Consider the following 72,089-nt stretch of genomic DNA (forward strand, 5'->3'; position numbering starts at 1 on the left):
AGAGGCTTGTGATCTGACTGCACTTCCACAGTTCGTCCATATGTGAATTGGTGGAACCTCTCCATGCCAAATGCCACTGCTGTTACGCTCGTCGATTGAAGAATTAGACCAAGGTGCAATGTGGTCAGCGTACATCTTTCTTTATTAGATGAACACCAACAAAACAAAAGAATACAAAAACTAACGTAAAGTTCTGCAGGCTTCACAGCAGCTATACAAAAATGAGATCCCACAATCTCAGGTGGGAAAAATGGCTGCCTAAGTATGATCCCCAATCAGAGACAACGATAAACTGCTGCCTCTGATTGGGAACCATACTAGGCCAACAAAGAAATATAAACATAGATTTGCCCACCCAAGTCACACCCTGACCTAACCAAATAGAGAATAAAACAGACTCTCTAAGGTCAGGGCGTGACAACTGCAAGCAGCTCCTTCTCTATCTGTGCATACCCTTTTTCAGTCTCTGTCAGGGCTCTGCTGGCGTATGCTATTGTTTGTCCTCCCTGCATCAAGGCTGCTCCTAACCCACTGTCTGAAGCATCACACTGTAGTACAAGTTGCTCTGTTGGGTTGTAGTATTTCAGCACAGGGGTCTGTGCAATGGTATCCCTGATTTTATTGAAAGTCTGCTCATGTCTCTCTGACCACTCCCACAGTGAGTCCTTGTGTGTTAGCTGTTGCAGTGGCTCGCAGAGCTCCGTAGTGTGGCTGCAGAACTTGTCTAGGTAGTTTACCATGCCCAGGAAGCACTGCACCCCCTGCATATCTGTAGGCCTAGTCATCTGTTTGATGGCTGTCACTTTTCCTGGGTCCACTTTCAACCCCTCTGATGTCAGCAGGTGGCCAATGTAGGGCACTTCCTTTAGCCTGAGCTGCAGATTCTCTGGATTCAGCTTGATATTGAGCTTCTTGCATCTGTTCAGGAGCATTTTCAGGTTTTTGTCATTTTCCAGAGTCACTGCTTAATCATTGTCTCCTTCTCCCACAATCAGGATGTCATCTGCAATGATTTTGACTCCTGGAAGACCGTCCATTGCCTGGTTCATCTTCCTCTGAAAGATCTCTGGGGCTGGACTGATTCCCATTGGCATGCGCAGCCACCTGTAGCGTCCCATGGGAGTAGAGAACGTGGTGAGATAGCTGGATTCCTCCTCCAGTTCCACATGCCAAAATCAGTTTTTTACATCACAAACAGAGAACACGCGTGCTCTGTTCAGATCTGGCAGCACGTCTTCAACAGTGGAAGTGGGTAATGGCTCCTCTTGAGCGCCTTGTTGAGAGGTTTCAGATCAATACACACTCTTAGTTTTCCAGACAGTTTCTTCACTACCATCAGGCTGCTAATCCAATCTGTGCTTTTTTCAACTGCTTTTATCATCCTTCTTTTCTCGAGACCACTGAGCTCCTCTATGAGTGGTTTACATAGTGCTACTGGCACACTTCTCTTCGGCAGCTGGACGGGCTCCACTCGCTCATCAACTTCCAGCTTCAGTTTGCTGGGTAAGCATCCATCTCCCTGGAATACATCAGAGTAATCCTGTTTAATTTACTCTTCAGTCCAGGTTCCTGTTGTTTTCTCGATGGCCAGGATGTTGTGATACTGCACAGTAATCAACTCCATTGCCTGGATAGCCTTACTGCCTAGAATGGGCCTGTGCACATTCTTGTTGACTACGATGAACTAGGTAGGTTTTCTTATTGCGTGGATTGATCACTTTAAGTGTGCACTTCCCCAGTGGCGTCAGAGTACTCTTGTTATACATCACCAATACCTGACTGCAGGGCTCTAGGTGACTGGCTTTTATGAGGTTTGCAGGGTTAACATTACAACTAGCGCCACAATCTAGCTGAAATCTGACTGACTTTTTATTGACCAGCATGGTTGCAAAGAGAGCTGCATTGGGGTCTGTGGTTTTCTCCTGCACCACGTCGATGCTCTCTGACTTTGGCCCTAGTGTGATGCACAGAATATCCTCACCGCTCTGAGTCAGCTTACGCATTTTCCATTGCCAGGACTCTGTTTCTCTTTGCTGGTCCCTGCACTTTTGCAAATTGTAGAGAAGTGATTCTTTTTTCCACAGGATTTACATTTTTGTCCATATGCAGGGCATTTTTCCTTTTTTCTCTCATGTGTCCGTCCACAATATCTGCATTGTATAATGCTCTGTCCCTCTGTAGGGTCTCCTCTCCCTCTCAGCCTCTCTTTCTGTGTTACTGCATGCACTGCTACAGGGCCTTGCACATGACTTCAGCTCTCTGTCTGGACAATTTCTGCAGCTCTTCCAATCTGTATGCATTTCTCTAAACTGAGATCAGTCTCTCTGAGTAAGCGCTCTCTTAAGTGTGGGTCACACGTGCCACCCACAATCCTGTCCCTGATAAGAGAGTCTGTGATTATTCCAAAGTTACAGGTGGCCACAAGAGTCCTCAATTCAGTGAGATATTTGTCTAAACTCTCATCTTGTCTCTGACTTCGCATGAAAAAATATTCTCTCAATTGTTTCATTTTTCTTGGGATCACAAAATGCATCCAGTGCTGCAATTACTTCCTCAACAGAGAGATTGTCTTTTGTACTGCCCACACATAGGGTCTCACAAATCTTGTAGTCATCAGGTTTTTCTTTCATTGTAAGAGCCATGTACAAATTGAATTCCTCGTTCCATCTTTTCCAGGTCAGTGCTAAATTACAATCATCAAAGTCTATTTTTCCCGGAGGTTTCAGTGCATTTTCCATGCCGATTTAGTTATAGAATGGAACGTTAGCTACTCACGAATTGCTTGTATCCAATAGCCAGCTAGCTTTTAGCATAGAGTCACTCACGATAGCCAGCTAATGTAGACATTCGGCGCAATGACTAGCCTGTAAACGCGGCACTTTTTCAAACTGCCGCCCGACTTTGTCGCTATATTTAGTGAGTATTCAGACCCCTCTAGTAACACATTTTCAAACAATTGACTAGCAACAAATCTGCCGACTTTTTCTGGTGTTAGTGGAGACTTATGGAGACTCTGACGTGAAAGCACGTATCGTTCTTACTCTTCTCAACGAGCAATGGGTGCTGCCATGGGCCCCACTTCCGTCCCAAAGCATTCACATGTGGCCCAGTCCTCGCGCAGCAGACCCTCCCAGCTGCAGTCAGAGCAGGAGATGTTCACCCCTCCGCGTCCAGACTGCAAGTGAATCGAGCATGCGGGAAGCCGCTGCTGGCTGAACCCGTCCTGGCTTACATTCAGGGCGGGATCTACATGTAAAATGTTCTTTGTCTAAAATAAAACACTGCACAAAAATAAATCACTGCATTTGACTCACACAGCCTCAGTAACTTACTCACCTTGTCCACTGTGTGTGTGCCTCTCTGTGACATAAGCTAAACATCTAGCTGGCTAGCTCATCATGTCTCAGTCTAAACTGTACACTCAAAAATACAGAAAGGAGTGGGAATCAAACCCTGAATTCAAAGGCTGGTTGAAACCGTTTATTGGAGATGATACACAGGCATACTGCCTGTATTGTAAGGCTGATTTCTACACCAACATTTGTGATGTAAAAAAACACACGGCAACTCAAAAACATAGTCAAAAGGCAAAGCCTTAACAGTTCCACCCAAAACAAGCTGCCATTTGGTAAAAAAAAATGACTCTGCAAAAAAGGCTGAGGCCACCATAGCATTAGCTATCGCTGAACACTGTTCCATGCTGGCATGTGATCACATTGGAGAAGCATGTAGAGCTGCTTTCTCAGAATCCACTGCTGCTACCCACTTCAAAATGCACAGGACAAAGTGCACAGAAATGATTAATGGGTTCTAGCACCATACTTTCTGAAAAAGTTGGTCACAGGTGTGGGTGACCAGCGTTTCAGCCTCCTCCTCGATGAGTCCACAGATGTAAGTGTTTCTAAGTACCTGGGGGTTGTGATAAGGTACTTTAGTGACACCAAGCAGACAATTGTATCAACATTTCTGGGGCTTGTTGAGTTGGAGGGAGGAGATGCCAAATCTATAGCCCATGCTGTTGTGGCTTTCCTCGAAGTGTTGTCTTAAAAAAGAGAAACTCCTGGGGATAGGGACTGACAATGCCTCTGTTATGACGGGGATTAACAATGGGGTCCATAAAGTGCTGAAGGAGGAGTATGGCCTCAAATATCTGGTTCTTATTTGCTATGTGTGCCACTCTCTGCAGCTTGCTCATTTGTAGTTCTAAACATATTTAGGGTGTTTTTTACTCACTTTTTGTCTCTCCCACGATGTTATTCCTCTCTCCTACAGCATCCATCACAATTACATGCACATGGCCAATTATGCAAATTAGGATATGACGTCATTTAGCGACTTTTAGGACAGCCAATAGCTACTTTCCTTACTGAGGAGATGGCAACACTGCGCCTGGGATGTGTTCTTCATTTACATCGATGAGATCCAGGTTCTTTTGAGTACCGCTGCCACCATGTTTCAATATGCTTTGTGTTGTAGTCACGACAGACAAAGATGTATAGTTAAGCAAACTTTACTAGGCATGTTGTCAACCAGCACATTAATCAAGTAAGTAACAACTGGTTTCCGTTTCCTGTGTAACATCAATATGAGTAACATCAATATTGCTACAATCTATATTTGGGTTACAGTGGAATTCAAAACCATCCTCGACCTCGCTATCAGGTCAGCCGTGGCTAAACTTTAAACCGATATAGACGGGTTGGTTGTTTAGCAACAAAACCAACGCGTGCACAACTGAGGCAAAACAGACGGGGTTGGCTTAGATTGTTGATAACATGTAAACTATGTTTATTGAAAACAAATACATTTGCACAATGAGCATTTGTTTCAAATACATCGTTACAGTTGTTGGTTAGCTAGCTAGTGAATTTGAGCCATATTGGGATAGCCATTGGAAGCTGTTTGGGGGTGGGGCTTCCGCTAACACAGGAGTAGTAAAGGCCCAGTGCACTATTTTGTGGAGAGAAAAAAAAGATCTATGTATATTTCTTTTAATAATATGTTTTATTTTATTCTGATTTTTCAGGTGCTGCACCTCTGCTTTGGAAACATTGTTTTCAGATTTCACAACCTGCTACACTTGTGAGAAACAAGTTTTGGTTTATTTCATATAATTATTTACGAGTTTTGTCAATTGTTACATTGTATTTTGTTTGGAGTGCTCCATGTGAGCAATGAGCATATGTCTGGTTGCTCTGTCCTCTTAATGTTGACGGAGCACGAGCACGTATAGAAGTAGACTGAGCACGTATAGAAGTAGACTGAGCACGTATAGAAGTAGACTGAGCACGTAGAGAAGTAGACTGAGCACGTAGAGAAGTAGACTGAGCACGTATAGAAGTAGACTGAGCACGTATAGAAGTAGGCTGAGCACGTATAGAAGTAGACTGAGCACGTATAGAAGTAGACTGAACACGTATAGAAGTAGACTGAACACGTATAGAAGTAGACTGAGCACGTAGAGAAGTAGACTGAGCACGTATAGAAGTAGGCTGAGCACGTATAGAAGTAGACTGAGCACGTATAGAAGTAGACTGAGCACGTATAGAAGTAGACTGAGCACGTAGAGAAGTAGACTGAGCACGTATAGAAGTAGACTGAGCACGTATAGAAGTAGACTGAGCACGTATAGAAGTAGACTGAGCACGTATAGAAGTAGACTGAGCACGTATAGAAGTAGACTGAGCACGTAGAGAAGTAGACTGAGCACGTATAGAAGTAGACTGAACACGTATAGAAGTAGACTGAGCACGTAGAGAAGTAGACTGAACACGTATAGAAGTAGACTGAACACGTATAGAAGTAGACTGAGCACGTATAGAAGTAGACTGAGCACGTATAGAAGTAGACTGAGCACGTATAGAAGTAGACTGAACACGTATAGAAGTAGACTGAGCACGTATAGAAGTAGGCTGAGCACGTATAGAAGTAGGCTGAGCACGTATAGAAGTAGGCTGAGCACGTATAGAAGTAGGCTGAGCACGTATAGAAGTAGATTGAGCACGTATAGAAGTAGACTGAGCACGTATAGAAGTAGACTGAACACGTATAGAAGTAGACTGAGCACGTATAGAAGTAGGCTGAGCACGTATAGAAGTAGGTTGAGCACGTATAGAAGTAGGCTGAGCACGTATAGAAGTAGGCTGAGCACGTATAGAAGTAGGCTGAGCACGTATAGAAGTTGACTGAGCACGTATAGAAGTAGGCTGAGCACGTATAGAAGTAGGCTGAGCACGTATAGAAGTAGACTGAGCACGTATAGAAGTAGACTGAGCACGTATAGAAGTAGGCTGAGCACGTATAGAAGTAGGCTGAGCACGTATAGAAGTAGACTGAGCACGTATAGAAGTAGACTGAACACGTATAGAAGTAGACTGAGCACGTATAGAAGTAGACTGAGCACGTATAGAAGTAGACTGAGCACGTATAGAAGTAGACTGAGCACGTATAGAAGTAGACTGAGCACGTATAGAAGTAGGCTGAGCACGTATAGAAGTAGACTGAGCACGTATAGAAGTAGGCTGAGCACGTATAGAAGTAGACTGAGCACGTATAGAAGTAGGCTGAGCACGTATAGAAGTAGACTGAGCACGTATAGAAGTAGACTGAGCACGTATAGAAGTAGACTGAGCACGTATAGAAGTAGACTGAGCACGTATAGAAGTAGGCTGAGCACGTATAGAAGTAGACTGAGCACGTATAGAAGTAGACTGAGCACGTATAGAAGTAGGCTGAGCACGTATAGAAGTAGACTGAACACGTATAGAAGTAGACGGAGCACGTATAGAAGTAGGCAGAGCACGTATAGAAGTAGGCTAAGCACATACAGAAGTAGGCTGAGCACGTATAGAAGTAGGCTAAGCACATACAGAAGTAGGCTGAGCACGTATAGAAGTAGGATAAGCACATACAGAAGTAGGCTGAGCACGTATAGAAGTAGACTGAGCACGTATAGAAGTAGACTGAACACGTATAGAAGTAGACTGAGCACGTATAGAAGTAGACTGAACACGTATAGAAGTAGACGGAGCACGTATAGAAGTAGGCAGAGCACGTATAGAAGTAGGCTAAGCACATACAGAAGTAGGCTGAGCACGTATAGAAGTAGGATAAGCACATACAGAAGTAGGCTGAGCACGTATTGAAGTAGACTGAGCACGTATAAGATTGTGCCTATTAAAACTGAGCACAAATGGACATGTATGCGATCCATCGTAGAGAAAAGCGTTCACCAAAATCCAGCACCAGCGGGTGGAAAGCACCACTCACTGTGTTGCCTGTTAGACTAGGTCTAGTTGGCCGAAACATACGTGTTTGACATGGAAAGGAGCAGGCCTGTGAGACGAAGACGAAAGAATGGCATGTTCCTTATTTTATTTTATTTTGTTCCCCTTCCCTTTTCATTAAAGTTAAGTTAAGAATTGTAAACAAATAAAGAAAAGTGGAAAACTATTGCGAGCACCTCTCCAGATCACCTGATATCCACTATAAGGGGGCGAGAAGAGAGGGGAGCGGGACAGAGGGAGAGAGAGAGACCCGATTTAACTCAAACTAAACTCTAAACAGCAAGAGCATGTCCGACTCCAAACCACCACAACTGAATAGATCATATCATGAGCAAAACATGTCAATGTATATCATTAATGCAACACATAATAGTTTTTAATCGTTTTTTATTGTAATACAAATTATTTCAGATTTACCATCTCACCAACAGGGGGTGCTGTTGGTCCTATGGGACTCCCAATCACTGTCGGTTGTGATACAGCCTGAATGCATAACAAAAATATGTAATGTCTGTCAAGTAAACCACAAAAAGCTAATAAATATACAACGTAGTAGGCAACCAATTATAGTGACACATCGCACCTCACAAATAAATCCACACATATCACTGTATTTGCTATAATCCTCTCCTGAATCCGATCCACCATGTCATCCCTAGCTTTCGCCACAGGGTGGCAGTATTGCTATGCGTAAAATCACTGCGCCACCAACCCATCTGTCATTCAAACAGAGGGGTATTCCGAGGGTGGGGGAAACACCATCCACAATGCAGGTCAGTGGGAAGGACAGGGTTTCCCAAAAGGACAGTGGGGGGATGCCCCATGTAGGATACATTTCTTTGCCACTGTCTGGAATCTGTTCATTTTCTTATGGACTACATTTGGCTAAACTGCATAGGCCTTTTGGAGCATGAAAAACAATGTTTTAATTCCCGTGAAACTAGGCCAAATCAATATCTCATCTAGCCTGTTTAAAGAGGCAATGCAAGTAACTGAAATGTTGCTGAATTTTCTATAATGAAGATAATTTTTATTGTAGTCCTCTGCATATATTATTTATGGGCAATCAGTCACCCCTGTAAAACCTACTGTCATGCAACATAATACAAAGACAGATTAAATTCAACATCAACAATAACCAAAGTAATTCTTAGACCTGTTTATTTATTGGAAATGCAACAATTTAGCATCACAACAAGCCCACACTCACACAGTCTTATGAGGATTTCTGGAGCAAATTATCTCCCCAATATTTACAATATCAATAGGATTTAATCCAATCATAGAAACCTGAGGAGAGAGTGGGTCTCTACCTCTCCTGTAAAGCGAGACCCACCCACCTAACCCACACTCTCTGTTGTAGGGTAGGTAGAGAAGTAACGATTTGGGGCATGTAGAGACAGGAAAGAGTGAGAGCAGCAGGTGGGAGGTCTTAAAACTGCTAATTGACTGTGTTTGTGTCTCTCCAGTCTCTACGACCCACTGTCCCTGATTATCAACAGCCCACATGCAGGATAGACAATAGAAATAGAAGCTGTAGAAGGGGATGCCTGTTCTACTCATTCTGATTCTGTGAATAGAACACTGTTGTTGTCTCATTACAAACGTTGAGTTTGAGATCCATAGAGTGCAGTTGGGCTCTACCACAGTTTCATGTTTGATGTGTGTTTCATACGTCTTTGCTGACATGAGCACTCAGGGAAATATGATATTGGTCACTCGCTTGCTCGCACGCACACACCCCGACACACACACACACACACACACACACACACACACTATAATAATACGTCTCAAGGGGCCCATTCTATTGATTTCTCTTTTTATCTTTAATCATTTAGACTATAATGGATGGAAACCAGGGCAACTCATCCCATCTCATTATATTGAGGAGTCTTTTCATTGTACTTCAATATCAAACACATGTCCATTTCTAAATATACCCCACTGAATAGACTGCCTTATATATTATTACAGTAATACGACACTATACTTACTGCATAATGTTCACAATAATTTAGCTATTTTAATCATTCTATTCCCATTGGTGAGAGGATGAGAACAAACATACTTCGTTATGATCTGCTTTCCTGACACTATTGTACCATAATGACTGACCCTAGTGCCCTGTCTCTCCTCCAGGATGTACCACTAACCACCGTGTCCCCTCTAGTGACTGGTCCTAGTGCCCTGTCTCTCCTCCAGGATGTACCACTAACCACCGTGTCCCCTCTAGTGACTGGTCCTAGTGCCCTGTCTCTCCTCCAGGATGTACCACTAACCACCGTGTCCCCTCTAGTGACTGGCCCTAGTGCCCTGTCTCTCCTCCAGGGGGTACCACTAACCACCGTGTCCCCTCTAGTGACTGGTCCTAGTGCCCTGTCTCTCCTCCAGGGTGTACCACTAACCACCGTGTCCCCTCTAGTGACTGGTCCTAGTGCCCTCTCTCTCCTCCAGGATGTTTCACTAACCACCGTGTCCCCTCTAGTGACTGGTCCTAGTGCCCTGTCTCTCCTCCAGGATGTACCACTAACCACCGTGTCCCCTCTAGTGACTGGTCCTAGTGCCCTGTCTCTCCTCCAGGGTGTACCACTAACCACCGTGTCCCCTCTAGTGACTGGTCCTAGTGCCCTGTCTCTCCTCCAGGATGTACCACTAACCACCGTGTCCCCTAGTGACTGGTCCTAGTGCCCTGTCTCTCCTCCAGGATGTACCACTAACCACCGTGTCCCCTCTAGTGACTGGCCCTAGTGCCCTGTCTCTCCTCCAGGATGTACCACTAACCACCGTGTCCCCTCTAGTGACTGGCCCTAGTGGCCCGTCTCTCCTCCAGGATGTACCACTAACCACCGTGTCCCCTAGTGACTGGTCCTAGTGCCCTGTCTCTCCTCCAGGATGTACCACTAACCACCATGTCCCCTCTAGTGACTGGTCCTAGTGCCCTGTCTCTCCTCCAGGATGTACCACTAACCACCGTGTCCCCTCTAGTGACTGACCCTAGTGCCATGTCTCTCCTCCAGGGGGTACCTACAGGAGGCCTGTCATGAGGTCTGTGTCTGTGTCCACAGTATGCTGCTGCAATGTTCGAGGAAATGAGATGCAGGCTATACTATAATGTGCAGTGTATGTAGTAGGCCTATCCACCTATATGTAGCCCTACCAGTATAGGCCTATACATATGCAGGCCCATTCACCTACATATAGGCCTATAGACCTACATGCATATTCACATTTAGTTATGCATACGTAGTCTAAAAGGTCAACAAGCCATAGTCTATGACCCTCAAACTCTACTCTGGACCTCGAAGCCAGTGTCACTGCATTTTTTAAATTGTTCACCTCTAATTAGAAACTGATTTAGACCTGAGACACCAGGTGGGTGCAATTAATTATCAGTTAGAACAGAAAACCAGCAGGCTCCGGACCTCGTAGGGTAAGAGTTGAATACCCCTGGTTTATGAGAACAAGAATAGTCTTTGTGTCCGAAGCATATAGACCAGGGCTATCCGACCCTGTTCCTGGAGAGCTACCCTCCTGTTGGTTTTCACTCCAACCCCAGTTGTAACTAAAATGATTCCGTTTATCAACTAGCTAATTATTAGAATTAGGTGTGCTAGATTAGGGTTGGAGCAAAAACCTACAGGAGGGTGGCTCTCCAGGAACAGGGTTGGAGTGAAAACCTACAGGAAGGTAGCTCTCCAGGATCAGGGTTGGAGTGAAAACCTACAGGAGGGTAGCTCTCCAGGAACAGGGTTGGAGTGAAAACCTACAGGAGGGTAGCTCTCCAGGAACAGGGTTGGAGTGAAAACCTACAGGAGAGTAGCTCTCCAGGAACAGGGTTGGAGTGAAAACCTACAGGAGGGTTGCTCTCCAGGAACAGGGTTGGAGTGAAAACCTACAGGAGAGTAGCTCTCCAGGAACAGGGTTGGAGTGAAAACCTACAGGAGGGTGGCTCTCCAGGAACAGGGTTGGAGTGAAAACCTACAGGAGGGTAGCGCTCCAGGAACAGGGTTGGAGTGAAAACCTACAGGAGGGTAGCTCTCTAGGAACAGGGTTGGAGTGAAAACCTACAGGAGGGTAGCTCTCCAGGAACAGGGTTGGAGTGAAAACCTACAGGAGGGTAGCTCTCTAGGAACAGGGTTGGAGTGAAAACCTACAGGAGGGTAGCTCTCCAGGAACAGGGTTGGAGAGCCCTGATATAGAGAGCAGAATAAATGACCCAGACATACTGCAGTAGCCAAATGATCTCCCATGCGTATTTGTTTGGATAAAGAACCATGGCTCACTACTGTGTGAGGTCAACACAATCACTGCCCCTCCATATCACACAGGCTGTCCCAAATGACACCCTTTTCCCTATGTAGTAGCCAATCCCTATAGGGCTCTGGTCTAAAGTAGGCTAGTGCATTATGTTGGGCAGAGTTTCCCAAACTCGGGCCTGGGACCCTCCCCTGGGTACATGTTTAGTTTCTTGCCCTAGCACTACACAGCTGATTCAAATAATCACATTTTGATAAAAAGTTGGTTATTTACATTTTACATTTGAGTCATTTAGCAGATGCTCTTATCCAGAGCGACTTACAGTTAGTGCAGTCATCTTAAGATAGCTAGCTGGGACAACCACATATTACAGGCAAAGAAAGTACATTTTTCCTCAATAACGTAGCTGTCAGTAGAGTCAGAGCACGAAGGGGGGGAAGGGGTTCAAGATATAAGTTTCTGTTTGAAGAGGTTGGGTTTCAGATGTTTTCGGAAGATGGGCAGGGACTCTGCTGTCGTATCTTCTAGGGGAAGCTGGCTCCACCATTAGGATGTCAGGACAGAGAAGAGCTTGTGTAGTGCTGGGACAACATCAATACATGAGCACCAGGGGGGCCCCAGGACAGAGAAGAGCTTGTGTAGTGCTAGGACAACATCAATACATGAGCACAAGGGGGGCCCAGGACAGAGTTTGAGAAATCCTGATGTAGGGAATGGGGTGCCATTTAGGAGAAAAGCGCAGTCAATTCTATTCTGAGACTGTCCTGTTGTCACAATGAATAACATTTTAGGCTCAATAAATAAGTGAACAGCAGCGCTGAATAATACATGGAATATGTCATTATGTACAACAATGGTGTGACTTGAGTATTATGTTTCAGGCATAGCCACTGTAGAGTATGTGTGGATTAAAAGAGCCAATAAACAAAATGATAAATGATGTATTGTGGAGCCTACAGCCTCTCCAGGGTGCTGTTGGAGAGATGCATCTCTGCAGCGCTCCACCAACGTTCATTGAACAACATGATCTAACATAAATCATGTAGCAGATAGAGGATATGCTAGAAAGAATATGTGGCCTTTTCTGTATCCTACAGCCTGGAGATAAAATGTATGAAGATGTAGGACACTTTTACATCATGCAGGTTTCTCCGATCAAATAGGCTAACCTAAATGGCACTCAATCAAATAAAAATGAGCTGTCATGTTAACAACATATCCTAATAACAGGACAGGTCAAAGTAAAATGGACAATATGGAATGGACGATCACAACTGTTCTGCAGGAGTTTCACCCCATTGTCATGATCAGTGGTTTCAAGTTATTATCCATACATTTGACAAGCTGATCATAGCGAGAAAAAAAATACTTCTGCATTTCCTGCTGAGTAAACACATTGCAAATAGGCTTGTTATAACTCCTGATAAAGTTAGGTAGCTGGTGTTCAGAGCTGAAATAGACAAATTGATTAGTCACATTGAATCGAGCCTAATAAAGCCAATTTTACAAATGGTGGGCCAACCACATGGATGGTCATTCATAAAATTCCACTGGGGGCTGACAAGGTAGGCTACACCCCAGCAAGCATGAGACAACGTCTTTTGGATGACTTTTTTTGGTCTTGTCCGGACGTCGGTAGGCTTACCACATAGATGGGCATTCATAAAATTACATTTCAGGCAACATTGTAGGCTACACCTCTGTAAGGACGGACCAACGCTGATGCCTTTTGGACGTCTTTTGGGTGCAGTTCGGGAGAGGACTAGATTTCTACCTCCACTTTTGGTCCAGTCAGGACCAAATCTTAACCAATCATAGACTTCTATGTTTGGTTCAGATTTTGTTCGGTCTGGACCAGCCATGATTTGGCCCAAACATAGACCTCTATAAATCACTTATTTTCAACTTTCATTCAGAGCCGAAAATTAACCTGATTTCAACATTCGGAAAATACATATTTTCTAAATCTAAATTTCTAAATTCAATGTCCTGGAAAATATGCATTTTAAACATATGGAAAATACCTCACCGTTCATTCAGAACCTATATTGAACCTTTTGACGGATTGCCAGGGGCACACTCCAAACAGTCTGAGACATCAAACGAAGCGTAATCAAAAAGGGGATCATCTCGCTCTCCCAGAAGCTTGGCTGGTGCATAAAACCCCCAAATTCAAACAAAGGGTGTGATGTGTTTTCATAAAGCTTACTTGATTTTTATTTTTACTGCATTAGGGATAGCGTACACAGACGTTTCTGCTTTCTCCACTGTGTAGGTACAAATCTTTTTAATTCAAGACAGCATTTCTTGGGAACACAGACGAGCAACCCATGAGCAGCATGTGCTTCTGATCATTCCGCCAGATCAAAGGCAGTAGGGATGAACAGGTAGGGGATGTTCTCTTGATAAGTGTGTGATTTAGAAATGTTTTATGTCCTGCTAAGCATTCAAAATGTAACCAAAAAACAGTTAGGCTACTATTGTGTGTCAGGGAAAGTGTATGGAGTAAAAAATAGATAATTTTCTTTAGGAATGTAGTGAAGCAAAAGTTGTCATACATAAATAGTAAAGTAAAGATACTCCCAGAAAGTACTTAAGTAGTACTTTACACCACAGATACAGGCTATTGAGCCACTGACTTGCGATTCTTTCTGCGTTTGACAGCCAACAAGATCTGTCCCAGGATCCTGTCTCTGTTGTTCCTCATGTTGTCCTTGGCCTTCTTCAGGAGGTGTTCGATCTCAGACACATCGTAGTGCTGCTGGAACGTTGTGTACTTCTCTCTCTCCTTCTTAATCTCCTCCTCGCCTAGGAAGAGAACAGAGAACCTTACAACACAACTTTGAACATATAGAACACAGAGGGTTCTATTTACAGCTGGGGTGTTAAGCCGACGCTACTGTCAAATTTGTAGGTAAGTTTGCAATTTTGTCATGTAAAAACTGACCCACTGGCATTTTCCAGTCCTAACGTCCAGGTTCGGCAGTTGACCTGTCTTATATCAACTCCTTGCAATCAGATGGGAGGAGTGGAAATATTTGAGGTGTGTCCTCAGGCAGCGCTGATAGGGATATTTAAGACCAATCAAAAACTGTTTTTTGGTGTGACACACACTTCCCATATGCGCATGGAACAAGAGACTGTCGATAAAGGGTTTGACTCCTGAGACAGCTTGGAAATACATCTTAATCACCAAAACTTTATTAATATATGAAGTTTCAGAGGAATAAAACAGTGAGCTGACATTCCCTTTTATGTAGTAGTAGAATGTATGTAGTTCTGTCAGCTGTAATTGTCTTGTAATGTTTTGTATGCCGTATTTTATGTTTTGTGTGGACCCCAGGAAGAGTAGCTGTAGCTAATGAGGTTCATGATAAACATACTAAATACTAGTGACATCATAAAAAGCAGACAGTTGGTGCAGATAAACAAGAAAAGGACATGACACAGAGAAAAACAAAGAGACAGAAAATAAGAGAGAGGTCAGAATATGGTGTAGTCAGAGAGACAAGTATAAAAGACAGATAGACACTGACTACTATGATGACTACCACAGACCTTGGCAGTTCCGCAGGTTGAACAGGGGCATGTGCATGATGGTGGGCTCTTCAGGGCGTCGCCCCTCGAAAACGTAGCAGTCCTGAGGATGTTCTTTCTCCTTCCTCACACTCTCCTTCACTGGGGGAAAGGGGAGCTTCAGCTCATCTGCGTACTGTTTGGCACTAAACACCGTCTGTGAGGAGCAGGATCAGTAGTATGGTTATGTCAATGTCCTTCTACAAACCAGCCCCTAGTCCCTAATCCCTTGGCCCAACTTCCTAGTCACTACTCCCTAGCCCCTTCGTCCTAGTCACTATTCCCTAGACCCTACTCCCTAGGCCCTACTTCCTAATCCCTACTCCCTAGGTCAGGGGTGTCTCTCATTCCATGGCTGGCTGAGTGGCTGCGGGTTTTAGTTTTTCCTTTAAATTAAGACCTCCACAACCAGATGAAGGGAGTTCCTTACTAATTAGTGACCTTAATTTATCAATCAAGTACAATGATGGAGCGAAAACCCTTAGACACTCAGCCCTCCATGGAATGAGTTTGACACGTGCCCTAGGCCCTTCTTCCTAGTCACTACTCCCTAGAGAGAGAGCAAGAGAGGGGAGAGAGAGAGAGAGTCACTACTACCTAGGCACTTCATGTTCTTCTGAAAGGCTTTACTGGAATACACACACACACCTTCCATTTTAATCATACTGGATAGAAAGTTAATGAAACAGGAATAAGCCGTGTGTGTGTGTGTGTGTGTGTGTGTGTGTGTGTGTGTGTGTGTGTTTGCCTCAAAGGGGTCTCCCTCGCTGAAGTCCAAGGAGATGATGAGGTCAACCTCCCTGGATGTGCGCAGGACGGGGGGGTAGGGAGAATTGATCTTTAACCCAGCGTCTACCAGGTGAATCTTCTCTTTGGATGCCATTCTGCTCGGAACGTTAGTATCTGGGGAGATAGAGAGAGAGAGAGGGGGGGGTACATAAAAGGGGGGTACAGAGAAACGGTTGGTACATCGAGAGAGGGGTTAGAGAGAGAGAGAGAGGTAGAGAGAGAGAGAGAGAGAGGGGTAGAGAGAGAGAGGGGTAGGGAGAGAGGGGGTAGTAGAGAGAGAGGTGGAGAGAGAGGGGGGGGGTACAGAGAGAGGGGGGTAGAGAGACAGAGGGGGGTAGAGAGAGAGAGCAAGGTGGTAGAGGGAGCGAGGGGGTAGAGATTGAGATGGGGGTAGTGAGAGAGAGCGAGGGGTTAGAGAGAGAGCGAGGGGGTAGAGAGAGGGGGGTAGAGAGAGAGAGTGAGGGGGTAGAGAGAGAGAGACCGAGGAGAGAGAGAGAGAGAGAGAGAGAGAGAGAGAGAGAGAGAGACAGAGAGACAGAGAGAGAGAGAGAGAGAGAGAGAGAGAGAAAGTTTTGGCTCTCAGGAGACGACAGGCAATGTGCACTCTACCCACAAAATGACGTGGAAACTGAGCTGCAATTCCTAACTAGCTGCAATTCCTAATTCCTGACAATATTAGAGACACATATTTCCCTCAGATTACACAGATCCACAAAGAATTTGAACATAAACCCAATTTTGATAAACTCCCATATCTACTGGGTGAAATACCACAGTGTGCCATCAGAGCAGCAAGATGATTTTCTAAAAATGAAATTTCTAAAAACATGTTTTCACTTTCTTATGGGGTATTGTGTGCAGCTGGGTGAGGGGGGTGAAAATTCAAATCCTATTTGGAATTCATGCTGTAACAACAATGTGGAATAAGTCAAGGAGTAGGAATACTTTTGATAAGTGAAATAAATGATTATAAGTAAATGAATAAAGAATCCACTCTGAAACTTATCTAATTAGTAATTAGTATGTAGCATGTATAATGAATAATTAAAGTACTAATCGACAGGCCCATAAGGTCTAGTAGAGGCCCGGGACAAAATGTGTGTGTGTGTTTTAGTGGGCCTAAGATAACAACAAGTAGACTGTGCTTGACCCGGCAGCTGAGGAACTTGGAGTAACTTAGAGGAGAAAGGGAGTGACCCTCAAGGTTTCTCTAATCTCGGGGGAAAGGAACGGGCAGCGCTGGATAGTGATTAACGGTTGTGAGAACTCCGGGGAGGGATTCATACATCTACTCTTTGTGTGTATGTATGTGCGTAGGTTATCTACTGTTTGTGTGGAGGAGTGTGCGTAAGCGGAGAGAGAGGATAAAATTTACTTCTTTGTAATTTTGGGCAGAACGTTCTCTGAATAAACCGTACGAACCTTTTGCAGATGCTGAATCTTTGCCTAATTATTAACCCATTGTCTTACAAACCTTGGGGATTGGTCAAAGATTATTGATTGTTAATTTTTATCATTAGGATAGAAAATTCCTGACAACTTTCTGAATACCTTTTGCCACAAGAAAAGGGCAACCAGTGAAGAACAAACACAATAGTAAATACAACCCATATTTATGTTTATTTATTTTCCATTTTGTACTGTAGATGATAGAGAGAGCGAGGGACAGAGGGTAGAGCAAGAGAGGGGCACAGCGAGAGAGCTAAAGAGAACCACCCAAGAAAGCTGCTATTTTGGAGGGAAACATAAGATCCTGATGACTGATACTAGTTATGTTATCATGTTAGGATGAGGTCTGATGTTACTGTACCATGGATCTTGAAGAGGAAGTTGTACACGGTTCCCCATTCCCATTTTTGGACCAGAGGGAAAATGTTCTGCACAATCCACCAGTCTGGAGGAGACACACACACCAATTTCAAATTATTCATATTAACTGGTCAAAAATAATCTCTGTGATGGAGAGAGTATGTAGTCTGTTCTGTATCACACACACACACACACACACACACACACACACACACACACACACACACACACCTTCCATAGTAATCATACTGGATAGAAAGGTAATGAAAAAAACATTACCATCAGGGACCCAGGAGTTTGTTATTGACACCTTATCCTTCATTCCCGTTGTCACCATATACTTTGATTCATCTGCAGAGGCTAAAACAAGAAAGATTCCCTCATGGTCTGGCATGTAACACATGGTTTGAAAAAGCACGTGATAAAAATGAAGCTTCGGACGTCATTGATTTCATACTTTTGATAAAGTAATACACGCATCGGCACACTGCTTCAAAGTTAGCTGCTTAGAGACCTCGACACATGCCTCAGAGCTCCAGTATCAAACCTAACATCACTAGTTAAGGTTAAGCATTAACGTTGAGTGGTTAGGATTAGGATTAGGCATTAACTTTGAGTGGTTAGGATAAGAGTAAGTTGTAAGTGGAAGGTACTATCAAAAATGTGCATTAGCAACAAGAATTAGCAAAGAAAAACACTTAAAGGACTTTTGTCAAAATTGACCCGACGCTGATTTGAACTCCTGACGTTCAGGATTCAAGTCATTGTTGTACTCCTGCTCACCAACCCCAATCTAACACCTGGCAGGCCAATCTTCAGGATTCAAGTCATTGTTGTACTCCCGCTAACCAACCCCAATCTAACACCTGGCAGGCCAATCTTCAGGATTCAAGTCATTGTTGTACTCCCACTCACCAACCCCAATCTAACACCTGGCAGGCCAATCTTCAGGATTCAAGTCATTGTTGTACTCCCACTCACCAACCCCAATCTAACACCTGGCAGGCCAATCTTCAGGATTCAAGTCATTGTTGTACTCCCACTCACCAACCCCAATCTAACACCTGGCAGGCCAATCTTCCATATGTATCCCTCTTGTTATTGTCTGATACGTGCGTGCACACACATTAGCCAGTAACCACTATCGCGTACAGCAGGAACACGTATCCTGCTGTACATGATGCTGAACCACAGGGGGCTGGTGGCGGGAGAAATCGGATCATGGGTTCACTGTAATGGATGAAACGGATTGAGAAATCGTACTAAACACGTGTTTGATATGTGTTTGATACCGTTCCTCATGCCATTCCCAAGCATTACAATAAGCCGTCCTCTGAGTTCTCCCTCCACCAGCCTCCCCTATTGGAGCTGTACTAGATACAGATGTCCACTGTTTATAACTACCTAGTACCATAAACCCTCTTACACTAAGACCATATTACCACATAACCATACTGCATTATACATCCAGGTCCCCAAACCTTCTGTAAAATACTCCAAGGCATCAGCTCAGTGAACTAACAGGGTCTTGAGTCATGAAGCCAAAGTCAGGTAATAGAAGTGGTACTGTGGAAGTTAGTGTTACCTGAGCAGGTGCAGGGTCTAATGCCTCTAAGAATAAAAGTACTACATAGTGTTACCTGAGCAGGTGCAGGGTCTAATGCCTCTAAGAATAAAAGTACTACATAGTGTTACCTGAGCAGGTGCAGGGTCTAATGCCTCTAAGAATAAAAGTACTACATAGTGTTACCTGAGCAGGTGCAGGGTCTAATGCCTCTAAGAATAAAAGTACTACATAGTGTTACCTGAGCAGGTGCAGGGTCTAATGCCTCTAAGAATAAAAGTACTACATAGTGTTACCTGAGCAGGTGCAGGGTCTAATGCCTCTAAGAATAAAAGTACTACATAGTGTTACCTGAGCAGGTGCAGGGTCTAATGCCTCTAAGTATAAAAGTACTACATAGTGTTACCTGAGCAGGTGCAGGGTCTAATGCCTCTAAGAATAAAAGTACTACATAGTGTTACCTGAGCAGGTGCAGGGTCTAATGCCTCTAAGAATAAAAGTACTACATAGTGTTACCTGAGCAGGTGCAGGGTCTAATGCCTCTAAGAATAAAAGTACTACATAGTGTTACCTGAGCAGGTGCAGGGTCTAATGTCTCTAAGAATAAAAGTACTACATAGTGTTACCTGAGCAGGTGCAGGGTCTAATGCCTCTAAGAATAAAAGTACTACATAGTGTTACCTGAGCAGGTGCAGGGTCTAATGCCTCTAAGAATAAAAGTACTACATAGTGTTACCTGAGCAGGTGTAGGGTCTAATGCCTCTAAGAATAAAAGTACTACATAGTGTTACCTGAGCAGGTGCAGGGTCTAATGCCTCTAAGAATAAAAGTACTACATAGTGTTACCTGAGCAGGTGCAGGGTCTAATGCCTCTAAGAATAAAAGTACTACATAGTGTTACCTGAGCAGGTGCAGGGTCTAATGCCTCTAAGAATAAAAGTACTACATAGTGTTACCTGAGCAGGTGCAGGGTCTAATGCCTCTAAGAATAAAAGTACTACATAGTGTTACCTGAGCAGGTGCAGGGTCTAATGCCTCTAAGAATAAAAGTACTACATAGTGTTACCTGAGCAGGTGCAGGGTCTAATGCCTCTAAGAATAAAAGTACTACATAGTGTTACCTGAGCAGGTTCAGGGTCTAATGCCTCTAAGAATAAAAGTACTACATAGTGTTACCTGAGCAGGTGCAGGGTCTAATGCCTCTAAGAATAAAAGTACTACATAGTGTTACCTGAGCAGGTTCAGGGTCTAATGCCTCTAAGAATAAAAGTACTACATAGTGTTACCTGAGCAGGTGCAGGGTCTAATGCCTCTAAGAATAAAAGTACTACATAGTGTTACCTGAGCAGGTGCAGGGTCTAATGCCTCTAAGAATAAAAGTACTACATAGTTTTACCTGAGCAGGTGCAGGGTCTAATGCCTCTAAGAATAAAAGTACTACATAGTGTTACCTGAGCAGGTGCAGGGTCTAATGCCTCTAAGAATAAAAGTACTACATAGTGTTACCTGAGCAGGTGCAGGGTCTAATGCCTCTAAGAATAAAAGTACTACATAGTGTTACCTGAGCAGGTGCAGGGTCTAATGCCTCTAAGAATCAAAGTACTGCATAGTGTTACCTGAGCAGGTGCAGGGTCTAATGCCTCTAAGAATCAAAGTACTACATAGTGTTACCTGAGCAGGTGCAGGGTCTAATGCCTCTAAGAATCAAAGTACTACATAGTGTTACCTGAGCACGTGCAGGGTCTAATGCCTCTAAGAATAAAAGTACTACATAGTGTTACCTGAGCAGGTGCAGGGTCTAATGCCTCTAAGTATAAAAGTACTACATAGTGTTACCTGAGCAGGTGCAGGGTCTAATGCCTCTAAGAATAAAAGTACTACATAGTGTTACCTGAGCTGGTGCAGGGTCTAATGCCTCTAAGTATAAAAGTACTACATAGTGTTACCTGAGTAGGTGCAGGGTCTAATGCCTCTAAGAATAAAAGTACTACATAGTGTTACCTGAGCAGGTGCAGGGTCTAATGCCTCTAAGAATAAAAGTACTACATAGTGTTACCTGAGCAGGTGCAGGGTCTAATGCCTCTAAGAATAAAAGTACTACATAGTGTTACCTGAGCAGGTGCAGGGTCTAATGCCTCTAAGAATAAAAGTACTACATAGTGTTACCTGAGCAGGTGCAGGGTCTAATGCCTCTAAGAATCAAAGTACTACATAGTGTTACCTGAGCAGGTGCAGGGTCTAATGCCTCTAAGAATAAAAGTACTACATAGTGTTACCTGAGTAGGTGCAGGGTCTAATGCCTCTAAGTATGAAAGTACTACATAGTGTTACCTGAGTAGGTGCAGGGTCTAATGCCTCTAAGAATAAAAGTACTACATAGTGTTACCTGAGCAGGTGCAGGGTCTAATGCCTCTAAGTATAAAAGTACTACATAGTGTTACCTGAGTAGGTGCAGGGTCTAATGCCTCTAAGTATAAAAGTACTACATAGTGTTACCTGAGCAGGTGCAGGGTCTAATGCCTCTAAGTATAAAAGTACTACATAGTGTTACCTGAGCAGGTGCAGGGTCTAATGCCTCTAAGTATAAAAGTACTACATAGTGTTACCTGAGTAGGTGCAGGGTCTAATGCCTCTAAGTATAAAAGTACTACATAGTGTTACCTGAGCAGGTGCAGGGTCTAATGCCTCTAAGTATAAAAGTACTACATAGTGTTACCTGAGCAGGTGCAGGGTCTAATGCCTCTAAGTATAAAAGTACTACATAGTGTTACCTGAGCAGGTGCAGGGTCTAATGCCTCTAAGTATAAAAGTACTACATAGTGTTACCTGAGTAGGTGCAGGGTCTAATGCCTCTAAGTATAAAAGTACTACATAGTGTTACCTGAGCAGGTGCAGGGTCTAATGCCTCTAAGAATAAAAGTACTACATAGTGTTACCTACCTATAAAGGGTTCTTCAGTTGTCTCTGTGGGAGAACCCTTTGATAACCCGTTTGGGTTTCATGTAGAACCATTTTAAGTTCCATTTCGAACCTTTTCCACAGAAGGTTATGAATGGAACTTAATGGGGTTCGACAGTACATGGACCCCATAAAGGTTCTTCAAAGTGTTCTCCCAGCCAGCCAGACCAAAAATATTTTTGGATCCGCTGTAGTTCAATGGTTTAACCTAGTGTTGGAGTAATATAATGCCATTGTTACCGTTGCAGGTGCAGCGCTGGTCCTTCCAGTCTTTTGTCCAGCTGTCTGAGGTGAGGATGAGCTCCAGACTGACTGTCTCTATGAACTTCTTTCTCTCCTCCAGGCTGGTTCTCTTCCAGCTCTCAGAGTCCATGTTCCACAGCATCTCACCCTTACTGCTCACATGACCTAGAGTCATTATGCACATCATCACTAAGGTCATGATAATGGTGTCTTTTTGTTTGTTTGTGTGTGTGTGTGTGTGTGTGTGTGTGTGTGTGTGTGTGTGTGTGTGTGTGTGTGTGTGTGTGTGTGTGTGTGCGTGCGTGCGTGCGTGCGTGCGTGCGTGCGTGCGTGCGTGTGTGTGTTTGTGTGTGTGTGTTTGTGCCTGAGCATGTGTGTGTGGATATGTGTGTGTGTCTCACCTTCCAGTAGCTGTCTTAGTGTGGTGATGACTTTCCATGTCTTCAGTGGATCTGGGTCCTCAGCATTCACCATCAGCTCAGACACACACCTCACCACTTGGGAGGGCACACACTCACACACCTTTACCTTCCTGCTTCCACCAACCATATTCATGTTCTCTTTCAACATCATGCTGTCCTGCCCTGCAGAACAAAAAAGGTTGGTCAGGTGTAGTGGAGGGGATTTGGAAACACAACCTCCTCTGATGATGAGGTAACCCTGTCTGAGACATGTAAATCTCAAGTGTCGTCCTTGGTTCTTGAGGATGTCCTCTTGGCCTATTCCATTCCAGCCATTACAATGAGCCTGACCTCCTATAGCTTCTCCCACCAGCCTCATCTGGTCCATGTATCTCCCTTCACCGGCTGGAAGGCGGTTTTATCCAATCAGCATTCAGGATTAGGCCCACCCGTTGTAAAATGTCTACTATTGTCATGTAGTTTGTCTATTATACAACGGGTGGGTCTAATTATGAATGCTGAATGGTTAAAACCACATTCCAGGCAGTGTCTATTCCACAAATTACCACTGGCCAAGTCTATGCCGGTGGTCTTAAAATGCCTAATCTTAAAATGCCTATTTACTCTGTTCCATCTGACTGCACATTCCACTGTCTCATCAGCCCAGCCAGGCAATTTATAAACTTGATCTCCACTATAAAAGTTTAGTTTTCAACAGCAGGGATTTGTATAAACCTCACTGTCTATCTCTGACATTTTCAACATTGTTTCAATATTCAATCTCCAGCTGTCCCATAATAATGAACGTGTCGGTTGTTGGGACGAGACAGACAGACAGGGAGTGTTTCCCCGCCAGTCTAAATCATGAACCAGTATTATTTGTATGGATATATACAAAGAAATGTAAATTGAAAACAGGTCAAATGAAATGAAATGCAGATAGTTTGCAGTCTTTCCAGCTTCAGATTGAAGTGATTGTGTTAGCTGTGCGAGGTCAGTACAGGTGCATCAAAGCTGGGACCGAGAGACTAAACAGCCATCACTAACATAAAGAGGCTGCTGCCAGCATACAGACTCAAATCACTGGCCACTTTAATAAATGGATTTAATAAAGGTATCAATAGTCACTTTAAATAATGCCACTTTAATAATGTTTACATATCCTACATTACTCATCTCATATGTATATACTGTATTTTATACCATCTACTGCATCTTGCCTATGCCGCACGGCCATCGCTCATCCATATATTTATATGTACATATTCTTATTCCATCCCTTTACATTTGTATGTATAAGGTAGTCGTTGTGATTCTGTTAGATTACTTGTTAGATGTTACTGCACTGTCAGAACTAGAAGCACAAGCATTTCGCTACACTCACATTAACATTTGCTAACCATGTGCATGTGACAAACAACATTTTATTTGATCCAAATAAATGTCACTAGGAAACAGCTTAAACAAATGCAAATGCAGCTACTTTTCTGTTACTCTGGCTGTACTTTTTGATTTGACTGTAAGTTAGCGTAGCTGGCTAGCTAGCAAGAAATAAGAAAGTTCCCAGCCAATTTGGCAATGGAACATTTAGATCGAACGACCAACTGGCTTGGGTAGAAACTCTAGATTTGTGTTGGGACTATATCTTCTGGAAGGATGAAATAGTTTGAATAAATTCATCAAAATAATGTTTAATGAAAATATGTCAATCATTATATGAATATGTTGGTAACCCATTGTATAAAAGTGATAATGCCCTCGTGTCACGACTTCCATCGAAGTCGGTTCCTCTCCTTGATCGGGCGGTGCTGGGCGGTCGGCGTCACAGGTCTTCTAGCCATTGTCGATACACTTTTCATTTTCCATTTGTTTTGTCTTGTTTTCCTACACACCTGGTTCTCATTTTCCCTCATTAAGTGTTCTGTACTTAACCCTCTGTTCCCCCCATGTCTTTGTGCGGAATTGTTTGTTGTAAGTGCTTGTGCACTTGTTTACTGGTGTGTGTTGGGTTTTGTACCCATATTGGTTATTCATTTATGCCGTTGGTTTGGATATTAAACTGCTCCGGCTATTACCTAGTTCTGCTCTCCTGCATCTGACTTCACTGCCACCAGTTACGCACCCCTCTACAGAACTCCGCACCAATTATGGAGTCAGCAGGAGCAGGTGCCCCTGGAATGGAGATCGAGGAGCGCGTCCAGGAACACACAGCGATGCTCCACCATCTCGGCGCCGCCATGGACCGCGTCGTCCAAGCTATGGACCGATGGGAGAGACGGAGAGTTCCTCCAGCACCTCCACCAGCACAACAGGGGCCTCCACTACTCACTCCCCCTGCACCCGGTTCCAGTGGGATTCGCCTCACCCTCCCCGGGGAGTACGATGGGACGGCTGCCCGCTGCCAGGGTTTCCTGTTACAGTTGGAGTTATACCTGGCAACCTTCAGGCCGTGAGAGGGTGTCCGCCCTCGTCTCGTGCCTCACCGGGAAAGCCCTGGAGTGGGCCAACGCCGTGTGGAGAGAGGGAGATGCGGCTTTGGACCAGTTTGAGGAGTTCACCCGGCAGTCTTCAACCACCCGCCCGAGGGTAGAGCGGCGGGTGAACGCCTCTAAGTGAAGTTAGGAGGCGGCAGAATGCACAGAACAAAGCAGCAAGGAATGTTATGGTTCTTCTGTTGCAGTCATGCGCAATGTTCTTGGTTGGTCATCAATCGACAAGATAATTGAAAAAAAATGCTTATTTTATTTTATAACATACATCATTTAAAACGGCCAAGTTCTATTCACAACGGTATTCAGTTGGTAAGAGACAGACTTTCCGTAAATACTAGTAATAGATTGTCCGCCATTTATGCGTTATCCAGACAGAAAAGAGAAATGGGCAAAAGAACATTTCGATTTAGAGCAATAAATAAATTGAAAAAATTAACTGAGTAAACGAGAAACCTTTCAATATATACATTCAAACATTATTTTTAAACGATTTGAATATAATACATAGAAATGTTGTGGTCCTATAGTAGATGAAGAATCAATATTTTTTAGATTGAGTACTTATTGGGTCATTATGTTAGTATATTATCTATGATTGTAATAGGGTGTTATATGTGAAAATGTGTTCGTATTATAAATTGTATTTTAATGTTTAAGGACTCTTGGAAGATTAGTCCAAATGGGGACTAAAAGAGATCCAAATAAAATGAAATGAAATCAATCTTCCATCTGAGGCAGGGGACGAGGAGCGTCCAAGAGTTCGCCCTGGAGTTTCGGACCCTGGCTGCCAGCGCGGGATGGAACGACAGGGCCCTGATCGACCATTATCGCTGCAGTCTGTGCGAGGATGACCGTCGGGAGTTGGCCTGCAGAGACACCACCCTCACGTTCGACCAGCTGGTGGACCTGTCCATCCGGCTGGACAACCTGCTGGCTAACCGCGAACGTTCAAATCGGGGTCTGTTGGTTCCATCCCCCGGCACCCCCTCTCCGATACCCATGGAGCTGGGAGGGACGGTGTGCAGGGAGACCGGAGGGGATTCCTGCTCGTGCACCATCTGTGGCCGCAGAGGTCACACTGCCGTTCGGTGCCGGGCTGGTTCCTCTAGGTATCGAGGCAGCAGGCAGGGCGCTCTGGCGTCACCCCAGGTGAGCCAGCACCATTCTCACCCAAAGCCCTCTGTTGCACATATGTTTGTGTATGTCACTTTTCCTGAGTTTTCCCCGCATTCCCAGCATAAGGAGCTCATTGATTCAGGCGCGACTGGGAATTTTATAGATAGATCGTTCGCACATAACTTTAGGGATCACCATTTTTCCCGTGGCTGTGCCCTTCCCCGTTCACGCATTAGATAGTCGACCATTAGGGTCAGGGTTAATTAGGGAGGCCACCGCTCCTCTGGGTATGGTGACGCAGGGGGATCACAAGGAGAGAATTAGTCTCTTCCTTATTGACTCTCCTGCGTTTCCTGTGGTGCTAGGCCTACCCTGGTTAGCTTGTCATGACCCCACTGTTTCTTGGCCACAGAGGGCTCTCACAGGGTGGTCGCGAGAGTGCTCAGGGAGGGGTTTAGGGGTTTCCGTTGGTGCTACTACGGTGGAAAGACCAGGTCTCCACCGTGCGCATTCCCCATGAATATGCTAAAAAAGAAGGCAAAAAAAAAAAAAGAAGGCGACTCAATTACCACCCCATCGACGGGGCGATAAATCTCCTGGTAGATGCTGCACTTCCCAGGAGTCACGTGAGTCCCCTCTCACAGGCGGAGACGGTGGCTATGGAGACATATGTCTCTGAATCCCTGCATCAGGGTTACATTCGGTCCTCCACTTCACCCGTCTCCTCGAGTTTCTTTTTTGTGAAGAAGAAGGAGGGAGGCCTGCGCCCGTGTATTGACTATCGGGGTCTGAACCAGATCACTGTGTGGTATAGCTACCCGCTACCGCTCATAGCCACAGCGATTGTGTCAATGCACGGGGCGCGCATCCTCACCAAACTAGATCTCAGGAGCGCTTACAACCTGGTGCGTATCCGGGAGGGAGATGAGTGGAAGACAGCTTTCAGTACCACCTCAGGGCACTATGAGTACCTCGTCATGCCGTACGGGTTGATGAATGTGCCATCAGTCTTCCAGGCCTTTGTAGATGAGATTTTCAGGGACCTGCACGGGCAGGGTGTAGTGGTGTATATTGATGACATTCTGATATACTCCGCTACACGCACCGAGCATGTGTCCCTGGTGCGCAGGGTGCTTGGTCGCCTGTTGGAGCATGACCTATACGTCAAGGCTGAGAAGTGCCTGTTCTTCCAGCAGTCCGTCTCCTTCCTAGGGTACCGCATTTCCACCTGGAGAGTGACCGCATTTCAGCCGTGCGTAATTGGCCGACTCCCACCACGGTAAAGGAGGTGCAGCGGTTCTTAGGGTTTGCCAACTACTACAGGAGGTTTATCCGGGGTTTTGGTCAGGTAGCGGCTCCCATTACCTCACTGCTGAAGGGGGGCCCGGTACGTTTGCAGTGGTCGGCTGAGGCGGACAGGGCTTTTGGTCACCTGAGGACTCTTTTTACCTTGGCCCCCGTACTGGCCCATCTGAATCCCTCTTTGGCGTTCATAGTGGAGGTGGACGCGTCCGAGGCTGGGATAGGAGCTATGCTCGCTCAGCGCTCGGGTACGCCACCGAAGCTCCGCCCCTGTGCTTTCTTCTCGAAGAAGCTCAGCCCGGCGGAGTTAAACTATGATGTGGGGGACCGGGAGCTGCTGGATGTTGTCAAGGCTCTGAAGGCGTGGAGACATTGGCTTGAGGGGGCTAAACACCCTTTTCTCATCTGGACTGACCACCGCAACCTGGAGTACATCCGGGCAGCAAGGAGACTGAACGATCACCAGGCAAGGTGGGCCATGTTTTTCACCCGTTTTGTTTTCACACTTTCTTACAGACCAGGTTCCCAGAACATGAAGGCAGACACACTGTCCCGGCTGTATGACAAAGAGGAGCGGCCCATGGATCCCACTCCCATGCTCCCAGCCTCCTGCCTGGAGGCACCGGTATGGTGGGAGCTGGACGGGGACATTGAGCAGGCGTTATGTGCAGAGCCCGCTCCCCTCCAGTGTCCCGCTGGGCGTCTGTACGTTCCGTCTGCTGTCCGTGACCGGCTGATCTATTGGGCCCACACGTCACCTTCCTCTGGTAATCCAGGCATCGGTCTGGCGGGGCGCGGTCTGAGCGGGAATTACTGGTGGCCCACTTTGGCTAAGGATGTTAGGGTTTATGTTTCCTCTTGCTTGGTGTGCGCGCAGTGTAAGGCACCTAGGCACCTGCCCAGAGTTAAGTTACACCCCTTACCCATTCCACAACGGCCATGGTCGCACCTGTCATTCGATTTCCTGACCGATCTCCCCCCATCACAGGGAAACACCACGATCCTGGTCGTTGTGTATCGTTTCTCTAAGTCCTGCCATCTCCTCCCTTTGCCCGGTCTCCCTACGGTCCTACAGACTTTGGAGGCCCTGTTTACACACGTCTTCCGGCACTACGGGGTGCCTGAGGATATAGTGTCTGATCGGGGTCCCCAGTTCACGTCGAGGGTCTGGAGGGCGTTCATGGAACGTCTGGGGGTCTCGATCAGCCTTACCTCGGGTTTTCACCCCGAGAGTAACGGGCAGGTGGAGAGAGTTAACCAGGATGTGGGTAGGTTTCTGAGGTCTTACTGCCAGGACCGGCCGGGGGACTTGACGGCATTTGTGCCCTGGGCAGAGATGGCCCAGAACTCGCTCCGCCACTCCTCCACTAACATCTCCCCCTTCCAGTGCATACTGGGGTATCAACCGGTTCTAGCTCCTTGGCATCAGAGTCAGACCGAGGCTCCTGCGATGGACGACTGGTTCCCGCGTGTGGAGGAGACATGGGACGCCGCTCATGTTCACCTTCAACACGCCGTCACCGCAGTGAGGCCCAGTGTTCGCGCCGGGGGACCGGGTTTGGCTCTCGACCCGAAACCTGTCCCTCCGCCTGCCCTGCCGGAAGCTGGGTCAGTGGTTTGTGGGGCCATTTAAAGTCCTGAGGAGACTGAACTAGGTGAGTTACAGTTTACAGCTTCCCCCCGATTACTGTATTAACCCCTCGTTCCATGTGTCTCTCCTCAGGCCGGTGGTGGCTGGTCCGCTCAAGGAGTCTGAGGTGCGGGAGGTTCCTCCGCCCCCTCTGGATTTTGAGGGGGCCCCGGCATACTCCGTTCGATCCATATTGGATTCGAGGCGTCGGGCAAGGGGCCTTCCGTACCTCGTGGACTGGGAGGGGTACGGTCCGGAGGAGAGATGCTGGGTTCCGGTGGAGGACATGTTGGACCCTTCAATGCTGCGGGAGTTCCACCGTCTTCGTCCGGATCGCCCTGCACCTCGCCCTCCAGTTCGTCCTCGAGGCCGGTGTCGGCGCGCAGCTGGAGCCGCGCGTTAAGGGGGGGGGTAATGTCACAACTTCCACCGAAGTCGGTTCCTCTCCTTGTTCGGGCGGCACTCGGCGTCACCGGTCTTCTAGCCATCGTTGATCCACTTTTCATTTTCCATTTGTTTTGTCTTGTTTTCCTACACACCTAGTTATCATTTTCCCTCATTAAGTGTTGTGTATTTAACCCTCTGTTCCCCCCATGTCTTTGTGCGGAATTGTTTGTTGTAAGTGCTTGTACACTTGTTTACTTGTGTGCGTTGGGTTTTGTACCCATATTGGTTATTACTTTATGCCGTTGGTTTGGATATTAAACTGCTCCAGCTATTACCTAGTTTTGCTCTCGTGCGTCTGACTTCACTGCCACCAATTACGCACCCCTCTACACCTCGACTTTGTCTCGAGCCTAACAACACCCAAAGACCGGCTTCTCGGTATTGCCCTGTAGATTATTGCCAAGTATTGACCTGTAGATTGTTGTCTAGATTGTCCTGTGGATTATTGTCTAGTATTGTCCTGTAGTTTATGGTCTAGTTTTGTCCTGTAGTTTATTGTCTAGTATTGTCCTGTAGATTATTGTCTAGTATTGTCCTGTAGTTTATGGTCTAGTATTGTCCTGTAGTTTATGGTCTAGTATTGTCCTGTAGTTTATTGTGTACTATTGTTTGTGTTTCTTTTTGATTGAAAGTGTGTCTTCGTTGTTGTTATATCTTTGTGTTTCTGTACTGGGTCTGTTCCTGGGTTGTATTGTACATACAGTCACTATGTTAATTTTCTTTCTTTCTTATTGACTTATCTTTTGTATTTTGTCTCTCTATTGTTGTCTTTGATGGGTGTTTTATCATCTGGATGGGTGGGGGGAAGGGGAGGGGTGAAAGACTACCTTAGTGCAAGAAGTTAACTCTTACCTGATTTTGAACCTTTCTTGTCACCTAAAGATATGGTAAAGAAAAAATTAAATAACATTATTTATTACAAATGAACTCAAAGGGAACATTGTATTAATGATTTAAAATACAAAACGTACAATCCTAAACACTAGCCTTGCAGGCTAGCTAGCATGCTGTACTGTAACTTACCTCCAAATAAGTCCCAGATCTTTTTTACTACCTCAGAATTGCTAATCTGCCTGTTTGCAATGGTACTCCCACAGATACCTGCACAACAACAACAAACAAACAATAAATTGATGTGTGAGTGTGTGTGCGCGCACATTTGCGTGTGTTTGCATTCCACGTTTGCATTCCCCACCTTGCAGCAGAACCATGTCCATTTCCTTCCTCTTCTCTCTCACAATCCCGCCTTCAAACTGGCTCCCAAGACAGGAAGTGGGGACGAAAGCGCCCAATCCAGAGAAGCCGCTCTCGTGGGGGGTCATCTCAAACCACACCCCTACAGAAAACAGTGGGGGGAAATTATCTGAAATGACACCCTATTCACAATATAGTGCACTGCTTCTAAACAGAGCCCAAATGGGACTCAGCCAAATGCTTGGCTTGCTTTTTGGGCGTCTATAGTAGAGTGTTTGTTCATATTGTATTCATTGTTTATATTGTTAGTGTTTTAGAATCAGAACAATACAGAGACAATTGTCTTTGTAAAAAGCACTATACAAATATATTTGATTGATTCATTGATTCATTGACTGATGCTGCTTTCACTGTGCACTCAAAACTAGGAAACTCTAGGAAACTCTAGGAAACTAGGAAATGTTCAGAATTTCCTAGTTTGCATGAACCCTGCATAAGAGTCACCTTTAGTGTCATCCTGTCTGTGGCAGTCCAGTTCTATGGCGCTGTAGATGGGGTAGGGTTTGATGATTGTCCTGTGAGCATCTTCAGAGAGACAGCGAGTGTTCATCTGATACAGGAAAGAGAGAGAACAATGGGGAAGAGACGGGATAGAGACAGGGGAAGAAAGGGAGAGAGATGGGGGGAGAGATGGGGGAGAGATTTTCATCCCAAAAGAGGCAGACACACAGATGCACACACTGGCAGACAGACAAATAGACACAAACACACACTAGCAGACAGACAGATAGACAGACAGACACACACTAACATATACTGACCTCTTTCATAAAATAGGAGGCAATGAATGCGCCCCAGAAGTCAGTGAGGTTGAAGTCCTGGTTTTGTTCTTTCCTCAATTTCAGCCACGCCACAACTTTGCTCAAGCCCACCGTAGGACCCTTCAGCCTCTTTATCACCTCATCACAACGTTCACTCAACGACAAGGATGGATCGCTGTACAGGGTTGACATGCACCTGTGTGTGTGTCAGTGATTGGGTGAGTGAGTAAGAGGGTGTGAGAGAGAGATACCTCATTTGTTTCAGCACATTCAAAATTAACTTTCCTGCTAAGAATAATAGTGTGTGTGTGTGTGTGTGTGTGTGTGTGTGTGTATGTATATATATATATATATATATATATATACCAGGTGGTGCCTGACACCCCACACATGTAGAGGAGGCTGCCCAGCAGGTTGTCCTGTACCAGCTGATGCAGAGATCCCAGCATGCCCACTGCTGCCCTCTCTCCTCCACCTGACCCCAGCAACGCTATGTTAGGAACATGCTTCTGAGAAATGGGGAGAGAGAGGGGAGGAAAGAGAGAGATATAGAGACGACGAAAGACAGAAAGAGAGAGAAGCAGAGCGGGGGGAGAGAGAGATATCAAATCTAGAGAATATCACATCAGTGTCCCATCATACATGGTTATATATAAGAGAGAAAGGGGGAGCTGGAGACATGGGAGTGGGGGAGGGGGATCCATATGTAGTTGGCTGTGGAGACAGGAAGGAGTTAGAGAAAGAGTATGTGTGCAAGACTGAGTTATTGAAAGATAGAGAAGACAGGACCACCCACCAGTTCACAGGAGATACCCTGATCTTTCAGCCACTTCTTAATCAGAGTCTTCCTCAACGTCACGTATGTTCTCTCTTCATCATTGATGGAGTGAGACAGACGCACAGTCTGACAGAATGAATGAAAGAGACAGAAAAAAGTATGTGTACAGGATATTATTTCATAATGATATCATTTGGTGAACTAGTGTTGATAGCTAAGGAAAAATATTTTATTTGATGTCTTTAATTGAGCGATAACACTTCTAAAGTAACATGGCATTTCAATTAAATGTTATTTGAAGATAAATTAAACATCATTCTGACAGCGTATACTCTTACTTTGTCAGAAAAGTATATTTTGATCCTTAATTCTGGATGCATATTTTTAGCTATGCATTACAGTACAGTGTGGTTTAATGCAGACTAATGTCATCCTCATATTCTGATGAGTTTCTTGCCTTATGAGTGTTTACACTGTACATAAACATAGTGAAGTAAGTTTCCTTCCATTATGATACAATTTGGTAAACTTAGTATTGACAGCAACAGAAAACGCATTTCAATAAGAAGGTATTTTATAATATTGTGTGGTTTATTTCAGACAAATGTCCTTCTCTATATTGTGATGATGAGTTTCTTACCTCAGGAATATCTGTTTGTTTCGACATTGTTCTCTCTGAGTCCACTTAAACAGATCCTTTAAACACAAACCAATCCCTTGGTTTTTATGCAAGTCATAGGGTCAGAAAACTCTTGTTGAGAAAATAAATAAATAATAATAACATTACTGTGATTGTCAATTACTCTAAATGATCACATTTGGGTCCAAGGACTTATAGTACTCAGTTGAAACCCAAAGACACTCTAATATAATTGTTTTCATGTCCTAAACACATCTATCAATCTGACTTCAAAACTAGCAGCCAAAGACTCAAGACTGATTTGAATAAAGGTCACCTGCAACATTCTATTACACAACTATCAATCAAATTTATTCATATTACACTTTTTACAAAGACAGATTGTCACAAAGGGTTTTACAACAATTTCATATATATATATAATCAATAAAATAACAAAACTAAACACAAACGCTACATGCAGTGTTTAGACAGAGAAGTCTTATCAGAGATGTATAGTGTAGTACAGCAGACTAGTCCAGTCTTAATCTTCACCTCCAGTTGATCTCCTCTTGATCTCCACACTCTAGTCCCATCCTCTGTCATCTTATATAGGCCCAGTCACACACACACACACACACACACACACACACACACAGACACACACACACACACACACACACACACACACACACACACACACACACACACACACACACACACACACACACACACACACACACACACACACACACGCTGGGAGTGACAGATACTGGGATAATATGCAGGAGACACCTAACTGTTGCTCAGTACACATAATTAGTGACACTTCCTTGGGGAACTGGAGTGGTAGGATTTTTTGGGGCTGATTTTCTTATACTGAACAATACCAGTAGACCGACACCTATGTCCATTTAACGTTCGCTTGTACCAACATGAAATGTCACTTGCCTCATCATTTTTTTAATGTCACTCAATCCTCAGTGTCACTCAGCCTTACTGATGTACATTAGATGCTGCTACAGTATATACAGTATTTGCCCTGACTGCTATGTAAATACTGTGTCTGTTTTTGTCATGTTGTCATGCTACTTTGTGATTTGTGAATATCCTCAATGACTGGGCCACAAACAACAATGTTAACATTGGAGCACATGCGAATAAGACTTGATTTATGTGTGCCGAAAGTCTCATTGTTTTCTAATTGTCTCATTTAATTATGAAGTGATCAGGGGTGAAAGTAGAATTAATTACCTCCCGGTATGGGACCTCTGTGTGCTCGCACTTGTCAAACAATCACTTCAAAGGTCTCCTTTACTAGGCTACCCACACACGTTCACCTTTAATAGGCTACCCACACACGTTCACCTTTACTAGACTACCCACGCACGTTCACCTTTACTAGGCTACCCACACACGTTCACCTTTACTAGGCTACCCACGCACGTTCACCTTTACTAGGCTACCCACACACGTTCACCTTTACTAGGCTACCCACACACGTTCACCTTTACTAGGCTACCCACACACGTTCACCTTTACTAGGCTACCCACACACGTTCACCTTTACTAGGCTACCCACACACGTCACCTTTACTAGGCTACCCACACACGTTCACCTTTACTAGGCTATCCACACACGTTCACCTTTACTAGGCTACCCCCACACGTTCATCCACTACCAACATACATGTATTTCCAGCCTCCAAACAGTGGTGAATAGGAACAGACATCTGTTACACAAAACATCAAAAAGTTAATAACATTTGGTGATTGTCATTAGGCCAGAATTTATGCATCCACTGCTGTCCGCGCACATCTCAGCCGCTCATATCTGCCTTGAAAAAATGTCAATGTTGTCGTCGAACAACATATGTTGGAGCGTAGGCTATACCACCAGTTTTCAAGTCCATTCGTTCAATTGTCTGACTGGCGGTAATTATAATGGTTTAATAGCCTACAGTTGTCTTGACATTTTGTTTTCATTATTGTGATAGGCTCATCGGTACGGCGCACCCCAACTATTTATTTTGCCGGGATGCCATACCGGATCGTACTGCCTTACTTTCACCCCTGGAAGTGCTATAATTTGACCTTTCTGAATGGTCAATGCCATTTATATAAACGGTGGGAAGTTAGCTTAATGAAAGTAGCTGATGCGGTTACTAAAACAGCGATACCTCTTGAATGACAGTAGATATTTCTGTTCTGATTTCAGATTTGAATGGTAGACAAGTAGACTAAGATTTAATAACCTATTTTAGAAACACCCACTGTTTTGTTCACTTTCCCAACAAATTAGACTAATACTTGGAGCTTATGATATCTTAGTCTACTTGTCTGCTTTACAAATGAGCAATCAGATAGAGATATATTCTACCAATCAGGAGATACAGCTGTTTAACTATATATTTTATTCAGGTACCTCTCTTTTTATTAAACCTTTGTTTCCTCATATCTGTCAGAACATTAAAGTTTTTAAGAAATACAGATGTATCATTCAAATCAAGTGTTATTTGCATGTGGAAATGTCATGGGATGCATTTGCTCCATTGTTAACATTTGTTGGTGGCCCATACTTTCAGGGTATTCACAAATTAAGTGGCTTTAAGCATCCTCATCATAAGCTTCACAGACACTGCTGGCTTGCCTGCTTCTACATGCCATCACCCTACATCCTCCATTCCTAAAGCTGGTGACTTGAAGCATCATCGTCAAAAGCCCCACAAACCCTGCAGCCTGCTTCAACTTGCCATCACACTGCTTCCTCCATTCCAGAAGAGGGTGGCTTGAAGCATCATTATCAAACGCCACAAACCCTGCTGCCTGCTTCAACATGCCATCACACTGCTTCCTCCATTCCAGAAGAGGGTGGCTTGAAGCATCATTATCAAACGCCACAAACCCTGCTGATCCCAACTCTGTTTTACACCACATGAAGTGCAGCCTAGCAGGTACCCCTCCTTTGTTATAAAACCTTAGTTTCTTCATATCTCTCAGAACATTAAAGTATTTAAAGACTAAACAGAACCATGTGGGGATCTGGCCTTGAGCTTGGACCCCAAGATGCTGATGCAGCTTTAATTAGGGGTCCTTTCACCATTCTTAGCACATTTTTACTAAACAGTATGTTGTAAAAAGGATGTAGTACAATTAGTACATAGTATGTAGTTTTAGTAAGCAGTAGGCAAGACAGATTTTGGACACAGGCTCTGTAGTAGTCTAAAAACAGTTTGTGAAAGAACAGTCGTTGTGTTCCAAGATGGCCACTCCACTTAGGTCTATAACGGCCATTTACAATTTGTCAAATGTAATGTAACTCTGCAGGATTGTGGAACCCACCAACAGTAACTGGTACTACTATTAGGCCTACTTCTACCACACTGCACAACAAAGGAAAAACGCAGTGACTACTGATTTGGTCAAATCGTTGATCTGTTGTAATGGTCAGGTACAGTATGATATCTGATTAATGTCGTATTTAAATCAAATCATATTTTATTTGTCACATGTGCCGAATACAACAGGTGTAGACCTGCTAACTTACCAGCCATTAAGCAACAATGCAGAGTTTTTAAAATGTGCGTAATAAATTGAAGAGAAAATAGTAAAACAATAAAACAACAATACAAGGGGTACGGAGTCAATGTGCAGGGGTACAGGATACTCAAGGTAATTAAGGTAATATGTATATGGTTAAAGTGACTATGCATATATAATAAACAGAGTAGCAGCAGCAGCGTATGTGAGGCATGTGAGGGAATGTGTGTGTGTGTGTGTGTGTGTTGGGGTGTAGCACGTGGTTAGAGTCCAGGGAGTGTACATTGAGCCTGTGTAAGAGAATCAGTGCACATTGTTTTTATATATAAAATGAGGGGGTCAATAGTCAGAGTAGGCATTTGATGAAGTGTTCAGCATTCTAATAGCTTGGGGGTAGAAGCTGTTAAGGAGCCTTTCGGTCCTAGACGTGGCGCTCCGGTACCACTTGCCTTGCGGTAGCAGGGAGAACAGTCTGACTTGGGTGACTGGACTCTTTTTTGACAGATTTTTAGGGCCTTCCTCTGACACCGCCTGGTGTAGAGGTCCTGGATGGCAGGAAGCTTGGCCCCAGTGATGTACTGGGCCGTACACACTACCCTCTGTAGTGCCTTGCGGTCAGATGCAGAGCAGTTGCTGTACCAAGAGGTGATGCAACCAGTCAGGATGGTGTGGTTTTATGGCCAAAAATGCCACTGAGGAAGCACGGCATACGAATACTTCCACCGATGTCAGAACCCATCCTGATCACTGATGCTCCACTCCCCAGTATAGTGCCCTCTCCACCTGGAGTCCACAGGAAAGGAGGAGAGAAGACAATGGGGGAAGAAGTAAACCTTGTCCGAGCCACAACGGCCCACAGGGGCAGGAGCCCGTATCCCTTTTCTATAGAGTGAGGTAGCCTGATATGGCAAGAATTGAACACTTAACATAACAGGCCTGAGCTTCTTCCTGGTATCCTATTACTATGGACATAACCTGTGTTGTTATTACATCAGCACAGTCATAATGTTATTACATGTTACAACCATGTTATTACCATGTTATAAGCACTATAATGCCACACCTGAGCTGCCACCTGGGGGATAGCCTCAGCCCCCCCTTCAGCAGGACCACGGGAGTAGTGTCCCCCACGGAGAGCACCCCTCGCCGGGACACCAGACCTGCAGTGTTAGGTATGCCTGGAGGACAAAGAGAGAGGGGGGTGGAACATTTTAACTATGATAATAATTCATGAAAATGAATACCAATATTTGGATAGTGAAATTACTTGAGCCTGTTATGTTTGTGCACTAAGCTGGCAGACCATACAGACATTCAGACTAAGTAATAAGTATATTTGAATAGGGACAGATGAACTTCACTGATACGTATCTAGTGCAAACATTAAAATATATATATTTATTTAATGGTGTTGAGACAGGGAAAGTTGTTGAAGGTTGAGAGCTGTTGTGGTGAGACTATAGGTCTATAGTACAGGATCTGGGTGCATGTGTATGTAGGGTAGGTTTACCTATAGCAGGGTTTCCCAATCCTGTATACACATTTAGCTTTTGCCCAAGTACTAACACGCCTGATTCCACTAATTAAGGGTGAGTTGATGAGTGGAATCAAGTGTGTTAGTGCTATGGTGGGGGAGGGGAGGGAAGAGGGAGTTGGGCCTCTCTCTTCTTCTACCTCTCTGTTATAAACCAGAAACAAGGAGCCAGTGAGATGTCTCACTTCCTCTTCCATCTCTGATCTAACTCCAGGCCATGCAATGTGAATGTGTTATGGTTCTATGATCCATGTTTCAATATGCTTTGTGTTGTAGTCACGACAGACAAATATATATAGTTAAGCAAACTTTACTAGGCATTTTGTCAACCAGCACATTAATCAAGTAAGTAACAACTGGTTTCCTGTGTAACATCAATATGAGTAACATCAATATTGCTACATGTTCTCTTTTTTATTTTTTTTACAACAAAGGCAGACTCCACCTAACTTTGGCTTGTCGTCCATGTCTGCAATAAACTGGAATGTGAACTGAATGTTTGTTTACTGTCTCTGACTGTCCATTAATTATTCTTCTTTTTTACCTTCACACATATTCTTTCAGGTGTATAGGTCCTACCACACCTTGTGTGGGGAGTGTTGATTACATCGGGAGGTGCTTGACCTGAGATGTTTGGATCTTCTTGTTGAGATGCAGCGTTCACCTCTAGGTTGTGTTCAGCACCCTGCTGGGCATCAGCTGGTGCTCTGTTTACTGGCTCTGTGCCAGGCTCCTCAACAGTGGGGAAATCCTCCTCTATGTCTCTGCTCTTCCTCAGGTGTCGCCTGTTCCTCCTGAAGACTTGTCCCTGTTCTGTCTTCACCTCGTAGGACCTTTGCTCCACAGGTCTGACTACTGTGGCCCTCTGCCACCACTGTTTCTGTCCTGTGAGTGGCTGAACTCTCACCCTGTCCTCTCATTGCGCATCTGTGAGATCCTTTGCAGAGGTGTCGTAGTACTTTGCCTGTTTCTGTTGTCTTTCTTTGAACTTCTCCAGCTGACAGTTTGCCATCCCCGGTCTCAGAAGATTTTCACTCATTATAAGTAGTGTCTTCCCATGAGCACCATTGCAGGGCTGCTGTATGTTCCTTGTGACGGGGTATATCTTTGATCCAGCATGGCCAGGTATGGGTCAGCATGCTCTCTTTGCTTTTGATATCAATCTTTTGGCTGTTTTCACTGCCAAATCCACTTTCCAATTACTTTGCGGGTATCCTGGAGACTATGTTTTGTGTGTAAGGGAAGACCCCCTCCAAATGGACAAAAATGAATGGGAACATATTGGCACTGTACGAATCATACACACGATGTACAATACCACTCATTTGGACGCCGTTTCATCCAAATCATATTGCAAATGTCAAGTGTCACACCGCAAAAATCCAATAGATGGCGAGCGCACTCCACTGTACCTTTTTCATATTGCAAATGTAACACAAGTCAAGTCCCAAGAGTCAAATTTTGAAAAAGTGATAAAAAAAATAAAAACAATTACCACTCCCTTAATTAGTGCTTTCTGGACCATTTTTCGAAATTCTTTTGATTTGTTTGTCAATTACACATGTATAAGAGCTGTATGAACATACTTTTGACATATTTTATTGACATAATTTTTTTTTATTTTTTTTATTGTTATCAATTACAAATAAAAAGAACACAACACATTTATATACAGACAGTGTAAAATATAAGACGAAACTAAGAAAATACTATTCTTTTGGCAAAAATGAGACATCCGAATCCTAAAAAATTCTCAAAGTAAAACATTTGGAATATGATTTCATAGGAAGTCAAAAGTGACATTTTTTCTTTTTTTTTTTGCCAAATGCCATAAGATATGTCCAAATGAAATATCCACATTTTTTTTTGTCAATTATACATCTATGAAAGTATTGAATGTGCCAAATTACAGCAAATATCCAATAGATGGCGAGCGCGCTCCACCGTGAATTTTCTTATTGCAAATGTAACACAAGTCAAGACCCAATAGTCAAATTTTGAAGAAAAGTTTTTTTTTTCCGAAAACGTAGCACCCCCTTAAAAAAGTGCTTTCTGGACCATTTTTTGAAATTCTTCCGATTTTTATTTTTTTGTCAATTACACATGTATAAGAACCGTATGAACATACTTTTGACATATTTTATTGACATCATTTATTTATTTTTATTTTGCTTGTACATAAGGCATATGTTTTGTCCATTTGCAATATGATTTCATAGGCAGACAAAATTCGAAGTCAAAAGTCACTTTTTTTCCCTTTTTTTTTGCCAAATGCCATAAGAAATGTCCAACTGCAACATGAAAGTATTGAATGTGCCAAATCAGGATGTTTGTCCATTTGCCATGTACGATCATAGGAAGATGGTTTCCAAACCCAAAAGTCAGTGAACCATGTCCAAATGGCATTTATACTGCCCAAATGATATATAGCCCTATGTTAATAACCTCTTACATCTAGATGTTCTGCTAGCGGAACGCCTCACCAATATCCAATGATAGAGCGTGGCGCAAATTACAAACACCTCAAAAATCCCAAAACTTCAATTTTTCAAACATATTACTATTTTACACCATTTTAAAGACAAGACTCTCCTTTTTCTAACCACATTGTCCGATTTCAAAAAGGCTTTACCACGAAAGCAAAACATTAGATTATGTCAGGAGAGTACACAGCCAGAAATAATCACACACCCATTTTTCAAGCTAGCATATAATGTCACAAAAACCAAAACCACAGCTAAATGCAGCACTAACCTTTGATGATCTTCATCAGATGAAACTCCTAGGACATTATGTTATACAATACATGCATGTTTTGTTCAATCAAGTTCATATTTATATCAAAAACCAGCTTTTTACATTAGCATGTGACGTTCAGAACTAGCATACCCACCGAAAACTTCCGGTGAATTTACTAAATTACTCACGATAAACGTTCACAAAAACATAATTATTTAAAGAATTATAGATACAGAACTCCTTTATGCAATCGCAGTGTCCGATTTTAACTTGTTATGGATAGGGGGCAGTATTTCATGGTCGGATAAAAAACGTACCCGATTTAATCTGGTTATTACTCCTGCCCAGAAACTAGAATATGCATATACTTAGTAGCTTTGGATAGAAAACACTCCAAAGTTTCTAAAACTGTTTGAATGGTGTCTGTGAGTATAACAGAACTCAAATGGCAGGCCAAAACATGAGAAGATTCTATACAGGAAGTACCCTGTCTGACCATTTCTTGGCCTTCTTTGTCATCTCTATCAAAAATAGAGGATCTCTGCTGTAATGTGACACTTTCTAAGGCTCCCATAAGCTCTCAGAAGGCGCCAGAATGGAATGATGACTCTGCAGTCCCTGGGCGAAAAACAGTAGCGCATTTGGATAGTGGTCGATCTGAGAACAATGAGACGGGCGCGCGTGCATGTGAAGAGTCCATTTTACATTTTTAGTGTTTGAACGGATACGTCTCCCGGTCGGAATATTATCGCTATTTTACGAGAAAAATCGCATAAAAATTGATTTTAAACAGCGTTTGACATGCTTCGAAGTACGGTAATGGAATATTTTGATTTTTTTTTGTCACGATATGCGCCGGCGTGTCACCCTTCGGCTAGTGTCTTGAACGCAAGAAGAAACGCAGCTATTTGGATATTACTATGGATTATTTGGAACCAAAACAACACTGGGTGTTGAAGTAGAAGTCCTGGGAGTGCATTCTGATGAAGAACAGCAAAGGTAATCCAATTTTTCTTATAGTAAATCTGAGTTTGGTGAGTGGCAAACTTGGTGGGTGTCAAAATAGCTAGCCATGATGGCCGGGCTATCTACTCAGAATATTGCAAAATGTGCTTTCACTGAAAAGCTATTTTAAAATCGGACACCGCGATTGCATAAAGGAGTTCTGTATCTATAATTCTTAAAATAATTGTTATGTTTTTTTGCGCGCGCCCGTGTCATTGTTCTCAGATCGACCACTTTCCAAATGCACTGCAGTTTTTCGCCCAGGGACTTCAGAGTCATCATTCCCCGTTCTGGCGCCTTCTGAGAGCCTATGGGAGCCTTAGAAAATGTCACGTTACAGCAGAGATCCTCTATTTTCCATAAAGAGGCTATAGAAGGCCAAGAAATGGTCAGAGAGTGCACTTCCTGTATGGAATCTTCTCAGGTTTTGGCCTGCCATATGAGTTCTGTTATACTCACAGACACCATTCAAACAGTTTTAGAACTTTAGGGTATTTTCTATCCACATCTACTAATTATATGCATATTCTCGTTTCTGGGCAGCAGTAATAACCAGATTAAATCGGGTACGTTTTTTATCCGGCCGTGAAAATACTGCCCCTATCCTAAACAGGTTAAGCGTTAATGCCACACGATCAAGGTTAGGCTTGCACAGATCGGGAGGACCTCAGGAACGTTCCTGGGGTCGAATTGTGCTTCTAACCCTAACGGTTCTCTCGCTGTCACCCAAAAGCACCTGCAATTTAGGGCCAGGCTTCATTATGGGCCTACTTTTTTTCAAGGTCGCTGCGCTCAGACCGAGCGAGCTACGGTCAAGCGGGGCATCTCGTTGAACTCGGCACAGCCTAGAGATAATGGTAATGCCATTGCAGGCTCTGTGTGTCTTTAAGCACCGCACTGTGTCACTCCATCCTTGCTGTGTGTGTGTGTGAGAGCTTTTCTTTGACATCTGATGGGATAAATGACTGATTTACAGTTCATGAGGGTTTGCCTAGTCACACATATGAAGTTTTGGAAAGATCTGACCTTTTTAACCCTTCGAAACAGCCCCTATGACACCATTTTAAGGCACTTCTGGTTGACACAGGAAGCTGAAAGTGAACACATATCCTCCTTGGGTTAGGCTCTTATAGAATATTGAGTTTTAAGTCTTTACGCTAACTTCTTAAGGTATAGGGGCAGTATTTTCACGGCCAGATGAAAAACGTACCCAAATTAAACGGCCTACTACTCAGGCCCAGGAACTGGAATATGCATATTATTAGTAGATTTGGATAGAAAACACACTGAAGTTTCTAAAACTGTTTGAATGATGTCTGTGAGTATAACAGAACTCATATGGCAGGCAAAAACCTGAGAAGAATCTAACCAGGAAGTGATAATTCTGGTGCTTGGAGTCCTTTCAAGTCATTGCCAATCGAACACACAGTGAGTTAGGGTTCATTTTGCACTTCCTAAGGCTTCCACTAGATGTCAACAGTCTTTAGAACGTTGTTTTAGGATTCTATGGTGAAAAGAGAGCCAACAGGAAGGCTGGGAAGTTGGTGACCCATCAGTTCATTGGCACGCGTTCATGTGAGAAGACACCTGTGTTCCAAAATGTTTTTCAAGACACAGGAACGTCCGGTTGGATATTACTGAAGTTTCACGTTCTAAAGGCCCAAAAGATTGATGCTTTACAAAGTTTGACATGTTTGAACGAACGTGAATAGATTTCTTTCTTTACTTTTCTTTTCGGCGCGCTTCTTACATTTGGAGTAGCTGAACTGAACGCGGCGAACAACAAGGAGCTATTTGGACATATATTATGGATTTTATCGAACAAAACAACATTTATTGTGGACCTGGGATTCCTGGAAGTGCCTTCTGATGAAGATTATTTACCTGTTAGGGCTAGGGGGCAGTATTTACACGGCCGGATAAAAAATGTACCTGATTTTATCTGGTTACTACTCCTGCCCAGTAACTAGAATATGCATATAATTATTGGCTTTGGATAGAAAACACCCTAAAGTTTCTAAAACTGTTTGAATGGTGTCTGTGAGTATAACAGAACTCATATGGCAGGCAAAAACCTGAGAAGGTTTCATGCAGGAAGTGGCCTGTCTGACAAGGAGTCGTTCTTCTTGTCTCTGTTTATTGAAGAGTGGGGATCTTAGCTGTAACGTGACACTTCCTACGGCTCCAATAGGCTCTCAGAGCCCGGGAAAAAGCTGAACGATGACGAGGCAGCCCCAGGCTGAAACACATAATCGCCTTTGCCAAGTGGCCGATAAGAGGGCAAAGGAATTTGGCGCGTGCCCGAGTCGACCCCCGTGCTGTATTTTCTTTCGGCTGTTTACCTAATTGCAGATTCCCGGTCGGAATATTATCGCTTTTTTACGAGAAAAATGGCATAAAAATGGATTTTAAACAGCGGTTGACATGCTTCGAAGTACGGTAATGAAATATTTAGAAATCTTTTGTCACGAAATGTGCCGTGCGCGTGACGGTTATTTAGCATTCTGATAGTGTCTGGAACGCACGAACAAAACGCCGCTGATGGAACATAACTATGGATTATTTTGGACCAAACCTACATTTGTTATTGAAGTAGAAGTCCTGGGAGTGCATTCTGATGAAGAACAGGAAAGGTAATCAAACTTTTCTAATAGTAAATCTGACTTTAGTGAGTGCTAAACTTGCTGGGTGTCTAATAGCTAGCCCTGTGATGCCGGGCAATCTACTATTTAAAAATCGGACATATCGAGTGCATAGAGCAGTTCTGTATCTATAATTCTTAAAATAATTGTTATGCTTTTTGTGAACGTTTATCGTGAGTAATTTAGTAAATTGTTAGTAAATTCATCGGAAGTCTGCGGGGGGTATGCTAGTTCTGAACGTCACATGCTAATGTAAAAAGCTGGTTTTTGATATAAATATGAACTTGATTGAACAAAACATGCATGTATTGTATAACATAATGTCCTAGGTGTGTCATCTGATGAAGATCATCAAAGGTTAGTGCTGCATTTAGCTGTCTTCTGGGTTTTTGTGACATTATATGCTAGCTTGAAAAATGGGTGTCTATTTCTGGCTGGGTACTCTGCTGACATAATCTAATGTTTTGCTTTCGTTGTAAAGCCTATTTGAAATCAGACAGTGTGGTTAGATTAACGAGACTCTTGTCTTTAAATAGCTGTAAAATAGTCATATGTTTGAGAAATTGAAGGAATAGCATTTCTAAGGTATTTGAAAATCGCGCCACAGGATTCAACTGGCTGTTACGTAGGTGGGACGATTTGGTGCCACCTGCCCTAGAGAGGTTAAAGGTAAGTGAATATTTATAATGCTATTTAATATTTTAGATGACTCCAAAATGGCGGCTATCTGTATTGCCTTAGTGTATTTTTCTGAGCGCAGTACTCAGATTATTGCAAAGTGTGCCTTCCCAGTAAAGTTATTTTGAAATCTTTATTTTCTGAACGACAGGAGCAAATGTAAAATGCTGTTTTTATATATAAATATGAACTTGATCGAACAAAAAATGCATGTATTGGGTAACATGATGTCCTAGGAGTGTCATCTGATGAAGATCGTCAAAGGTTAGTGCTTCATTTCGCTGTGTTTTGGGTATTTGTGATGCTAACTAGTTGCTTGGAAATGGCTGTGTGGTTATTTGTGTCTATGTACTCTCCTAACATAATCTAATGTTTTGCTTTCGCTGTAAAGCCTTTTGGAAATCGGACAACGTGGTTCGATTCAGGAGAAGTGTATCTATAAACTGATGTAAAATAGTCCTATGTTTGAGAACTTTTTAATTATGACATTTTGTGGTTTTAAATTTGGCGCTCAGATTTTTCACTGGCTGTTGAATAGTGTGGGACGATTTCGTCCCAACTCCCCGAGAGAGGTTAAGAACTGACTTATTTACAGAGGGTTGAATGAGTTTGTGTTATTTCAGAAAATCACAGAAAATCACAGAAATCTCACAGAGCTCCGAAACCCACCTTAACGGATGCATCTGAACACGCTGCAACTGGATCTGTAATTATTTTATATATTTTTTATTTTTTGAACATCACCAATTGTACATTGTACGATTTCTCTTAAATGACGATAGATAAATGTCTGGTTCTTTTTTCCTGACACCATAGGCTCATGTACTTTGACCTGAAGCGGTCAAATTAGCGCTCTATTTTCATTTTTGACCTTTAATCCCAGAAAAATGGCCATAACTCAAAAAGCGTTGAGGCCTCAAATCCATCTTGATCGGGGCCAACTGCCCATTATGCCAAACCTATGCTCGCCAAGTTTCGTCTTTGAAGTTTTTTCCGTTTAGGAGAAAAGGCCACGTCGTGATTGGTGATGTTTTGTACATTTGCAATATGATCCATTCGTCCTCTGCTGTTATTTTCCGGGACAGGTGAAAAATGACCAAAATTTGAACTTTTTATTAAACGGAAACCGAACGTCCGAGAGACTTCGTTCGATGACTTCCCGGAAGATCCGGCCCCGGTGCACGGCCCACCGCCGTCCGCCGATTTTACAAACGTTCGCGGACGTCTAGTAAGGGACCGTACATTTGCAATATGGACTTCCTCATCAGTCATACAGCAAGTACCGAAATGTGCGCTTCATGTATGTAAAGTCCCAAGCCTTGCTGAAACTTCGGAACTCGTCTGAAGAGTACTGGGGACCATTGTCTGAGTAAAGGATGTCAGGTATCCCATAGCGTGCAAAGTGTCTTCAGTTTTGGAATGACCGTTTGACTGTGTGTTCTCCAAATGGTCCACTTCCCAGAAGTTGGAGATATAATCCACTGTGAACATGTAGTCTCAGTCGTTGAACTGGAACAGGTCAGTCCCTATTTTTTCCCAGGGACGCTTTGGTGCTTCGTGTGGCCTCAACGTTTCTTTCTGCTACCATGCAGTGCAGGTGCTACATTGTGCCATGTACGTTCTCAGCTGTGCATTCATGCCTGGCCAGTAGACACACTTGCGAGCTCTTCTCAGACATCCCTCTGTTCCTATGTGTGAGGAATGGATTCTCTGCATTATCTCTGACCTGAGGGCAGTAGGCACAACGACTCGCTCACCTCTGAAGATAACAACATTTTTCACACTCAGCTCATCTCTGCTGTGAAAATACATGGCTACTTCCAAGGGTACATGTCCTTTCACTTCAGGCCACCCCTGCAGGATCACATTTTTCAGTGTCTGGAGCTCCCAGTCCAGCTCAGTGGCTCTCTGGATGTGCTTTAGTCTCTCGCTTGACACAGGGAGGAAGTGTATCATATTGATTGATTCCACTTGGACCTCCACAGGGACTCTGTTGTCTTGTTCTGTGAGGTACGCCCTGCTCAGGGTGTCGGCCAGCACCACATGTTTTCCCGGAACGCATCGGAGACCAACCTCGTAGTTTTGGAGTCTCATGAGCATGAGTTGTAGTCTTTTTGGTGCGCTGAGGAAAGGCTTTGTCATGATGCTCTAGAGGCTTGTGATCTGACTGCACTTCCACAGTTCGTCCATATGTGAATTGGTGGAACCTCTCCATGCCAAATGCCACTGCTGTTACGCTCGTCGATTGAAGAATTAGACCAAGGTGCAATGTGGTCAGCGTACATCTTTCTTTATTAGATGAACACCAACAAAACAAAAGAATACAAAACTAACGTAAAGTTCTGCAGGCTTCACAGCAGCTATACAAAAATGAGATCCCACAATCTCAGGTGGGAAAAATGGCTGCCTAAGTATGATCCCCAATCAGAGACAACGATAAACTGCTGCCTCTGATTGGGAACCATACTAGGCCAACAAAGAAATATAAACATAGATTTGCCCACCCAAGTCACACCCTGACCTAACCAAATAGAGAATAAAACAGACTCTCTAAGGTCAGGGCGTGACAACTGCAAGCAGCTCCTTCTCTATCTGTGCATACCCTTTTTCAGTCTCTGTCAGGGCTCTGCTGGCGTATGCTATTGTTTGTCCTCCCTGCATCAAGGCTGCTCCTAACCCACTGTCTGAAGCATCACACTGTAGTACAAGTTGCTCTGTTGGGTTGTAGTATTTCAGCACAGGGGTCTGTGCAATGGTATCCCTGATTTTATTGAAAGTCTGCTCATGTCTCTCTGACCACTCCCACAGTGAGTCCTTGTGTGTTAGCTGTTGCAGTGGCTCGCAGAGCTCCGTAGTGTGGCTGCAGAACTTGTCTAGGTAGTTTACCATGCCCAGGAAGCACTGCACCCCCTGCATATCTGTAGGCCTAGTCATCTGTTTGATGGCTGTCACTTTTCCTGGGTCCACTTTCAACCCCTCTGATGTCAGCAGGTGGCCAATGTAGGGCACTTCCTTCAGCCTGAGCTGCAGATTCTCTGGATTCAGCTTGATATTGAGCTTCTTGCATCTGTTCAGGAGCATTTTCAGGTTTTTGTCATTTTCCAGAGTCACTGCTTAATCATTGTCTCCTTCTCCCACAATCAGGATGTCATCTGCAATGATTTTGACTCCTGGAAGACCGTCCATTGCCTGGTTCATCTTCCTCTGAAAGATCTCTGGGGCTGGACTGATTCCCATTGGCATGCGCAGCCACCTGTAGCGTCCCATGGGAGTAGAGAACGTGGTGAGATAGCTGGATTCCTCCTCCAGTTCCACATGCCAAAATCAGTTTTTTTACATCACAAACAGAGAACACGCGTGCTCTGTTCAGATCTGGCAGCACGTCTTCAACAGTGGAAGTGGGTAATGGCTCCTCTTGAGCGCCTTGTTGAGAGGTTTCAGATCAATACACACTCTTAGTTTTCCAGACAGTTTCTTCACTACCATCAGGCTGCTAATCCAATCTGTGCTTTTTTTCAACTGCTTTTATCATCCTTCTTTTCTCGAGACCACTGAGCTCCTCTATGAGTGGTTTACATAGTGCTACTGGCACACTTCTCTTCGGCAGCTGGACGGGCTCCACTCGCTCATCAACTTCCAGCTTCAGTTTGCTGGGTAAGCATCCATCTCCCTGGAATACATCAGAGTAATCCTGTTTAATTTACTCTTCAGTCCAGGTTCCTGTTGTTTTCTCGATGGCCAGGATGTTGTGATGCTGCACAGTAATCAACTCCATTGCCTGGATAGCCTTACTGCCTAGAATGGGCCTGTGCACATTCTTGTTGACTACGATGAACTAGGTAGGTTTTCTTATTGCGTGGATTGATCACTTTAAGTGTGCACTTCCCCAGTGGCGTCAGAGTACTCTTGTTATACATCACCAATACCTGACTGCAGGGCTCTAGGTGACTGGCTTTTATGAGGTTTGCAGGGTTAACATTACAACTAGCGCCACAATCTAGCTGAAATCTGACTGACTTTTTATTGACCAGCATGGTTGCAAAGAGAGCTGCATTGGGGTCTGTGGTTTTCTCCTGCACCACGTCGATGCTCTCTGACTTTGGCCCTAGTGTGATGCACAGAATATCCTCACCGCTCTGAGTCAGCTTACGCATTTTCCATTGCCAGGACTCTGTTTCTCTTTGCTGGTCCCTGCACTTTTGCAAATTGTAGAGAAGTGATTCTTTTTTCCACAGGATTTACATTTTTGTCCATATGCAGGGCATTTTCCCTTTTTTCCTCTCATGTGTCCGTCCACAATATCTGCATTGTATAATGCTCTGTCCCTCTGTAGGGTCTCCTCTCCCTCTCAGCCTCTCTTTCTGTGTTACTGCATGCACTGCTACAGGGCCTTGCACATGACTTCAGCTCTCTGTCTGGACAATTTCTGCAGCTCTTCCAATCTGTATGCATTTCTCTAAACTGAGATCAGTCTCTCTGAGTAAGCGCTCTCTTAAGTGTGGGTCACACGTGCCACCCACAATCCTGTCCCTGATAAGAGAGTCTGTGATTATTCCAAAGTTACAGGTGGCCACAAGAGTCCTCAATTCAGTGAGATATTTGTCTAAACTCTCATCTTGTCTCTGACTTCGCATGAAAAAATATTCTCTCAATTGTTTCATTTTTCTTGGGATCACAAAATGCATCCAGTGCTGCAATTACTTCCTCAACAGAGAGATTGTCTTTTGTACTGCCCACACATAGGGTCTCACAAATCTTGTAGTCATCAGGTTTTTCTTTCATTGTAAGAGCCATGTACAAATTGAATTCCTCGTTCCATCTTTTCCAGGTCAGTGCTAAATTACAATCATCAAAGTCTATTTTTCCCGGAGGTTTCAGTGCATTTTCCATGCCGATTTAGTTATAGAATGGAACGTTAGCTACTCACGAATTGCTTGTATCCAATAGCCAGCTAGCTTTTAGCATAGAGTCACTCACGATAGCCAGCTAATGTAGACATTCGGCGCAATGACTAGCCTGTAAACGCGGCACTTTTTCAAACTGCCGCCCGACTTTGTCGCTATATTTAGTGAGTATTCAGACCCCTCTAGCAACACATTTTCAAACAATTGACTAGCAACAAATCTGCCGACTTTTTCTGGTGTTAGTGGAGACTTATGGAGACTCTGACGTGAAAGCACGTATCGTTCTTACTCTTCTCAACAAGCAATGGGTGCTGCCATGGGCCCCACTTCCGTCCCAAAGCATTCACATGTGGCCCAGTCCTCGCGCAGCAGTCCCTCCCAGCTGCAGTCAGAGCAGGAGATGTTCACCCCTCCGCGTCCAGACTGCAAATGAATCGAGCATGCGGGAAGCCGCTGTAAACATGTAAAATGTTCTTTGTCTAAAATAAAACACTGCACAAAAATAAATCACTGCATTTGACTCACACAGCCTCAGTACTTACTCACCTTGTCCACTGTGTGTGTGCCTCTCTGTGACATAAGCTAAACATCTAGCTGGCTAGCTCATCATGTCTCAGTCTAAAACTGTACACTCAAAAATACAGAAAGGAGTGGGAATCAAACCCTGAATTCAAAGGCTGGTTGAAACCGTTTATTGGAGATGATACACAGGCATACTGCCTGTATTGTAAGGCTGATTTCTACACCAACATTTGTGATGTAAAAAAACACACGGCAACTCAAAACATAGTCAAAAGGCAAAGCCTTATAACAGTTCCACCCAAAACAAGCTGCCATTTGGTAAAAAAAATGACTCTGCAAAAAAGGCTGAGGCCACCATAGCATTAGCTATCGCTGAACACTGTTCCATGCTGGCATGTGATCACATTGGAGAAGCATGTAGAGCTGCTTTCTCAGAATCCACTGCTGCTACCCACTTCAAAATGCACAGGACAAAGTGCACAGAAATGATTAATGGGTTCTAGCACCATACTTTCTGAAAAAGTTGGTCACAGGTGTGGGTGACCAGCGTTTCAGCCTCCTCCTCGATGAGTCCACAGATGTAAGTGTTTCTAAGTACCTGGGGGTTGTGATAAGGTACTTTAGTGACACCAAGCAGACAATTGTATCAACATTTCTGGGGCTTGTTGAGTTGGAGGGAGGAGATGCCAAATCTATAGCCCATGCTGTTGTGGCTTTCCTCGAAGTGTTGTCCTTAAAAAAGAGAAACTCCTGGGGATAGGGACTGACAATGCCTCTGTTATGACGGGGATTAACAATGGGGTCCATAAAGTGCTGAAGGAAGAGTATGGTCTCAAATATCTGGTTCTTATTTGCTATGTGTGCCACTCTCTGCAGCTTGCTCATTTGTAGTTCTAAACATATTCAGGGTGTTTTTTACTCACTTTTGTCTCTCCCACGACGTTATTCCTCTCTCCTACAGCATCCATCACAATTACATGGCCAATTATGCAAATTAGGAGATGACGTCATTTAGCGACTTTTAGGACAGCCAATAGCTACTTTCCTTACTGAGGAGATGGCAACACTGCGCCTGGGATGTGTTCTTCATTACATCGATGAGATCCAGGTTCTTTTGAGTACCGCTGCCACCATGTTTCAATATGCTTTGTGTTGTAGTCACGACAGACAAAGATGTATAGTTAAGCAAACTTTACTAGGCATGTTGTCAACCAGCACATTAATCAAGTAAGTAACAACTGGTTTCCGTTTCCTGTGTAACATCAATATGAGTAACATCAATATTGCTACAATCTATATTTGGGTTACAGTGGAATTCAAAACCATCCTCGACCTCGCTATCAGGTCAGCCGTGGCTAAACTTTAAACCGATATAGACGGGTTGGTTGTTTAGCAACAAACCAAAGCGTGCACAACCTGAGGCAAAACAGACGGGGTTGGCTTAGATTGTTGATAACATGTAAACTATGTTTATTTGAAAACAATACATTTGCACAATGAGCATTTGTTTCAAATACATCGTTACAGTTGTTGGTTAGCTAGCTAGTGAATTTGAGCCATATTGGGATAGCCATTGGAAGCTGTTTGGGGGTGGGGCTTCCGCTAACACAGGAGTAGTAAAGGCCCAGTGCACTATTTTGTGGAGAGAAAAAAAAGATCTATGTATATTTCTTTTAATAATATGTTTTTTTTTATTCTGATTTTTCAGGTGCTGCACCTCTGCTTTGGAAACATTGTTTTCAGATTTCACAACCTGCTACACTTGTTTCTCACAAGTTTTGGTTTATTTTCATATAATTATTACGAGTTTTGTCAATTGTTACATTGTATTTTGTTTGGAGTGCTCCATGTGAGCAATGAGCATATGTCTGGTTGCTCTGTCCTCTTAATGTTGACGGAGCACGAGCACGTAGAGAAGTAGACTGAGCACGTATAGAAGTAGACTGAGCACGTAGAGAAGTAGACTGAGCACGTATAGAAGTAGACTGAGCACGTATAGAAGTAGACTGAGCACGTATAGAAGTAGACTGAGCACGTAGAGAAGTAGACTGAGCACGTAGAGAAGTAGACTGAGCACGTATAGAAGTAGACTGAGCACGTATAGAAGTAGGCTGAGCACGTATAGAAGTAGACTGAACACGTATAGAAGTAGACTGAGCACGTATAGAAGTAGGCTGAGCACGTATAGAAGTAGGCTGAGCACGTATAGAAGTAGACTGAGCACGTATAGAAGTAGACTGAGCACGTATAGAAGTAGACTGAGCACGTATAGAAGTAGACTGAGCACGTATAGAAGTAGGCTGAGCACGTATAGAAGTAGACTGAGCACGTATAGAAGTAGACTGAGCACGTATAGAAGTAGACTGAGCACGTATAGAAGTAGGCTGAGCACGTATAGAAGTAGACTGAGCACGTATAGAAGTAGGCTGAGCACGTATAGAAGTAGACTGAGCACGTATAGAAGTAGACTGAGCACGTATAGAAGTAGACTGAGCACGTATAGAAGTAGACTGAGCACGAATAGAAGTAGGCTGAGCACGTAGAGAAGTAGGCTGAGCACGTATAGAAGTAGACTGAGCACGTATAGAAGTAGACTGAGCACGTAGAGAAGTAGACTGAGCACGTATAAAAGTAGACTGAACACGTATAGAAGTAGACTGAACACGTATAGAAGTAGGCTAAGCACATACAGAAGTAGGCTGAGCACGTATAGAAGTAGGATAAGCACATACAGAAGTAGGCTGAGCACGTATTGAAGTAGACTGAGCACGTATAAGATTGTGCCTATTAAAACTGAGCACAAATGGACATGTATGCGATCCATCGTAGAGAAAAGCGTTCACCAAAATCCAGCACCAGCAGGTGGAAAGCACCACTCACTGTGTTGCCTGTTAGACTAGGTCTAGTTGGCCGAAACATACGTGTTTGACATGGAAAGGAGCAGGCCTGTGAGACGAAGACGAAAGAATGGCATGTTCCTTATTTTATTTTATTTTGTTTCCCCTTCCCCTTTTCATTAAAGTTAAGTTAAGAATTGTAAACAAATAAAGAAAAGTGGAAAACTATTGCCGGCACCTCTCCAGATCACCTGATATCACTATAAGGGGGCGAGAAAGAGAGGGGAGCGGGACAGAGGGAGAGAGAAGAGACCCGATTTAACTCAAACTAACTCTAAACAGCAAGAGCATGTCCGACTCCAAACCACCACAACTGAATAGATCATATCATGAGCAAAACATGTCAATGTATATCATTAATGCAACACATAATAGTTTTAATCGTTTTTTATTGTAATACAAATGATTTCAGATTTACCATCTCAACCAACAGGGGTGCTGTTGGTCCTATGGGACTCCCAATCACCTGTCGGTTGTGATACAGCATGAATGCATAACAAAAATATGTAATGTACATACGTCTGTCAAGTAAACCACAAAAAGCTAATAAATATACAACGTAGTAGGCAACCAATTATAGTGACACATCGCACCTCACAAATAAATCCACACATATCACTGTATTTGCTATAATCTTCTCCTGAATGCGATTCACGATGTCATCACTGCCTTGCGCCACAGGGTGGCAGTATTGCTATGCGTAAAATCACTGCGCCACCAACCCATCTGTCATTCAAACAGAGGGGTATTCCGAGGGTGGGGGAAACACCATCCACAATGCAGGTCAGTGGGAAGGACAGGGTTTCCCAAAAGGACAGTGGGGGGATGCCCCATGTAGGATACATTTCTTTGCCACTGTCTGGAATCTGTTCATTTTCTTATGGACTACATTTGGCTAAACTGCATAGGCCTTTTGGAGCATGAAAACAATGTTTAATTCCCGTGAAACTAGGCCAAATCAATATCTCATCTAGCCTGTTTAAAGGGGCAATGCAAGTAACTGAAATGTTGCTGAATTTTCTATAACGAAGATTATTTTTATTGTAGTCCTCTGCATATATTATTTATGGGCAATCAGTCACCCTTGTAAAACCTACTGTCATGCAACATAATACAAAGACAAATGAAATTCAACATCAACAATAACCAAAGCAATTCCTAGACCTGTTTAATTGATTGGAAATGCAACAATTTATCATCACAACAAGCCCACACACACCACCACTCTTATGAGGATTTCTGGAGCAAATTATCTCCCCAATATTTACAAAATCAATAGGATTTAATCCAAACTAGAAACCTGAGGAGAGAGTGGGTCTCTACCTCCTCCTGTAAAGTGAGACCCACCACCTAACCCACACTCTCTGTTGTAGGGTAGGTAGAGAAGTAACGATTTGGGGCATGTAGAGACAGGAAAGAGTGAGAGCAGCAGGTGGGAGGTCTTAAAACTGCTAATTGACTGTGTTTGTGTCTCTCCAGTCTCTACGACCCACTGTCCCTGATTATCAACAGCCCACATGCCAGGATAGACAATAGAAATAGAAGCTGTAGAAGGGGATGCCTGTTCTACTCATTCTGATTCTGTGAATAGAACACTGTTGTTGTCTCATTACAAACGTTGAGTTTGAGATCCATAGAGTGCAGTTGGGCTCTACCACAGTTTCATGTTTGATGTGTGTTTCATACGTCTTTGCTGACATGAGCACTCAGGGAAATATGATACTGGTCTCTCTCTCGCACGCACACACACACACACACACACACACACACACACACACACTATAATAATACGTCTCAAGGGGCCCATTCTATTGATTTCTCTTTTTACCTTTAATCATTTAGACTATAATGGATGGAAACCAGGGCAACTCATCCCATCTCATTATATTGAGGAGTCTTTTCATTGTACTTCAATATCAAACACATGTCCATTTCTAAATATACCCCACTGAATAGACTGCCTTATAAGGTATTGTTAGTAATACAACACCATACTTCCTGCATAATGTTCACAATAATTTAGCTATTTATCATTATATTCTATTCCCATTGTGTTAAAGTATGAGAGCACACACACTTACATTTAGTCATTTAGCAGACACTCTTATCCAGAGCGACTTACAGTAGTGAATGCATTACATTTCATTTCATGCATTGTTATTATTTTTATTTTTGTACTGGCCTCCCGTGGGAATCGAACCCACAACCCTGGCGTTGCCACACCATGCTGGCGTTGCAAACACCATGCTCTACCAAATGATCTGCTTTCCTGACACTATTGTACCGTAATGACTGACCCTAGTGCCCTGTCTCTCCTCCAGGATGTACCACTAACCCACCGTGTCCCCTCTAGTGACTGGCCCTAGTGCCCTGTCTCTCCCTCCAGGGTGTACCACTAACCACCGTGTCCCCTCTAGTGACTGGTCCTAGTGCCCTGTCTCTCCTCCAGGATGTACCACTAACCACCGTGTCCCCTCTAGTGACTGGTCCTAGTGCCCTGTCTCTCCTCCAGGATGTACCACTACACCACCGTGTCCCCCCTAGTGACTGACCCTAGTGCCCTGTCTCTCCTCCAGGATGTACCACTAACCACCGTTGTCCCTCTAGTGACTGGTCTAGTGCCTGTCTCTCCTCCAGGGTGTACCACTAACCACCAGGTCCCCTCTAGTGACTGGTCCTAGTGCCCTATCTCTCCTCCAGGATTGTACCACTAACCACCGTGTCCCCTCTAGTGACTGGTCCTAATGCCCTGTCTCTCCTCCAGGATGTAACCACTAACCATCCGTGTCCCCTTCTAGTGACTGGCTCTAGTGCCCTGTCTCTCCTCCAGGATGTACCACTAACCACCGTGTCCCCTCTAGTGACGACCTAGTGCCCTGTCTCTCCTCCAGGAATGTACCACTAACCACCGTGTCCCCCTCTAGTGACTGGTCCTAGTGCCCTGTCTCTCCTCCAGGATGTACCACTAACCACTAATGTCCCCTCTAGTGACTGGTCCTAGTGCCCTGTCTCTCCTCCAGGATGTACCACTAACCACCATGTCCCCTCTAGTGACTGGCCCTAGTGCCCTGTCTCTCCTGCAGGATGTACCACTAACCAACGTGTCCCCTCTAGTGACTGGTCCTAGTGCCCTGTCTCTCCTCCAGGATGTACCACTAACCACAGTGTCCCCTCTAGTGACTGGCCCTAGTGCCCTGTCTCTCCTCCGGATGTACCACTAACCACCGTGTCCCCTCTAGTGACTGGTCCTAGTGCCCCTGTCCTCTCCTCCAGGATGTACCACTAACCACCGTGTCCCCTCTAGTGACTGGTCCTAGTGCCCTGTCTCTCCTGCAGGATGTACCACTAACCACCGTGTCCCCTCTAGTGACTGGCCCTAGTGCCCTGTCTCTCCTCCAGGATGTACCACTAACCACCGTGTCCCCTCTAGTGACTGGCCCTAGTGCCCTGTCTCTCCTCCAGGATGTACCACTAACCACCGTGTCCCCTCTAGTGACTGGTCCTAGTGCCCTGTCTCTCCTCCAGGATGTACCACTAACCACCGTGTCCCCTCTAGTGACTGGTCCTAGTGCCCTGTCTCTCCTGCTGGATGTACCACTAACCACCGTGTCCCCTCTAGTGACTGACCCTAGTGCCCTGTCTCTCCTCCAGGATGTACCACTAACCACCACCGTGTCCCCTCTAGTGACTGACCCTAGTGCCCTGTCTCTCCTCCAGGATGTACCACTAACCACCGTGTCCCCCTCTAGTGACTGGTCCTAGTGCCCTGTCTCTCCTCCAGGGTGTACCACTAACCACCGTGTCCCCTCTAGTGACTGGTCCTAGTGCCCTGTCTCTCCTCCAGGATGTACCACTAACACCACCGTGTCCCCTCTAGTGACTGGTCCTAGTGCCCTGTCTCTCCTCCAGGATGTACCACTAACCACCGTGTCCCCTCTAGTGACTGACCCTAGTGCCCTGTCTCTCCTCCAGGATGTACCACTAACCACCGTGTCCCCCTCTAGTGACTGGTCCTAGTGCCCTGTCTCTCCTCCAGGATGTACCACTAACCACCGTGTCCCCTCTAGTGACTGGTCCTAGTGCCCTGTCTCTCCTGCTGGATGTACCACTAACCACCGTGTCCCCTCTAGTGACTGACCCTAGTGCCCTGTCTCTCCTCCAGGATGTACCACTAACCACCGTGTCCCCTCTAGTGACTGGTCCTAGTGCCCTGTCTCTCCTCCAGGATGTACCACTAACCACCGTGTCCCCTCTAGTGACTGGTCCTAGTGCCCTGTCTCTCCTCCAGGATGTACCACTAACCACCGTGTCCCCTCTAGTGACTGGTTCTAGTGCCCTGTCTCTCCTGCAGGATGTACCACTAACCACCGTGTCCCCTCTAGTGACTGGTCCTAGTGCCCTATCTCTCCTCCAGGATGTACCACTACCACCGTGTCCCCTCTAGTGACTGGTCCTAGTGCCCTGTCTCTCCTCCAGGATGTACCACTAACCACCGTGTCCCCTCTAGTGACTGACCCTAGTGCCCTGTCTCTCCTCCAGGATGTACCACTAACCACCGTGTCCCCCTCTAGTGACTGGTCCTAGTGCCCTGTCTCTCCTCCAGGGTGTACCACTAACCACCGTGTCCCCTCTAGTGACTGGTCCTAGTGCCCTGTCTCTCCTCCAGGATGTACCACTAACCACCGTGTCCCCTCTAGTGACTGGTCCTAGTGCCCTGTCTCTCCTCCAGGATGTACCACTAACCACCGTGTCCACCTCTAGGTGACTGGTCCTAGTGCCCTGTCTCTCCTCCAGGGTGGTACCACTACCACCGTGTCCCCTCATAGTGACTGGCTCTAGTGCCCTGTCCTCTCCTCCAGGATGTACCACTAACCACCGTGTCCCCTCTAGTGCTGACCCTAGTGCCCCTGTCTCTCCTCCAGGATGTACCCCTAACCACCGTGTCCCCCTCTAGTGACTGGTCCTAGTGCCCTGGCTCTCTCTCCAGGATGTACCACTAACCACCGTGTCCCCTCTAGTGACTGGTCCTAGTGCCCTGTCTCTCCTGCAGGATGTACCACTAACCACCGTGTCCCCTCTAGTGACTGGTCCTAGTGCCCTGTCTCTCCTCCAGGATGTACCACTAACCACAGTGTCCCCTCTAGTGACTGGCCCTAGTGCCCTGTCTCTCCTCCAGGATGTACCACTAACCACCGTGTCCCCTCTAGTGACTGGTCCTAGTGCCCTGTCTCTCCTCCAGGATGTACCACTAACCACCGTGTCCCCTCTAGTGACTGGTCCTAGTGCCCTGTCTCTCCTGCAGGATGTACCACTAACCACCGTGTCCCCTCTAGTGACTGACCCTAGTGCCCTGTCTCTCCTCCAGGATGTACCACTAACCACCGTGTCCCCTCTAGTGACTGACCCTAGTGCCCTGTCTCTCCTCCAGGATGTACCACTAACCACCGTGTCCCCTCTAGTGACTGGTCCTAGTGCCCTGTCCTCTCCTCCAGGATGTACCACTAACCACCGTGTCCCCTCTAGTGACTGGTCCTAGTGCCCTGTCTCTCCTCCAGGGTGTACCACTAACCACCATGTCCCCTCTAGTGACTGGTCCTAGTGCCCTGTCTCTCCTCCAGGGTGTACCACTAACCACCGTGTCCCCTCTAGTGACTGGCCCTAGTGCCCTGTCTCTCCTCCAGGATGTACCACTAACCACCGTGTCCCCTCTAGTGACTGGCCCTAGTGCCCTGTCTCTCCTCCAGGATGTACCACTAACCACCGTGTCCCCTCTAGTGACTGGTCCTAGTGCCCTGTCTCTCCTCCAGGGTGTACCACTAACCACCGTGTCCCCTCTAGTGACTGGTCCTAGTGCCCTGTCTCTCCTCCAGGATTTACCACTAACCACCTGTGTCCCCTCTAGTGACTGGCCCTAGTGCCCTGTCTCTCCTCCAGGATGTACCACTAACCACCGTGTCCCCTCTAGTGACTGGTCCTAGTGCCCTGTCTCTCCTCCAGGATGTACCACTAACCACCGTGTCCCCTCTAGTGACTGGTCCTAGTGCCCTGTCTCTCCTCCAGGATGTACCACTAACCACCGTGTCCCCTCTAGTGACTGGTCCTAGTGCCCTGTCTCTCCTTCAGGATGTACCACTAACCACCGTGTCCCCTCTAGTGACTGACCCTAGTGCCCTGTCTCTCCTCCAGGATGTACCACTAACCACCGTGTCCCCTCTAGTGACTGGTTCCTAGTGCCCTGTCTCTCCTGCAGGATGTACCACTAACCACCGTGTCCCCTCTAGTGACTGGTCCTAGTGCCCTGTCTCTCCTCCAGGATGTACCACTAACCACAGTGTCCCCTCTAGTGACTGGCCCTAGTGCCCTGTCTCTCCTCCAGGATGTACCACTAACCACCGTGTCCCCTCTAGTGACTGGTCCTAGTGCCCTGTCTCTCCTCCAGGATGTACCACTAACCACAGTGTCCCCTCTAGTGACTGGCCCTAGTGCCCTGTCTCTCCTCCAGGATGTACCACTAGCCACCGTGTCCCCTCTAGTGACTGACCCTAGTGCCCTGTCTCTCCTCCAGATGTACCACTACCACCCGTGTCCCCTCTAGTGACTGGTGCCTAGTGCCCTGTCTCTCCTCCAGGGTGTACCACTAACCACCGTGTCCCCTCTAGTGACTGGTCCTAAGTGCCCTGTCTCTTCCTCCAGGATGTACCACTAACCACCGTGTCCCCTCTATTGACTGGTCCTAGTGCCCTGTCCTCTCCTGCAGGATGTACCACTAACCACCGTGTCCCCTCTAGTGACTGACCCTAGTGCCCTGTCTCTCCTCCAGGATGTACCACTAACCACCCGTGTCCCCTCTAGTGACTGGCCCTAGTGCCCTGTCTCTCCTCCAGGGTGTACCACTAACCCACCATGTCCCCTCTAGTGACTGGTCCTAGTTGCCCTGTCCTCTCCTGCAGGATGTACCACTAACCAACGTGTCCCCTCTAGTGACTGACCCTAGTGCCCTGTCTCTCCTCCAGGATGTACCACTAACCACCGTGTCCCCTCTAGTGACTGGTCCTAGTGCCCTGTCTCTCCTCCAGGATGTACCACTAACCACAGTGTCCCCTCTAGTGACTGGTCCTAGTGCCCTGTCTCTCCTCCAGGGTTTACCACTAACCACCGTGTCCCCTCTAGTGACTGGTCCTAGTGCCCTGTCTCTCCTGCAGGATGTACCACTAACCACCGTGTCCCCCTCTAGTGACTGACCCTAGTGCCCTGTCTCTCCTCCAGGATGTACCACTAACCACCGTGTCCCCTCTAGTGACTGGCCCTAGTGCCCTGTCTCTCCTCCAGGATGTACCACTAACCCACCGTGTCCCCTCTAGTGACTGGTCCTAGTGCCCTGTCTCTCCTCCAGGATGTACCACTAACCACCGTGTCCCCTCTAGTGACTGGTCCTAGTGCCCTGTCTCTCCTCCAGGGTGTACCACTAACCACCGTGTCCCCTCTAGTGACTGGTCCTAGTGCCCTGTCTCTCCTCCAGGGTGTAACCACTAACCACCATGTCCCCTCTAGTGACTGGTCCTAGTGCCCTGTCTCTCCTCCAGGATGTACCACTAACCACCGTGTCCCCTCTAGTGACTGGTCCTAGTGCCCTGTCTCTCCTCCAGGGTGTACCACTAACCACCACATGTCCCCTCTAGTGACTGGTCCTAGTGCCCTGTCTCTCCTCCAGGATGTACCACTAACCACCGTGTCCCCTCTAGTGACTGGCCCTAGTGCCCTGTCTCTCCTGCAGGATGGACCACTAACCCCTGTGTCCCCTATAGTGACTGACCCTAGTGCCCTGTCTCTCCTCCAGGGGGTACCTACAGAGAGGCCTGTCATGAGGTCTGTGTCTGTGTACAACAGTAGGCTGCTGCAATGTTTGAGGAAATGAGATGCAGGCTATACTATAATGTGCAGTGTATGTAGTAGGCCTATCCACCTATATGTAGCCCTACCAGTATAGGCCTATACATATGCAGGCCCATTCACCTACATATAGGCCTATAGACCTACATGCATATTCACATTTAGTTATGCATACGTAGTCTAAAAGGTCAACAAGCCATAGTCTATGACCCTCAAACTCTACTCTGGACCTCGAAGCCAGTGTCCCTGCATTTTTTAAATTGTTCACCTCTAATAGAAACTGATTTAGACCTGGGACACCAGGTGGGTGCAATTAATTATCAGGTAGAATAGAAAACCAGCAGGGTCCGGACCTCGTAGGGTAGAGTTGAATACCCTGGTTTATGAGAACAAGAATAGTCTTTGTGTCCGAAGCATATAGACCAGGGCTCTCAGATCCTGTTCCTGGAGAGCTACCCTCCTGTAGGTTTTCACTCCAACCCCAGTTGTAACTAAAATGATTCCGTTTATCAACTAGCTAATTATTAGAATTAGGTGTGCTAGATTAGGGTTGGAGCAAAAACCTACAGGAGGTAGCTCTCTAGGAACAGGGTTGGAGTGAAAACCTACAGGAGGGTAGCTATCCAGGAACAGGGTTGGAGTGAAAACCTACAGGAGGGTAGCTCTTCCAGGATCAGGGTTGGAGTGAAAACCTACAGGAGGGTAGCTCTCCAGGATCAGGGTTGGAGTGAAAACCTACAGGAGGGTAGCTCTCAGGAAACAGGGTTGGAGTGAAAACCTACAGGAGGGTTGCTCTCCAGGAACAGGGTTGGAGTGAAAACCTACAGGAGAGTAGCTCTCCAGGAACAGGGTTGGAGTGAAAACCTATAGGAGGGTAGCTCTCCAGGAACATGGTTGGAGTGAAAACCTACAGGAGAGTAGCTCTCCAGGACAGGGTAGGAATGAAAAACCTACAGGAGGGTAGCTCTCCAGGAACAGGGTTGGAGTGAAAACCTACAGGAGAGTAGCTCTCCAGGAACAGGGTTGGAGTGAAAGCCTACATGGGGGTAGCTCTCCAGGAACAGGGTTGGAGTGAAATACACCTACAGGAGGGTAGCTCTCCAGGAACAGGGTTGGAGAGCCCTGATATAGACAGCAGAATCAATGACCCAGACATACTGCAGTAGCCAAATGATCTCCCATGCGTATTTGTTTGGATTAAAGAACCATGGCTCACTACTGTGTGAGGTCAACACAATCACTGCCCCTCCATATCACACAGGCTGTCCCCAAATGACACCCTTTTCCCTATGTAGTAGCCAATCCCTATAGGGCTCTGGTCTAAAGTAAGCTAGTGCATTATGTAGGGCAGAGTTTCCCAAACTCGGGCCTGGGACCCTCCCTGGGTACACGTTTAGTTTCTTGTCCCAGCACTACACAGCTGATTCAAATAATCACATTTTGATAAAAAGTTGGTTATTTACATTTTACATTTGAGTCATTTAGCAGATGCTCTTATCCAGAGCGACTTACAGTTAGTGCAGTCATCTTAAGATAGCTAGCTGGGACAACCACATATTACAGGCAAAGAAAGTACATTTTTCCTCAATAACCGTAGCTGTCAGTAGAGTCAGAGCACGAAGGGGGGGAGGGGTTCAAGATATAAGATTCTGTTTGAAGAGGTTGGGTTTCAGATGTTTTCAGAAGATGGGCAGGGACCTGCTGTCGTATCTTCTAGGGGAAGCTGGCTCCACCATTAGGATGTCAGGACAGAGAAGAGCTGTGTAGTGCTAGGACAACCATCAATACATGAGCACCAGGGGGGGCCCAGGACAGGAGAAGAGCTTGTGTAGTGCTGGACAACATCAATACATGAGCATCAGGGGGGCCCCGGACAGAGAAGAGCATGTGTAGTACTGGGGACAACATCAATACATGAGCACCAGGGGGGCCCCAGGACAGAGAAGAGCTTGTGTAGTGCTGGGACAACATCAATACATGAGCATCAGGGGGGCCCCAGGGACAGAGAAGAGCTTGTGTAGTGCTGGGACAACATCAATACATGAGCAGCAGGGGGGCCCCAGGACAGAGAAGAGCTTGTGTAGTACTCGGACAAACATCAATACATGAGCACCAGGAGGGCCCCAGGATAGAGAAGAGCTTGTGTAGTGCTTGGACAACATCAATACATGCAGCACCAGGGGGCCCCAGGACAGAGAAGAGCTTGTGTAGTGCTGGGACAACATCAATACAGGAGCACCAGGGGGCCCCAGGACAGAGAAGAGCTTGTGTAGTGCTAGGAACACATCAATACATGAGCACCAGGGGGGCCCCCAGGACAGAGAAGAGCTGGTGTAGTGCTAGGACAACATCAATACATGTGCACCAAGGGGGCCCCAGGACAGAGAAGAGCTGGTGTAGTGCTGGGACAACATCAATACATGTGCACCAAGGGGCCCCAGGACAGAGAAGAGCTGGTGTAGTGCTGGGACAACATCAATACTGAGCACCAGGGGGGCCCGAGGATAGAGAAGAGCTTGTGTAGTGCTAGGACAACATCAATACATGTGCACCAAGCGGGGCACAGGACAGAGTTGAGAAATCCTGATGTAGGGAATGGGGTGCCATTTAGGAGGATACCGCAGGTCAATTCTATTCTGAGACTGTCCTGTTGTCAAAATGAATATCATTTTAGGCTCAATAAATAAGTGAACATCAGCGCTGAATAATTCATGGAATATGTCATTATCTACAACAATGGTGTGACTTGAGTATTATGTTTCAGGCATAGTCACTGTAGAGTATGTGTGGATTAAAATAACCAATAAACCACAAATTGATAATGATGTATTGTGGAGCCTACAGCCTCTCCAGGGTGCTGTTGGAGAGATGCATCTCTGCAGCGCTCCACCAACGTTCATTGAACAACATGATCTAACATAAATCATGAAGCAGATAGAGGATATGCTAGAAAGAGTTTGTGGCCTTTTCTGTATCCTACAGCCTGGAGATAAAATGTATGAAGATGTAGGATACTTTTACATCATGCAGGTTTCTCCGATCAAATAGGTAACCTAAATGGCACTCAATCAAATAAAAATGAGCTGTCATGTTACAACATATCCTAATAACAGGACAGGTAAAGTAAAATGGAACAATATGGAATGGACAATCAAAACTGTTCTGCAGGAGTTTCACCCCATTGTCATGATCAGTGGTTTCAAGTTATTACCCATAAATTGACACGGTGAATCATAGCGAAACATTTAATTACTTCTGCATTTCCTGCAGGAGTAACAACAATTGCAAATAGGCTTGTTATAACTCCTGATAAAGTTAGGTAGCTGGTGTTCAGAGCTTAAAAACCTGTTGGGGATAGGGGGCAGTATTTGCACGGCCGATAAAAACGTACCCGATTTAATTTGGTTACTACTCCTGCCAGTAAACTAGAATATGCATATAATTAGTAGATTTGGATAGAAAACACGCTAAAGTTTCTAAAACTGTTGAATGGTGTCTGTGAGTATAACAGAACTCATATGGCAGTCAAAACCCTGAGACAAATCCTAACAGGAAGTGGAAAATCTGATGTGTGGAATCACTTTCAAGCCTTTGCCATTGTAACATTGTAAACACAAGTGTAACACACTTATTAATCATTTAGCACTTCCTAAGGCTTCCACTAGATGTCAACAGTCTTTACAAAGTGGTTTGAGTCTTCTATGGTAGAAACTGACCCAAAGACAGGCTTGGGAAGTTGGTCACAGGTGGAGGGCCATTACTAATATGACGCGGGCGCCCATGGGAAACCCTTTTGTTCCCGAAACGTTTAGTAAGACAATGCAATCGTCCGCCTTGAATATTATTGAAGCTCTGGTTGAAAAAGGCCCTAAAAGATTTATGTTATACAACGTTTGACATGTTTGAACGAACGTCAATATATATATTTTTGCACATTCGTGATGACAAGTCCCGCGCGCGTCAGTACATTATGAGTAGCCTTCGGAACGCGCTAACAAGAAGGAACTATTGGGACATAAATTATTTACTTTTTCGAACAAAACTACATTTGTTGTGGACCTGGATGCCTGGAAGTGCCTTCTGATGAAGATAATCAAAGGTAAGGGAATATTTACAATAGTATATTTGATTTTAGATGGTTCCAAGATGGTGCTAACATGTATCGCCTAGCCTATTTTTCTGAGCATACCACGCGTTTATTGCAAAGTGTGATTTCCCAGTAATTTATTTTTAAATCTGGCAATGCGGTTGCATTCACGAGATGTAAATCTATAATTCTTTGAATGACCATATTACATTTTAACAATGTTTTCAAATAGTAATTTTGTAAATGCATGTATGTGTAACATGATGTCCTAGGAGTGTCATCTGATGAAGATTGTCAAAGGTTAGTGCTACATTTAGCTGTGTTTTGGGTATTTGTGATGCATGCTAGTTGCTTTGAAAATGGCAGTGTGATTTTTTTTGGCAGGGTACTCTCCTAACATAATCTAATGTTTTGCTTTTGCTGTAAAGCCTTTTTGAAATCGGACAACATGGTTCGATTCAGGAGAGGTATCTATAAAATGGTGTAAATAGTCATATGTTTGAGAAATTGAAGTTATAGCATTTATGAGGTATTGTATTTCGCGCAACGCGATTCCACTGGCTGTTGCAAGCGTCCCACATTCCCAGACAGGTTAAATAGACAAATTGATTAGTCACATTGAATCGAGCCTAATAAAGCCAATTTTACAAATGATGGGCCAACCACATGGATGGTCATTCATAAAATTCCACTGGGGGCTGACAAGGTAGGCTACACCCCAGCAAGCATGAGCCAACGTCTTTTGGATGTCTTTTTTTGGTCTTGTCCGGACGTCGGTAGGCTTACCACATAGATGGGCATTCATAAAATTACATTTCAGGCAACATTGTACGCTACAACCTCTGTAAGGACAGACCAACGCTGACGACTTTGGACGTCTTTTGGGTGCAGTTCGGGAGCGGACTAGATTTCTACCTCCACTTTTGGTCCAGTCGGTCTGGACCAGCCATGATTTGGCCCAAACATAGACCTCTATAAATCACTTATTTTCAACTTTCATTCAGAGCCGAAAATTAACCTGATTTCAACATTCGGAAAATACATATTTTCTAAATCTAAATTTCTAAATTCAATGTCCTGGAAAATAGTATTTTAAACATATGGAAAATACCTCACCGTTCATTCAGAACCTATATTGAACCTTTTGACGGATTGCCAGGGGCACACTCCAACAGTCTGAGACATCAAAGCGAAGCGTAATCAAAAAGGGGATCACCTCGCTCTCCCAGAAGCTTGGCTGGTGCATAAAACCCCCAATTCAAACAAACAAAGGGTGTGATGTGTTTTCATAAAGCTTACTTGATTTTTATTTTTACTGGCATTAGGGATAGCGTACACAGACGTTTTCTGCTTCTTTCGCCACTGTTTAGGTACAAATCTTTTAATTCAAGACAGCATTTCTTGGGAACACAGACGAGCAACCCATGAGCAGCATGTGCTTCTGATCATTCCGCCAGATCAAAGGCAGTAGGGATGAACAGGTAGGGATGTTTCTCTTGATAAGTGTGTGAATTTAGAAATGTTTTATGTCCTGCTAAGCATTCAAAATGTAACCAAAAAACAGTTAGCTACTATTGTGTGTCAGGGAAAGTGTATGGAGTAAAAAATAGATAATTTTCTTCAGGAATGTAGTGAAGCAAAAGTTGTCATACATAAATAGTAAAGTAAAGATACTCCCAGAAAGTACTTAAGTAGTACTTTACACCACAGATACAGGCTATTGATCCACTGACTTGCGATTCTTTCTGCGTTTGACAGCCAACAAGATCTGTCCCAGGATCCTGTCTCTGTTGTTCCTCATGTTGTCCTTGGCCTTCTTCAGGAGGTGTTCGATCTCAGACACATCGTAGTGCTGCTGGACGTTGTGTACTTCTCCCTCTCCTTCTTAATCTCCTCCTCGCCTAGGAAGAGAACAGAGAACCTTACAACCACAACTTTGAACATATAGAACACAGAGGGTTCTATTACAGCTGGGGTGTTAAGCCGACGCTACTTGTCAAATTTGTAGGTAAGTTGCAATTTGGTCATGTAAAAACTGAACCACTGGCATTTTCCAGTCCTAACGTCCAGGGTTCGGCAGTTGACCTGTCTTATATCAACTCCTTGCAATCAGATGGGAGGAGTGGAAATATTTGAGGTGTGTCCTCAGCAGCGCTGATAGGGTATTTAAGACCAATCAAAAACTGTTTTTTGGTGTGACACACACTTCCCATATGCGCATGGAACAAGAGCACTCGCGAAGTAGTCAAGACTGTCGATAAAGGGTTTGACTCCTGAGACAGCTTGGAAATACATCTTAATCACCAAAACTTTATTAATATATGAAGTTTCAGAGGAATAAAACAGTGAGCTGACATTCCCTTTTATGTAGTAGTAGAATGTATGTAGTTCTGTCAGCTGTAATTGTCTTGTAATGTTTTTGTATGCCATATTTTATGTTTTGTGTGGACCCCAGGAAGAGTAGCTGTAGCTAATGAGGTTCATGATAAACATACTAAATACTAGTGACATCATAAAAGCAGACAGTTGGTGCAGATAAACAAGAAAAGGACATGACACAGAGAAAAACAAAGAGGACAGAAAATAAGAGAGAGGTCAGAATATGGTGTAGTCAGAGAGACAAGTATAAAAGACAGATAGACACTGACTACTATGATGACTACCACAGACCTTGGCAGTTCCGCAGGTTGAACAGGGGGCTGTGCATGATGGTGGGCTCTTCAGGGCGTCGCCCCTCGAAAACGTAGCAGTCCTGAGGATGTTCTTTCTCCTTCCTCACACTCTCCTTCACTGGGGGAAAGGGGAGCTTCAGCTCATCTGCGTACTGTTTGGCACTAAACACCGTCTGTGAGGAGCAGGATCAGTAGTATGGTTATGTCAATGTCGCTTCTACAAACCAGCCCCTAGTCCCCTACTCCCTTGGCCCAACTTCCTAGTCACTACTCCCTAGCCCCTTCGTCCTAGTCACTATTCCCTAGACCCTACTCCCTAGGCCCTACTTCCTAATCCCTACTCCCTAGGTCAGGGGTGTCTCTCATTCCATGGCTGGCTGAGTGGCTGCGGGTTTTAGTTTTTCCTTTAAATTAAGACCTCCACAACCAGATGAAGGGAGTTCCTTACTAATTAGTGACCTTAATTTATCAATCAAGTACAATGATGGAGCGAAAACCCTTAGACACTCAGCCCTCCATGAATGAGTTTGACACGTGCCCTAGGCCCTTCTTCCTAGTCACTTACTCCCTAGAGAGAGAGCAAGAGAGGGGAGAGAGAGAGAGAGTCACTACTACCTAGGCACTTCATGTTCTTCTGAAAGGCTTTACTGGAATACACACACACACCTTCCATTTTAATCATACTGGATAGAAAGTTAATGAAACAGGAATAAGCCGTGTGTGTGTGTGTGTGTGTGTGTGTGTGTGTGTGTTTGCCTCAAAGGGGTCTCCCTCGCTGAAGTCCAAGGAGATGATGAGGTCAACCTCCCTGGATGTGCGCAGGACGGGGGGGTAGGGAGAATTGATCTTTAACCCAGCGTCTACCAGGTGAATCTTCTCTTTGGATGCCATTCTGCTCGGAACGTTAGTATCTGGGGAGATAGAGAGAGAGAGGGGGGGGTACATAAAAGGGGGGTACAGAGAAACGGTTGGTACATCGAGAGAGGGGTTAGAGAGAGAGAGAGAGGTAGAGAGAGAGAGAGAGAGAGGGGTAGAGAGAGAGAGGGGTAGGGAGAGAGGGGGTAGTAGAGAGAGAGGTGGAGAGAGAGGGGGGGGGTACAGAGAGAGGGGGGTAGAGAGACAGAGGGGGGTAGAGAGAGAGAGCAAGGTGGTAGAGGGAGCGAGGGGGTAGAGATTGAGATGGGGGTAGTGAGAGAGAGCGAGGGGTTAGAGAGAGAGCGAGGGGGTAGAGAGAGGGGGGTAGAGAGAGAGAGTGAGGGGGTAGAGAGAGAGAGACCGAGGAGAGAGAGAGAGAGAGAGAGAGAGAGAGAGAGAGAGAGACAGAGAGACAGAGAGAGAGAGAGAGAGAGAGAGAGAGAGAGAGAAAGTTTTGGCTCTCAGGAGACGACAGGCAATGTGCACTCTACCCACAAAATGACGTGGAAACTGAGCTGCAATTCCTAACTAGCTGCAATTCCTAATTCCTGACAATATTAGAGACACATATTTCCCTCAGATTACACAGATCCACAAAGAATTTGAACATAAACCCAATTTTGATAAACTCCCATATCTACTGGGTGAAATACCACAGTGTGCCATCAGAGCAGCAAGATGATTTTCTAAAAATGAAATTTCTAAAAACATGTTTTCACTTTCTTATGGGGTATTGTGTGCAGCTGGGTGAGGGGGGGTGAAAATTCAAATCCTATTTGGAATTCATGCTGTAACAACAATGTGGAATAAGTCAAGGAGTAGGAATACTTTTGATAAGTGAAATAAATGATTATAAGTAAATGAATAAAGAATCCACTCTGAAACTTATCTAATTAGTAATTAGTATGTAGCATGTATAATGAATAATTAAAGTACTAATCGACAGGCCCATAAGGTCTAGTAGAGGCCCGGGACAAAATGTGTGTGTGTGTTTTAGTGGGCCTAAGATAACAACAAGTAGACTGTGCTTGACCCGGCAGCTGAGGAACTTGGAGTAACTTAGAGGAGAAAGGGAGTGACCCTCAAGGTTTCTCTAATCTCGGGGGAAAGGAACGGGCAGCGCTGGATAGTGATTAACGGTTGTGAGAACTCCGGGGAGGGATTCATACATCTACTCTTTGTGTGTATGTATGTGCGTAGGTTATCTACTGTTTGTGTGGAGGAGTGTGCGTAAGCGGAGAGAGAGGATAAAATTTACTTCTTTGTAATTTTGGGCAGAACGTTCTCTGAATAAACCGTACGAACCTTTTGCAGATGCTGAATCTTTGCCTAATTATTAACCCATTGTCTTACAAACCTTGGGGATTGGTCAAAGATTATTGATTGTTAATTTTTATCATTAGGATAGAAAATTCCTGACAACTTTCTGAATACCTTTTGCCACAAGAAAAGGGCAACCAGTGAGAACAAACACAATAGTAAATACAACCCATATTTATGTTTATTTATTTTCCATTTTGTACTGTAGATGATAGAGAGAGCGAGGGACAGAGGGTAGAGCAAGAGAGGGGCACAGCGAGAGAGCTAAAGAGAACCACCCAAGAAAGCTGCTATTTTGGAGGGAAACATAAGATCCTGATGACTGATACTAGTTATGGTTATCGATGTTAGGATGAGGTCTGATGTTACTGTACCATGGATCTTGAAGAGGAAGTTGTACACGGTTCCCCATTCCCATTTTTTGGACCAGAGGGAAAATGTTCTGCACAATCCACCAGTCTGGAGGAGACACACACACCAATTTCAAATTATTCATATTAACTGGTCAAAAATAATCTCATGTGATGGAGAGAGTATGTAGTCTGTTCTGTATCACACACACACACACACACACACACACACACACACACACACACACACACACCTTCCATAGTAATCATACTGGATAGAAAGGTAATGAAAAAAAACATTACCATCAGGGACCCAGGAGTTTGTTATTGACACCTTATCCTTCATTCCCCGTTGTCACCATATACTTTGATTCATCTGCAGAGGCTAAAACAAGAAAGATTCCCTCATGGTCTGGCATGTAACACATGGTTTGGAAAAAGCACGTGATAAAATGAAGCTTCGGACGTCATTGATTTCATACTTTTGATAAAGTAATACACGCATCGGCACACTGCTTCAAAGTTAGCTGCTTAGAGACCTCGACACATGCCTCAGAGCTCCAGTATCAAACCTAACATCACTAGTTAAGGTTAAGCATTAACGTTGAGTGGTTAGGATTAGGATTAGGCATTAACTTTGAGTGGTTAGGATAAGAGTAAGTTGTAAGTGGAAGGTACTATCAAAAATGTGCATTAGCAACAAGAATTAGCAAAGAAAAACACTTAAAGGACTTTTGTCAAAATTGACCCGACGCTGATTTGAACTCCTGACGTTCAGGATTCAAGTCATTGTTGTACTCCGCTCACCAACCCCAATCTAACACCTGGCAGGCCAATCTTCGGATTCAAGTCATTGTTGTACTCCCGCTAACCAACCCCATCTAACACCTGGCAGGCCAATCTTCAGGATTCAAGTCATTGTTGTACTCCCACTCACCAACCCCAATCTAACACCTGCAGGCCAATCTTCAGGATTCAAGTCATTGTTGTACTCCCACTCACCAACCCCAATCTAACACCTGGCAGGAGCCAATCTTCAGATTCAAGTCATTGTTGTACTCCCACTCACCAACCCCAATCTAACACTGGCAGCCAATCTTCCATATGTA

The 72,089-nt window shown here is 44.8% G+C and overlaps 2 protein-coding genes across 2 annotated transcripts; both read right to left on the reverse strand.

The window, feature by feature from the left end:
- Nucleotides 1-13,732: 13,732 nt before the first annotated feature.
- Nucleotides 13,733-33,362, reverse strand: LOC115194416 (cytosolic phospholipase A2 gamma-like). Its single transcript, XM_029754101.1, has 15 exons — nt 33,307-33,362; nt 32,685-32,792; nt 32,255-32,397; nt 31,889-32,084; nt 31,572-31,677; nt 31,069-31,209; nt 30,897-30,974; nt 30,726-30,749; nt 22,887-23,069; nt 22,483-22,650; nt 18,000-18,080; nt 17,722-17,805; nt 15,871-16,025; nt 15,105-15,279; nt 13,733-14,354 (listed from the first exon to the last, which is right to left on the reverse strand). The coding sequence occupies exons 1-15, from the start codon at nt 33,331-33,333 to the stop codon at nt 14,170-14,172; spliced, it is 1,854 nt and encodes a 617-aa protein (XP_029609961.1). The 5' UTR covers nt 33,334-33,362; the 3' UTR covers nt 13,733-14,169.
- Nucleotides 33,363-67,541: 34,179 nt separating this feature from the next.
- Nucleotides 67,542-71,048, reverse strand: LOC115194964 (cytosolic phospholipase A2 gamma-like). Its single transcript, XM_029754868.1, has 4 exons — nt 71,005-71,048; nt 69,152-69,306; nt 68,394-68,568; nt 67,542-67,624 (listed from the first exon to the last, which is right to left on the reverse strand). The coding sequence occupies exons 2-4, from the start codon at nt 69,284-69,286 to the stop codon at nt 67,542-67,544; spliced, it is 393 nt and encodes a 130-aa protein (XP_029610728.1). The 5' UTR covers nt 69,287-69,306; nt 71,005-71,048.
- Nucleotides 71,049-72,089: the final 1,041 nt, after the last annotated feature.

This window comes from Salmo trutta, chromosome 5, assembly GCF_901001165.1.
Source record: "Salmo trutta chromosome 5, fSalTru1.1, whole genome shotgun sequence".
NCBI lineage: Eukaryota > Metazoa > Chordata > Actinopteri > Salmoniformes > Salmonidae > Salmo > Salmo trutta.

Coding starts and splice junctions, on each gene's coding strand:
- LOC115194416 (XM_029754101.1), bottom strand. CDS start 33,333: ATGTCGAAACAAACAGATATTCCTGAG. Junction 23,070..30,725: donor CAAGAAAGGTTCAAAATCAG/GTAAGAGTTAAC, acceptor TTTGTTCTGCAG/GGCAGGACAGCATGATGTTG. Junction 22,651..22,886: donor ACTAAGACAGCTACTGGAAG/GTGAGACACACA, acceptor TAATGACTCTAG/GTCATGTGAGCAGTAAGGGT.
- LOC115194964 (XM_029754868.1), bottom strand. CDS start 69,286: ATGGCATCCAAAGAGAAGATTCACCTGGTAGACGCTGGGTTAAAGATC. Junction 68,569..69,151: donor GCGAGGGAGACCCCTTTGAG/GCAAACACACAC, acceptor TGCTCCTCACAG/ACGGTGTTTAGTGCCAAACA. Junction 67,625..68,393: donor CAACCTGCGGAACTGCCAAG/GTCTGTGGTAGT, acceptor TTCTCTTCCTAG/GCGAGGAGGAGATTAAGAAG.